This window comes from Condylura cristata, unplaced genomic scaffold (assembly GCF_000260355.1).
Source record: "Condylura cristata isolate star-nosed mole 26May11 unplaced genomic scaffold, ConCri1.0 scaffold00024, whole genome shotgun sequence".
NCBI lineage: Eukaryota > Metazoa > Chordata > Mammalia > Eulipotyphla > Talpidae > Condylura > Condylura cristata.
The window spans coordinates 14130046-14201477 of record NW_004567125.1 but is presented as its reverse complement, the minus strand read 5'-3'; the positions used below and the strand labels follow the sequence as shown (position 1 = coordinate 14201477).

Sequence of the window (71432 nt, the reverse complement as noted above, 5' to 3'; positions counted from 1 at the left end):
CCACATCTTCTAACTCTAGCCCATTTTTCTTGTCCCTGTTGCTTTGTCATGAAAAGACACTGGGCAGAGCGGTGTAGAAGATTGGAGGGTGTGGGCCTTGCTGCGTGACAGTGGTGACTGCTCCGTCAGCATCTGAAATGTGGTTAGCAGACTCCGGCAGCGAGCACCAGGTTGAGGCTGCTGGGGCCTCTGGAAGCTACCTGTGCACCCTGCAGTACCAGCCCAAGGCATCCACCTGGAAGGGAGGGCTTGGACCGGCCTAGGCCCGCCCTCCCTCCATGGAGACACCTTTTTCTAATTCACATAAAGATGTAGGAGTAGCTTGCTGGGTCCGGCATGGACGGTGACAGTTTTTCCAGGCGAGAAGGGGTATTTCTGTGCTGACCCTCCGTCAGGCAGCAAGTCCCACAAGCCAGAGTGAAAGGATGTGGTAGCAGAGACTGGCCTCCGCAGCGAGGGAGCCGGTTCCGTGCAATGGCTCGTGCCTGCCAAGCCGCAGGCTGCGTTGGAGGGGCGGGCCTGAGGGCTCCTGGGCTCCACTTCCACTCGTGCCGCCGACCCCTTCTGTTTCATTTCTGTTTTCCAGTTCAGAAATATGCCCACGTATGTACTCCTAGCCAGTCCCTACCACTCCGGACTTGGCCCACTCTGGTGTTGCTGAGGCTCAGAGAGGTTAGGTGATGTGCCTGGGATCTCCAGCACTTCGGCCTCCAAGGCCAGGGAGGACCCCTTGTCACCTCTGAGGTGTCACTCAGAGCTGCGGTGATTCAAGCAGATCCCATGTCCCTTCTGAATTTGATTTCTCAAACGAAAAATGAGGAGGTTGGTGTAAGAATCAAACCAGCTTCTTGATCTTGCTGCGATGAGAACACATTTTCTTTCCACTGACTATTCCCATTGTTCGTTTCTTCAATCCGGTAAAGCTGTCGGGGGAAACAGAACTAGGGCCATCTGCCTCTTCAAGAGTCGGGGTATGACCTTGAAGGAGCCCCAGGGGTCATATGGACAGGTGGGAGGGGAAAGGAAGCTTCTGGAAGGTGGCCAGAAACAAATCTTTCCCTTCTGCTCTAGTTCTAGGGTCATGTCCTTCGACGAATGACCTTGTGGTTAGTTAGCACCCTGGCCTCTTCCCATGTCCACCAGTCCCCCCTGGTCTCCCCTGGAACTCAGCCAGAGGGAAATAGGGAGAAAATTCATACTGTTTTTGGTGGGAAGTAGTCCAGATGAGCCATAGTCACCCAAAAGGTCTTGGAGGTTTGGGTTTGGGATAGGACTAGAAGGGGGCTTTCTGCATGTCACCCCACCCCTTGCTGGAGTTCAACTGCTAAGGAGCCAGGCCAGGCTGAACTTCCCCTTGTGGAGCCTCTGAGCCTCCCCTGTGCAGCCAGCACTGCAGCTCAGGGTCCCTGGGGTTCAGGACAGGTGGTTGGATAAGCAGGTCATCTCATTGAGTCTCCAAATCCACACCTGGGGTGAGTTTCTGCAGCTTTGACTGCAAAACTGTAAATTACTCCCCCAGCCGTAGCACTCTGCTCCTGGAGGTCAGGGCCGGTGCAAAAGTGGAAAGGACAGTGCCACTCAGTACCACCCAGGCACTGAGCTCCACTCACACTGCCTGGGGGCCAACTGCCCATCTGCCTTCCCTTTAACACCTCTGTTTTCATGAAGTGGCAATGATGGGGTTAAATGGCAGGCATGCTCTCTGCTGGCTCCCAGAGCCTCCAAACTTCTCCTTGGCTCCCCGGGAGAAGTGGCCTTGAGGGAGTGGCAGAGACCAGGAGAAGCTGCTACCTGATCATCCGAAGTAAAGGAACTGGTCTCCTGAAGACCAAGCTACTCCCAGAGAAACAAGGCAAGAGCAGTGGGGCTCTTGGGCCTCAACCCAGGGCAGGAGGACATTGCAGAGAGCTGAGGCTGTAGCCTCCTCCGCTTCCGCACCTACACTCTGCCTACAGGGCTCACAGTGGCTGGCTGGACCCACTCTTCAGAAGGAGCTAGCAAGGATGGTCCTTCTGCCCCCCAGCCCCGACTCACACGGGGGACCCTGGCTGTGGGCCGTGTGGGTAGCTTCTGTAGAACCCACCCCACCCCCACCCACGCCCAGCCCAGTGGGCAAAGGATTTTCCATGTCTTTCCGGTAGTGGTTGGGGCCCTGAGGATTAAATTCAATAGACTTTTATGACCAGTGCTGAGAACACAAGAGAAGGGAATAAAGCCCAGTACCTCTGTGGGGGAAAACGAGCAGAAATGTTTTAAAAGGCATGAGGACATTGGAGCCTGGTGGGAGGTAAAGTAGGAGGAAAAGGGAGACGGCATTTAGAAGCTAGGCCCCAAAGCTCATAGGGGAGCTTGATATTCTTGGATGGGCACTGAACTTAAAGCTAAAGTGTTCAAATGTTGGTTAGCTCTGTGGGTAAAGCCTGCGGGGTGTTACCAGATCAGAGAGGAGCTCAGAAAGGCGCCAAACTCACCTTCCCAGGTGGGCAGCTCCCAGGCAGAGACACGAGGCCCACTGCACCTGAGTCCAGAGGATCTTTAAGGTCACTCTTCAGGGCTGAGTGACCTGAGACCCCGGCCTCCCTGGCTTCCTGGCTCGTGGGTTTGCGCTTCCAGCTAGTCTCTCACGGCTGCATGCTTTCCCAGGTCAGCCCAGCCTGCAGGGCTTTCATTCTGGTGAGACCAAGAGATGCGGAGGGGTGTGAGCAAGGAAGGGCATGCTAATGCACCATAAGTGTGGGAGACACAGAGAAGAGAGACACTCACTCACCCCAGTGCTGCAGAGGCACAGAGAGAGGCAAGATTCAAGACAACCCCCAGGCGGAAACGAAAGTCACGCCTGGGCTTCCCTGGGGAGGGCCCTGCGTAGGGACCCCCGGCCTTCTGTCTTCAGCATTAGCACCTGCAGAGCAACATCTGCTCACTGGGGAGAAGGGATGGGCCTGCAGTTTTGGGTTTGAAAGGCGGGAGACACAGAGAATGTCATTTTGACCCCTTCACACCAGAGCAGTGCAGTGGGTTCAGTGCTGTCTCCAGTGGGGTTAGATGGGGGCATGGAAGCCGGGACCAGGGGTCATGATCGTCCTCGGGTCCTGGGGATGCCTCTAATTCCCACGCAAACTGTTCAGATGCCTACACTTCTTTCTAGAAGGTATCCAGAAAGGACAAGGGCAGATGCCCAGGAAGTCATGGCTGAGAGCAGCGAGAGATAGGGCAGGTCACTCTGGGAGGGGTCACACCAGAAGGACAGAGTGCTGCTCAAAGGACCCCAGGCCAGCAGCAGGAGAGGCCTAGCTTCCTCTCAGAGCCAGGCATCCTGTCTGGACGTGTCCCCCATAAAATAGGCTAACAGGAGTCTCACGGGACGGAAAGATATGACGATGCTGAGATCCCCACTGCTTTTTCTAGAGAAAATGAACAGTGGTGGCCCAGCCACATGGCTCCATCTGGAGTCTGGTGTATCAGTCAATACAACAAGCCACTTCCTAACCCCCACATGCTCGGTACAAGTGGGATCACACGTGGACACCACTTGCTTCCCGACACTTCTGGCTTTGAAAAGAAGTAAGAAATTTCACATACACACAAAATAATCAGAACAGTAATTCTGGATTGGATTTTTCTTTCCACCTTCACCCGCATTAAAGACAGCACCCAAATATATGTTTCCTCTGTGCTTGCAAATTACCGCCCACATCCCCCTCCTGATTTTCCTCACAGCCTGGAAAGTGTTTAGAAAGCAAATAAATGAAAATTATGTTAATATATTGTACTGTTATATATGCTAATACCTTAATGTAATCATTTATTATAGATAAGGCTTTGACTCCTGTTTAACTTTTTCAATAAAAGTAAGTTATCTCCGAGTTTCTACAGTCTATTATAAATAACAATTTTCTGGATTCACCTAATTCACAATGGTCAAGATCCAGTTTTCTGTTCCGTGGCACAGTTTTTAGTTCTGGGTCAAAGAACGTCTAAAAGATGACTTAGAGGCACCTGTCTGAGAAGGGTTAATAAATGCCTTTTGGAACCAAGGGGAATAGGTTGATAACTGGCCAGTTGTTGGAAGTGTTGAATTTTGATTGCATGGGATGAATGACTAGGCAGAAAAAAGAGAGCCTACCCCAGGTTCTAATTTTGAATTTTATTTTTTGGCAAGTTTTAAAAATATGTTTTAAAAAAAGATCCACTATTCTAAGCACTGAGTCTTGTAAATATCCTATATTGTGCTCTGTATCAACCTTTATGTTGACTTAAATATTCACTTTTATCTCACAAGTAAAAACCAGCTGTGGGTTGGAATTGTTTCACAACGCAAATATTTCCAAGCTTGCACTGTACAAGTCAAGCAATTGTAGTCAATCACAAATGGAACGACTGATTCAAAACCAAATCATTTCAAAAACAAACTTATAAAAGTACTTTCAAATCTTTTATAGTTAAGTAATTATTTTATGTAGCATTGATGTGTGTCTTCATGTTGATTTAATGCAGGGTGGGCTGAAGAGCTAAAAGATTTTAAAAGACCCTGCTTCACCTTCTGCAATGTATTTTTATTTTCTTTAAAACCACCTGAGAAGGATGTCAGGCAGTCACACTTGTCTGCATGCTGCAGAGCCTATGTTCTCGGGTGGAAGAGGCACCACCTAACTATGCAGGCTGGAAGAGGTCTGGCGTGGCTGCTTGAGCAAGCAGGGATCTTGCAGGTGTTGGGGGGACAGCGTTGGGAAGAAGGGGTGTCTCTGAAAGGTGAGGTAGTATAGGTAGCATGTGCAAATGCCAGTTTTCTTATGTATTAAAGAGTTTAGTATGAACTCCTGCAACTCCTTTTCCAGCTCTATTAACCGTGTTCTTTTTACTCTTTAGTCTACTTTCAAAGCAGCTTTCTATTTTTTTTAAAGATTTATTTATTTATGCTTACAGAACTGGGGTACAGGTTAGAGGTATGGAGGGGCGGTGAGAGGATTCACCAGAGACAGAGTGGAGAGCAGAACAGGCAGATCGACTGAAATACACTGCTGAAGGGAGCAGCAGGCTGGCCAGGAGAGGTCTGCTGGGCCATATGGGTCAACTCCGGGGCCAAGGATAGAACTTGTGCTGCAGTGGCTTTGGAGAGCTTCATAGTGCTGTGCTTTAACCCATTACGCCACCAGTTTCCTATTTTTATGACCCTACAAAGGCCTCTCCAGTTCTTTTCCATTTGGCACAGGACACGGTGTAATAAATCAAGCACTCCCACCAGAAAAAAGAGTAGGACTGGAATGTGCCTTAACTGTGGGTGACCCTGACGAGTTGCCTTGAACTGGGAGGATCCACTGGACCCACTATTTCTGCATGCAACTGTCCAGCCTCGCTGCTGGGTCTGGAGTGTTAGAACACAGGCACTCAGCTACATGGCCCTGGCAGGGTGTGTTCTGGATTCTGAGCTCAGAGCTAGATGCATAGGTTTGATGCCCTGAATTCACCAGAGGCTCCACACTCAAGGAACTCACACCCCACTGAGAGAGGGGAGCTTGGCATGAAGGAGCCGACAAGAATGCAGTGTGATAACTTGTCTGGTTCTGGGAAAGGCCCGATATTCATAAGAATTGCTCAGTGGAAGGGGAGACCTTGACGACTGGATAAAATGGGGATTGGTGGAGGGAAGAGCAAAGGGAGGGATCAGACAGGCTTGGAAAGCACAGGTGTTATTGAGGCCCCCAAGAGGTAGACCTGGTTGGTTGGGAGAGTTATAGACAGGTGACAGAGGTGGAAAATTGGGTGATCAGACAATAAGACCTGAAGCCACACTAGTGGGAGGTAGGTTTGCAAAAACAAGCCGGAACTCCTGGGTGGTTTTGAGTCGGTGGGGAGGAGGGTGACCACCGCCCGGCTGCACTGTGTGGTGGATGCAGGCGGATGCTCTTGTCATGTAATTGCCACCATCTTGTGGTCACACAAACATGGTCGTGGAAACTAGATCGGCAGGTCTGTAGGGGCCTTCGAGCTCATCTAGACTGCCCTCCTTTTAGTGTTCATTTCTAGTTAATGGTCCCACCCCTAGTTTCAATGTAATGCACATTTAATTTAGAAAATTCCAAAAATACAGGAAATGACAAAAAACAAACAAACAAACACCATTCTCATCCATCTCTGTAGAGTAACAGAGTAGAGAAACTGTTTATTTTTAAAGATTTATTTATGCATCCAGAACGGGGGTACAGGCCAGAGGTGCAAGGGTGGTGAGAGGATTCACCAGAGACAGAGTGGAGAGCACAACAGGCAGACTGACGAAGTACACTGCTGAGGGGAGCAGCGGGCGGGTCAGGGGAGATCTGCTGTGCCCTGTGGGTCAGCTTCCTGGTTGGGGACTGAAATGGTGTTGAAGCAGCTGCGGCCAGCTTCATAGTGTTGTGCTTCAACGCCACTAGGGAGGGCCGTACACTGTTTTTTGTTTTTGTTTTTAATGTTGGGTAATGAACAGTATCAATAACCCACTGTCCACTAGCTATGTGGGGTTTTAAAGACAGGTTGGTTTAAATCCTTCAAGTGACCAGCATCTCACTCTTTTTAAGCAGCCCTTGCCCTTAGAAAACAGAGAGGACATGTAAAATGCTTTTCTGCTTTTTAAGTAGTATTTGTTTTACCTAGAAAATATTTTAAAATGTAAAAATTTAGGAAACTAGATTTTTGTTGAGCATTATGTAGCAGATGCAGACACTGTTCACCAAAAGCTAGATAAAGTTACAACCCATGCAACTTCAATAAAAGTTTCCTTAAAAAGAAAAATACAGGGGCAAGAGGAAGAAGATTGTAAAAAGGTAAGTGGTTCGTAATTCTACTGTCCAGCAATTACATAATCTCTTGTTGATACCTTATGGTGTTTTCTTCTAGAATCTTTGCAAACTATTGTGCATTTGAGAACAAAGATGGCTGGCACCCCACCACATACGATTTACATCTTCTTCTTCGTTTTATCATATTGTAGACGTTTCCATTTTCTGACAGTGGTAAACTTTCTCTTGACCTAACATGTATCCAGTATTTAGCATGATCCAGGCTATGCAAAGCATTTTACATGTTTTAACTCATTTAGTCCCCACAATGGCCCTTGGCGATAAGTACTGATTTTATCTTCACAGACAAGGTAACTGAGACACTGAAGGTAAAATTTGAGGCTAGGTATTCTGACCATAGAGCCTGTACCCCATCACTAGACTGCCTCTCCAATCAGTTCTAGAAACTTCTCTTACTCAAGTTCTCACACACATGTCTACACATAGACCCACAGACTTATGTCTACACATACACACACACCACATACGTCCATTATGTGCAGATGTACACACACACCCCTGAGTTGCTTTCTATGAGACAACCTACACTTGTTGAAAACAGCCCTGAGGTGCCCACTCTTGCTTTTCCCAAGCGAATGTCCACCTCTAATACCTCTCTAGAGCCAGAGGTCCTAGGCCATGTTGGTTTTTACTCAAGCGGGTCAGTTCTGGGGTCCCTTTAACTAGGTAGCTGGAAACAAAAGCATCACTGAGGGGTGACCTTCCCAAAGCAGGTACCTCTCCACCTGCATGGCTGGGCACCAGATAGCCCTCCCTGTGGCCGGAAGGACTTTTATAAACAGCAGCTGACCTGCTGCGAGGCCAGAAAGCAGCTAAGCCAATGTTGAGCAGAACAGAGAGCCCTCTGAAAGGAACCTTCCATTTGCTTTGCACAGCTCAGGGAGCCGACCCATGAGCCATCCTGGCCCAACAGAAACCCTAGAACCAGATCCCACCTTTGGAAAGCTCACCAGAATCTGAGAGAAAGTGTCTGAAGACTCAGAGAGATGCTATTTCAACCCATAACATTGTAGTTACCAGCAAAGTTTTGCTATCAACGTTTTGCCTCCAAAGTTTTTGCTGCCTACTGAAGGGAAAATCAAGAGGTCTTTATGTTCCAAACATAAATAATAAGTGGAGAAAACTGTACCATGTACCACAAGTATTTATTTCAGTAGTTAGCTCCAAAAGATAGCCTTTAAAAGAAAGAAAACACAGAAAAGCTTAACCATGATACCATTATCTTACCTATAGATTTACATTAATTCCTTTGAATCATCAAATATCTAGTTGGTGTTTAAATTTATCCACTTCTCTTCCTCCCTCCCCCCCCTTACAGTTTGTTTAAATCAGAAGCCAACTGGCTTATGTTTTTTACTCTCTTTTCTATGGTTTCCTTCCCCCACACCCTATCCTCCCTCCACCCTCTCTTTATTTCCTGAATTGTATTTGTCCAGGAAGCCAAACTGTTTGTCCCACTGAATTTCCCACAGCCTGGATTTCGCTGATTGCACCCCCAGGTGTCCCGGGAAGCTTGTTCTTGTATTTTTCTGAGCTGGCAGCTGGATCTGGAGGCTTGCTCAGCACAGGCCTGAGGGTAGAACATGAGGGGGTTAATGTCCGTCCAACAGGAGCCCAAGACATCCACCCAGCTCTCCTTGGTGGCATTGCAAGCCTCCTCCATCACTGCCCAGAGCCCCTAGTTCAGTAGGGTCAGCTCTTTTTCTGTCTCTCTGGTGAGCTACTTCTACAAAGAGCAGCTTCTCATCAACTGGTCACCCTGATAAATGTCCAAGATGAATGCTTGGCTCCTTCCTCATATGTATGAGGGTTTCTCAGTTAAAGACGAAGTGATTGACTTGATGCCTGTGATTTGATTCAACATGCTTCAGGGGAGAGGGAGCAGGAGACATCTAGAAAAAAAGCTGTGAGCTCATCTTGTTGTGGCCGAGGGGTAGGTTCACAGAAGTTCATTATGCTAGACTACTTTTGTGTATGCTTGATATATTTTATAACAAGAAGTGCACTTTTTTCCAGTTAAAAAATTAAGTAATGATTTGTTTCACAAGCACTCGTCCAAGGGGAGCAGCTAGGTGCTGATTGGTTGGTTTTAGTGGCACAATGACTGCACGAATTTGAATATATTGACGTGTTTTCATTTGCTGCATTTACTTTTCTTACTGTTGTTTAAGTTGGAAGCTATTCTGTTGTTGGCTAGTTGGAATGGCCCGTGGAGGCTCTTCAAAGTGGCATCTAAGTTCTCTTAGACGAGTGCAGTGGCCTTTGATGGTGAATGTCCCTTCAGTGCAACATGTATTATCTGTGCTGAGTGTCCCCTCCCCAGACCTGGGTCATTTGTCCCAGGACCCTGTCTTCTGCTAAGGGTCTCGATTGTGTCCGGACACTGTCACCTAGTCTCTTTGCGGTTCCTGTTGGTCTCTGTTACCAGGAGTAGAATTTTCCTCCCCGCACACCAAATGAGTGCCTCAGCCAGCCCCTACCCCCCACGACCGCTACACCCCCGCCCCCACCCAAGCAGGTGTCTCAGCCATGCGTTGACTGTGACTGTGGGTGGGTGGAGGGGAAGAAGATTAGAATCTGACTTTAAAGACTCAAGCGGTAACTTGAATCTGGCTCCCCCTCCTCAGCCGCAGTCGCACCCCCAACTCAGACCCAGAGAAAAGGAAAGGCATGCAGGGAGGGTACCGGTATCTCTATCTATCTATCTATATTTAGGCAGATTGATCTTGTGATGAATGGGAGAGACACATTTGGGGAGGAGGCAGTGGGTTGCCTCTGGTTCACATGGCTTTATCTAATCTGCGGGTGCTGCAGTTGAGGGGGGACCCAGAGGAACAGAGCCCTACAGAGACGAGAGCAAGGCAGATGGGCATGGAAGACTAGAGGAGTGTAGACCACAAAGAGCTTTAGGGTAGCTATTCGAGGTGCTACCAAGTAAAAACAGAGTGTGCTGGCTGACTTCTGAGCACGGAGTAAGACTGTGTGCGTGGGTGTGACAAGGATGCTGGTGACGAGTAAGACCACCCAGCAGTGCAGTGGAGTTCTTGCACAACGCGCGGGTCATGCCCCTTGACAGCAGAGAGCAATCCAGAGAGTCTCTGGTGAAGAGGGCTGGGGAAGAGGGTCCACACATGAGGACTGGCACATGGTGCAGGAGAGGACATGGATTTGCACATGGCTGAGGAGGAAGGACTCGGGGCCCACAGGTGCAGGCCCCGCTGTGCGGACTTGATCTGAGGAGGTGCTCCTTCCCGAGGCTGTCGACGATGTAGCGTCAGGTGTCACCTCAGGTTGCCGCGGAATGTGAAAGGGGCCGGTAAGTGAGAAGCCCTGTGATCACAGGCCTGAGCAAGACCAAGTGAGCCTCAGGTCTCTTCTGTGATTCCATGAAGATAGGGAATCTGTGGAGACCCAAGAGCCACATTTGTTTTCAAAATGATGGCCAAGCTAACATTGCTCTCAAATGGAAGTTGGACAGCGGAAAGGCTCAGCGTAGAAGAGACGGAGAGGAGAGAAAAGCCAGGCTTACCCCCAGGCACCGGACGGAGGCTCTGGAGACCTGGTCATTCCAGGGGCTAGCACCACCCAGTACATGGAACTTCTGCTCTTGCAGGGAAGATCTCAGAATGCACCTCTCTGTAAGATTATTGGTGTTCGTGTCTGTGTCTGTGTGTCTGTGTCTTCATGTGTGCATGTGTGTGTGTGTGTGTGTCTGTGAAATTTAAAGGAGACAAATGGCAGCAGACACAGTCATCATGTGGCATCTCTGGGCCTGAGTTACAGGAGGTGTATGTGGGCTGACAGGAAAAGAACAGAGGAGGCTCCTACAGGGGGTGCTGGGAAGGCCAGAACCGAGGGTGCCTAAGCCCCAGTGAGTGTCCCAAGCTCCACAGGCATGGAGCAGGCTCAAGAGAGCCCTTCAGAAGCCACTAGGCCATGGGGTCGGTGATCAATGAAGGATGAGCAGCCCTCTCACTCAAGAAAACATACACATTTCAAGTATGTCTTACAGATGACCCTACCCGCTATGATTTTAATTTCTTTAAAAAAAAAAAAGGCAGAAACTGGGCCCTCCCTGGTGGCACTATAGGTCAAGCACAGCACTATGAAGCTAGCCACAGCCACTTTAGCACAAGTTTGAGCCCTGGCCAGGGAGGTGACCCACACGGCGCGGCAGACCTCTCCTGACCCGCCCGCTGCTCCCCTCAGCAGTGTACTTCATTGATCTGCCTGTTCTGCTCCCCACTCTGCCTCTGGTGAATCCTCTCACTGCCCCTGTGCCTCTGGCCTGTACCCCAGTTCTGTATGAGTTGAATAAACAAACTGCAAAAGGACCTGACCCTCAGCAAATCCTAACAGAAGTGTAAATGACTCCTTTGCTCACCTGGCTATAAGACAGTGGCCTGTGCTGTGTTTACTGCTCCTTTGAAAAAAAGCCACATTTAATTTTGCCTTCTTAATTGAATTCTTCCTTCTGGATTTTGCTGCGTCTACATAGAGGGAGTGGATTCTACCAGACTGCCCCCACAGGTGCACTGTGCCTGTAAGTGTGTCACATGCACCCAGTAACAATCTGCCATCCCAGGCTGCTGATTTTCTATTGTGAATACTTTTAGGGCACTATTGGAAATAGTCACTCCAAAAAAATATGAGTGAACATATATTTCACCTCAAAATGAGAATTTTCTAAGTATATGCATAAAAGCAAGAAAAATGTAAACTACTTAAATTTCAATTTCTACATGCCAGCGGTGCAGAGTGAAAAGCAGAGGACAAAATGAGAAGTTACTCACAACTAGAAAATAAGAAAAGGCAAATACCGCCTAGAGTAACATGCTTTTAGACACTGCTTCTTAAGAAGACACCTCAGATAAATCTAAAAGCAAAACTTTATCACCACATAATTCAGAAGATGAGAAACATAAAAATGAAAACAAAATATGTGAAAGAAAAACGTTCAGCATTACTAATAATCCAATAATCAATGTACATTTAAAAGTTAGTTTGTGCTTTTTGCTTATCAGGTAGGTTGTTTTGTCTGGAAAGGAAACATGGAATTGGCACCATCTTTCTGGACAGTAATTCAGCCCATGTTCAAAGAATCAAAAGTACTTATTTTGTTTGGCTGCATATTTCCATGTGTCCACATCATTCTTAGAAATAATTAGATGGATAAAAATATCTATGTCGTAGGATGTTTATTGTAACATTATAATACTCAAAAATCAACAATAACCTATATTTAGAACTACCCAGGGGATATCTTGATGCAATATTAAATATAATAATAGCCAAAAATAGTGGGAAAAAAGAGGTAATCCAAGTAAAACAAAGCAAACAAGTAAAATCCCTAAGGCTATAGCCTGAATTTTGCCGGGGGTGGGGGGGGGCACTGTATTAGAATAAATATTGGAAGGAAGAACTATAGTTAAAAGCTAACAGCTTTCAGTGGGATTGTGGATAATTTTTATTTCATTTCTCATGAAATGAGAAATATATTTTTCAATTTTTTATAATTAGAATTTTCATTCCTGTAAAGGGGAAAGTTAGGTGGAATATAAATATGGTGTCCCCCGGTTTTGAGTTGAGAAGTGAAATTCAACGGAGCATGACCCAGTGACCTCAGAGGAGCAGACTAAGTGAGGGAAGTACAGAGTTCTGCTCAGAACATGCCAGTTTGTTCTGTGGACGTCCACACACATGTCCTGGATTTCAGGGGAAGCCTGGGGCCGCACATCTAAATGATGGGTCAATAGCATATGGGCAGCATTTTATTTTTAAAGATTTATTTCTTTATACATACAAGAGCTGGGATGCAGGCCAAAGGTATGAGAAGTGAGAGGATTCCCCAGAGATAGAGTGCGAAGCAGAGCAGGCTCTACGGGAATACACTGCTGAGAGGAGCAGCAGGAGAGACAGAAGAGGTCTGCTGTGCCTTGTGGGTCAGCTCCCTGGCCGGGGATCGAACTTGTGCTTCATGGCTACCGATAACTTCATAGTGCTTCGACTTGCACCCTAGGGGAGGCCCTGGGTGGTATTTTAAAGTCCTGAGAGTGAATGGACGAGATTCCAGAAGGAGTGAGTTGAAGATTAGAGAAGAGGCCTGAAGCCTGACCCTTGAGAGTATGAACATTTTAGGGGAGACTGAGGCAACAGTGAAGGAGCTTGTGCTAGTGGCCCCCACAATGCCCACAAGGCACTTAGTTGCTGTTTCTTCAACAAGCAAATGAATTCTAGGGACTGATTTCTTCTCAAAGCTTAGATCAATTGCCTGGAAATATTCCTTTTCTTCCCCTTTCAGACCCAATTTTTGGGTAACAAAAGGGAGAGAAGTCATGCATATTCTTGAAATCATGTTTGGGAAACAAAAAATGTCAGATTAAAACATGCTGATTCCATGCAGGTGACCATCCTATGCACATGTGTAAATCTACCAGCATCTATGACTTCTGGGAAGTTGTTCATTCCAGGGGGCCCAGAGGCTGGATCCCCTCCCACTGGGAGTCCTCTTGATGGAATGTTTTGCTGGATCTGATAACTGAAAGTCAAAGGAGTCTCCAACTTGGAATTTAACCAGTTAGTCCTGTGGGTCTTTGGTTCGGATCCACCCATTTGGATGACTTAAATGAACCCGGTCTCGCAAATGTATAAACTTGCTTGCCAATTTTAAAAAGAAAAAGAGTCCAAAATCCAAAAGATTCCTGTTACAGCAACTCCTAGTTTTGAGTGCAGTTTGCTTCTTTTCTATGTTTGGGAGTGTCGCTTCCTTCCACTGCTTGCAAGGAAAAAGACTTTATTTTCCAATGCCCCTTACTCACAATGGATAAGGACCCACAGGTTGGTTGGGAAGAGAGGTTTAACTACAGTAGATTTGTTGATTACCATTTATCAGAAGGCAGGTCTGGCAGTGAGATGGGCAGAGAAATGAGAGGGTTCCCTGGCCTCAGTTTCCCCCTTTTGGGAGCAAGGCAGACCAGGGTGGAGAGACCAGCCCTCCCTCCCCTGTGTGAGCAGTGAGGCAGGTAGCCCCGTAAGTTACTGACCCTAATTCGAAGGAAGGCGGCTCTGGCCTCCCCATGCAACTACAGCGGCTGACTGGGAGATGTCTTCGCATTAAACTGATGGATGGCCTCTCCGTGTCTGGGAGAGGTGTTTTGGCTCCGTGTCAGAGCTCCCATCCGCCAGGCCTGTGCTGTGAGAGGCTTGAAAAATGGTTCAGATGAAAAAATTGACTCTGTTCAATAATAAATTATAACGACGCTTTGTATGTATAGAGCATCCTTCAACTGGGCGCACTTTAAGTTCTTTATGGATATTAACTCACCTTTCCCACAATAGAGGAAAGGTAATTTTATCAATTCATTTTTTTTGTATCTTTTGTTTAATGGGGGAGGAGGATGCCTTTTACAGAGATGTTTTCTTATATTAACTCAGTGGCAATAAATCTGCCCTTCATTTCCCCGATCCCCCCCACACACACACACACTGGAAATCTCATAGTGAATATTACAGAAGAAATTAAAAATGAATAGTGATGTCTAAAATATGTGCGTATGTGTGTTTATATGTTTGTGTGGTGTAGTATCTATATAAATATTTAATTTTTATGGTTTTAAGCCCTCTCCCTCAGTTTTCACAAGCTAGAATTTATTAGCTACTGAACTGAAGGGTTATTATTATTTTCTTTTGCGCTTAAATGATTTAAAAGTCAATTATAAATTGGTGAAGGCGATTGGAGAACTGTGGCATGTAATATAGTTCCCGCAATTTCGATTTGTTACCAAGTGTCTGGAATGAGAAAGTGTCGGGGCGGGAAGCAGCCCACAGATGGACCACCGATATTAAACCCACCAGACCCAAGCCCTGGGTCGTAGGCTGTGAGCAATTCTGCTGGGGGTCATCTGGGTGGGTCAGGGGGTGGGTGCAGAGGGTGATGGTGGATGTACAGCAGACACATAAATCTGAGAATGAAGCAGAATCCAGGACTGGCCAGAACAACATCTTAAAACCTGGCAAGGCCGAGGCTGCATAACAGCCGGCCCTCAACAGCTCTGTGCTAATACTCCCAGCAACAGACAGAGCAGGCTAGTTCTGCTCCAGGCTCCCTGGGGAGGGAGTGTAAACATATACTGCATTTCCCATTTTTCGGCAAAGGGCCTCTTCTGAGTCACTAAGGCAGAGAGAGACCTGAGCAGGAGGGCAGTAATAACCCAATACAACAGAGTTATTTGTCGAATGGAAAATTCCCCTATGAAATTCATGTCCATTGGAGGTACCAAATGGGAGATGGGAGTTTTCTGGTGGGTAAGAAAGGTGGGGAAAAGTCAGGCACAATACAGCTGGATCCTGGACTGTGGGCTTTATGATCATGTTTGCATGAAGGTTTACTGAAATCAGATTATGTTAACTCGAAATTAGCTAAAGACCAATGGCAAATCTCTGCTAACAAGCTTAGAGTTGGCAATAAATTTTAAAAAGTGAGGGTACATCACAATGAGCATTCATAATAAATCTTCAGCTGCCTGGGGCTGACCTGGAAGTTGAGAAGGATAAGTATTCTCAGAAAAGAGCCTTGACTGGGGAGGCCTTTGTTAACTAGCTAATCAAAGAGCCCCCGCCTGCCAAAGCCCTGCTGCCTGGTAACTAGTCACTTGACTTATTAACTGTCCCCACCCTTGAAAATTAAAATTGCAGTGCTGCAGATGTTACACACACACACACACATGCATGCACACCTGTCTGTCTGTATGTATATCATACACCATTTGTGTGTGTGTGTATGTGTTTGTTACCTCTAATAAGTGAAACTAAATTTTAAGAGTTAATAACAGAGAAACCTTAATTTCAGAAAGTTGGGGCTGAAAAAGCAGAGCAGTGGAGTAAATTACTCTGTAGATTATCTTTAAAGGGCAATTTCCCCCAAATCATTAGTTCCAAATTCCAATATTAGAAAAATAACTAAAGTGGCACAATACGCAGATGGACTTAAATTCAACACATAACACCACCTAGCATGTCAGGCCAGTCCAAAGGACAGACTGATAGTTCTTCCTAAAGGAGGTCAGAGTTAACCTGGCAAATGGCCAGAAAAGCCTTCCAGGGGAGCGGTCTCTCTTTGTTAATTCCTTTGATGGAGGTATTCCTAAGCACCATGATCCCCAAAGAAGTTAATTAAGTTCAAGTCTCTGGCTGGCTGGTGCCAGAATAAATCTAATATGTTGTCAGCTGCCATGCCAGACGACAGATCTCCAACGAGGAATTTCTGTGCAGTAAATATCACTTAAATTCCTCTCAAAGTTGGAGCTGGTGTCAAAGTCCAAAAAAGCAATATTCCCTGGCAAACGCTGTCAGGAGTGTGTTTGAGCCTGGCCATGTATCATCTGAACACTCAGATTAGCAGAGAAGAAAGATAGTGAGTTAATATCACCGAGCTGACTGCTCGAAGAACCGCTTTCACTGTAGCCAGAGAAATATGGAGAGGACACAGCCAGTCATCAATGACCTCCAAGTGGCTACACGCTCAGAATTTTCTGGCAGCCTGAGCTGGGTAAATAATTCCTGCTGTGGAAATAAGTTCCCTGAAGTATTTCAAGGAAGCCAGTGCTTCCACTCCCTGGTTGGTCAGTTACAAGGAACAGAAGAAACACTGGTGAGGGGAGTCTAGGCCCGAGGTTCAGCCCAGCGCCCTTGGTGAATGAGGGGCTGGTCACCCCAGTGAGCTTGGCATAGTGGGGCACAGGTTGAGGCTTTTCCAAGGAGTCTGTATGTGAGGTTTGTGCACGCATGAGTCTATGATCGGTCTTTGGAAGGGAGGAAAGGAAGGAGGCAGAAGACGAAGGCAGGAAATATAGAGAGAAGGGATGGTTGGAAATGGGAGAAAGGGATAGAAGAGGAAGAAAAGTGGCGGTGATATCAATAAAAATATCAATAAAGTAAATCAATAAAATTAATGGAAAAGGGAAATAAAGGCCAGGAAGAAGAAGAGATGCAATAAAACTGAAGGCTCTAAAGTAATAGGTACTTTCTGTTTTGCTGTTGTTTTAACAGCACACACATGGCAGTAAAAACTGCAGCTGGACCTCTATGTTTCTTTCCCTTCACTTTTTAAATTTTTATTAAAAATATTTTGCTTTGATTATTTTCTTTCTCAGTTTCATCTATTGAGTTTAGTTTACTTATTTATTTTTTTAGTTCCTGAATAATTTTGGATGTTCTTCTTAAGTAATCTTCTTGAGACTATTTCTCTTTGACAAAGTTCTCTCTTCCAGTTCTTATGTTAGTTCTCACTCAATCTATTCTTGTAGTTGGGTCTGTTCTTCTAGTTGTCTAATTGTTGCTTCTCATTTACAATATTATTAAATTAATCATGAATACCTGTTTAAAAATATATTTTGCGTTTAAATGAGACAACTGAAGCCTTACATTAGAGCTGTTGCCTCAGTTTCCAATTGTTTCAGAGCTAGAAAGAACTACAAAATTCCTCCTTTTCTCCCCAGCTCCGCTCTTTCATCCTGCTGCCCAGACTTCAGTTTTTTCAAAAATGAGGCTGAAAAAGGCCCAGGTGGCTTAAGGGAATTCAAGGTCTTGCAGAAGACAGCCAGTCCTGAGCTCCAAAGCAGCTTCTCCCAGGGGACTAACCTAGGGAAGTATCTATTGCTGAGCCATGCTAGGAGGCAGCACCCCCTGGAGATGTTGGGAATGGAAACTCCTGCCCTGGAAGAGAATGGGATGTCTGGAACCCACCACGCAGCAGGGGGGGTGGGGGCGGGGGACTGCAGCCTCTGTATTTGCAGTGAAATGTTTGCAAAAAGCCTTCAGAAAACCGGTGGAAAAATAAACACTCTGCCTTCTGCACAATACAAACCGGGAATGCAGAAAACTGGGGCTCCCTGCTGGGCTCACTTGCAATTCCCAGGGTGATTTGATTTAAAGAGAGTGGCATCTGCTTGGGAGGAAATTATAAACTTATTATTTCCGTTTATAAATTAAGCTTCTCAAAGGAAGGGAACTTCAAAAACAGCTTTATTACTGCCTAATGAAAAGACAATGGCTCCCGGGCACAATTAGCACATTCTGGAGGACAATGCACAGGCCAGCCAGACATTCAGAGGCTGAGGGTTCTTTCTGTGGCCTCCGTTATTAAAGGCATGTGTCTTCTTAGCCAGAGCCAGGATTTCTGGGGGTGTTTGTTGTCTCAGGGAATGAGAAAGTTATCTCCAGGGCCGCATTTCTCAAGTTAGCACACAAAACATTAAAACAAAACAACCAACCTGCTTTACTTTATCCCCTGGTCCCTGACCAACCCTCTTTAAACAAATACATTCTATAGCCCGAATGAATTTAATTCCTTCAATAAGTCGACATTGTCCTTAATGTAATTATGTTGGGAAGTAAATGTGTGTCGATACAAATCAAATCCAAACCATTTATTGGAAAGGGGTCTATTTATTTAAGTTTCAAAGTTTGAGTTGGTTCCACAAAATAACGGTTCTTTGAATTTGATGTTCAGCTAATAAACGATCATATTGAATTTCAAGCTGCTACTAATTGGAGGCTGAAATTCAGGCTCAGGCGGAAAGAGACAAGTTGCAAACCTGGACACCAGATCGCCAGACCCACTAATTCCACAAAACCGACTTTTATTTTCTGTGAATAAGTATTTATGTGTTACCTTTCCCTTCCTCTTTCTCCATTTACCAAAAAAAAAAGAAAAAAAAAGTGATGACTTTTTCAGTCTCTGCTTCAGAAATGAAAGGCTTTGGGCATTTGAAGTCAGTTGGGAGGCAGGAGCAAGGCAGCTAATTGGGAACGTCCTGGTGCGCCGATACAAAGGGCAGCGTGAAGCTGCGGGTTTCTGAGCTTGCTGTATGTCCTGTACGGCCTGTCTGGGGATTAAGAAAAGCTGCCTGGACCCATGTCATAGGTCCCACTGCAGATTTACCTACAGTTCCCTGGATGATTACTACACCAGTGCAGGCACTGTGACCGCTTTGAAAAGAGCCAGGAGCAGCTCTTCTGGGGGGAGGGGGGGTGCACATAAAACCACATGGCGATGTTAGGAAGACTCCCAGGGTGACCCAGCGAGCACCTGGCCTCTACAGAGGCAGCTGGATCCAGCCAAAGGAGCAGTCCCCAAAGCCCTCAGGGCAAGGCCTGCTGAACAACCTGTCACCAAGGCATCTACAGGTGCGATGCTACGTTGGAAAGGGACAATTTTACACTTGGTGGAGGAGGAATAGGATTATATGATAGTGGGAAGGGGGGACATGGAGGAGAATGGAGGAGGAAAATGCGAGGAGGAAGCACAGGGAAGAGGTGTGTGCCCTGAAGACACAGGGAGGGGCCAGGGGTGGGCTGGAAGGGTTCAGTCCTCTAGCAGGGGAGTGGCTTTCCCAGGGACAGAAGCGCTCCTCTGGCCTTCTTGTCCTGGCTGCTCAGAACCTCCTGAGAGCCAGAGAGGTGGCAGGGAAGGGTCCAGTGCCTCTTCTCTGTCTTGGGCTGAGGGCAGATTTTTCTCGGAAAGTCCCTGCTTGGGCACGGTCCAGAGGAGCGTCTCACCTCCTTCCTGGTTCAGACCCTCTAGGAGGCTGGCGTGGAGAGGGGCTTGTGCTGATAGGCACACATTTACCTGGCTTCCAGCTTCCAAGCTGGGGGTGGGTCACATCACCCATGTGTTCAGGACGCCCCTAGAACACCAGCACCTGCCCGAGGCTTTGCTCCCCGAGACACACTAGCCCAGGGTCTGTTCACACCCCGTGCCTGACATACACACGCCTCTCTTTGTGGTCAGGGGCCACAGCTACATTGTGGGAGGAGGAGTACCAGGGACGTGGTCCTTTTGTTTCCTGAGAGAAACAAATCCCCAAACTGGTCCTTGTCCGGGGTGAGAAGGGGAGATCAGCTCTGAGTGGGGAGAAAGATGTGCAACCATCCCTGGTTAGCAGTGAGTCCGTGGAGGCAGGCTCCGAGTTCCAGGCAGGCTTGGCACCGAATGGCCTGGGCAGCAGCCACCTTGGGTGACTTTCAAATGTCCAGCTTTCTTGCTGAGGGCCTCTACTACTCTGGGATTCGCTCAGAACCAACCCAGACCTCCAGCACCCCCTCTGTTACCCACCTGCTGCTGGTGTGTCCCTGAAGAATTCAAAATTATTTAGAGATTACTTTATTATTACAAAATTATTTAGAAATTACTTTAGATATTCGAAAGTGTGACTAAAGTGGGGGGGGGGAGGAAGTTAGTCCGAGGCATCAAAAATAAACTTGTACTATTGTATTTTCTCTTATTTCAAAGCTTTATATTCCTACACAAGATACTGTAGCACTTGAAAGCAGATATAGGCATAGAAAATATTTAAATGACTTATAATTCCACACACCAGAGACACAGCCACAGTTCACATTGTGCTGTCTTCTCATCCGTAGCTTTTCTGTAGTGAGATGTACGTCTCTCTTGGTTTAGGTTTAATAATCTAGGTTTAAAATCAAATCGGGCTCTCCAGCTGCCACCTCCTGGCTTCTGGGTGGTTCTGCCCAGACATCCTGAGGACCCAAATAATAGGGGACCCAGAGACTGCAAGAGGGGAGGTGACAGACCCAAGTCTTACCCGCTTCCCGTACCCCACCTTGAAAAGGGGGAGCGCGCTTCTTCAGGAGAGGCCACCACAGGAGACAGCAGCCCCGCGGGCTGGCTCTCAGCGGGTGATCGCCCATGTCTCCAGGGTAGGGGGGGGCAAGAGGAGCAGGGGCGATAGGCTCTGTGGGGCCTTTGATCCATGAGACCCAAGTACGTCACAGGCGAGCACTGGCAGGCGTGGGCTGGGCCCGCAGAGGGTTGCCAAACTGACAACAAACCTCCAGGAAAGCCTTCCAGCTCGCTCTGCATTGTTTCAGCTGCCTGGCCCTGCTGTCTCACGAATGAGGTGCAGAGGAGACTGGAAATGTATGTGGCCCCCTGAGCCCCTAACTGGGCTAGAGATAACACCAGTTTAGAGATAACACACCCAGGCTGGGGGACTAGTTCACAATCGGGGAGGCGAGACGCTGGGTCTTCCTGCTACACCTTAGTGCACACGGCAGATTTTTCTGAAGCTCACATATTTCTCTTTGACATCTGAGATATAAAGCACTTGGTCTCAATCATATTTCTTCTTGTCCAACTCTCAGGGATTATGGAAAAAAAGTAGAAAACTCAGGAATGAAGGAGGCAGCTCACTTCGGGCTCACTCCCAGAGTAAGGTTTGTGTAAAACCTGTGTATCGTTTACTCATTCATCAAACTCATGGTCACTTACATCACACCCGGACTAGCTAGGGACTGTAGAGTCAAAGACAATTAAAACAGATCCAGAACTTGCAGAGTTTAACTTTTAACAGGGACAGACTTGTCACCCCATAGTGGAAAATACCCCAAAAACTAGTTTGAAAAGTTAGAAATGTGACCATCAACTGCTTTTTAATCCGGGTTAGCTAGGTTTTCAGATAACAAGCACAATAAGCTTTTTTCAGCCTCCAGACACTCTTTGAGGAAGTTTCAAGTTTAAAGCAACGAGGCTGATAATAAAAATAAGTATAAGAACTGGATGACAGTGTCCATAAAACCTGCAGAGTAGAGAAAAATGGTGTATTTCTTGGACAGTTTTTCTTTTTTAGAAATTTAATAATTTGATCCATTTAAAGTTACTTTGCTTAAAAAGATAACTGAGGCTGAAGGAAAACGTTGACTGTAGTACTTGAAGACCCGACTGAGATCATGCTTCTCAATGCTAACCTGCGAGCCTGAGTTTTCAGGCAGCGCCCATTGTGCAGAAATTAGGTCTGCCTGAAGGAAGCCCAGAAGGTAACAAGATGGAGGCTTGACAGATGAGTAAGCTTGTCAAACTGAAACATCCAGCGGAAGGCGAGCTAGGCCGTTTTCCTGGAAACTTCTGGCTCTTCCGGAAGGCTGCAACCTCTTTCTGGGAGAATCTCAGCCTGCTAGTGTTCAGGTTGGTCGGTAGGATGCAGTCCTGAGTGGCAGGACCTGGGCTTGAACCAAATGCCAGACAATTGTGGGTCCATGCTGAGACAGCCCCACCAGCCTCCCTCCCTTAAGGCCAAGGTCATCCTGGTCCCACTGACTTAAGCCCTACCTGGGGTTTCAGGGACAACAGGGAAGGAAGAGAACACATTTTGGAACCTGACACTTTGTGACAGCTGCTCATTAGAAACTTTAAGTAATTTTCTTCCTGGTGACCAGCTTGACCTCTGCATTACAGAATGATACATCTGGAGCAGCCAAGGAGATTGTTAGAGTAAAACCCTTATTTTGGAAGTAAAGAAACCATGGGGGGTTGAAGGGGTGCTGTAGGGGGGATAGGGGGAGAAGCAACTTCCCTAAGGTCACTCGTTGTGTGATAGCATTAGACTCATAAAAAGAGTAAGTTGGGTCACATGAAACCTTTGAAATGTAAGAGGCAAAATGCATTCGTTGTGGGGCATTAATGACCATCAATCAATCAACCTTTCAATCAGCTAAACAATTACTTAATCACTGAGGCTTTAACCCTGGTGATGCCTAACCCTGGGTTCCTAAGTAAGAAACAAAAGAACCAGATGCCATTGCTTTACCTTTAAGCAGCCTAAATCCAATACAGGAGCTAAGAACTCCTTGCACACAATGAGAATTACAAAGTGTTCTTTGCAGGAAAAATTAATTAATGCAACTGAAGTTGGTATGGGTCAGATCTCTGGGGGGAGGTGGCCTTCGGGAAGGCAAGAGCTGAGAAAGGCTGGGAAACACCCGGTGCAGGCACAGGGAGAAACAGTGTCTGGATAGAGAATGGGGGCAACATCCCTGGTGGCACAAGGGGTTAAAGCGCAGCATCATGAAGCCAGCAACAGCCGCTTCAGCGTGAATTTCACAGATACTGGCCGGGGGTGACCCACATGGCGCGGCAGACCTCTCCTGTCTTGCCAACTGCTCCCCTCAGCAGGGTACTTTGTCGATCTGCCAGTTCTGCTCCCCACTCTGTCTCTGGTGAATCCTCTCACCGCCCCTGCACCTCTGGCCTGTACCCCAGTTCTGTATGCATAAATACATTTTATTTTTAAAAAAATGAAAATCAGAAGCTTCCATTTACATGCATGCTGGCTTCATCACAGCTGCTCTCCCAGAGTTGGGGGTGCCTTGCTCTTCCTCCTCCAGGATAAGTCAGTGAAGAGCCTGTAGAACAAGACGGCAGTTCCATCTTGGCAGCAACATCCCTTTGTTCTCTTCTTCACTAGTCATGCTGGGCTGTGTGTGAATTAGACTTGTTCTCTTCAGCCAACTAACTGCAAGGGGCACTCAAGCAAGCTATAGGGTGCACAGCTCCTCCCACCCCATTTCCACACATTAGCCCTGAGCTAACAACTAGGGCCCCTAAATCACCCAGACAGCTGGTGGCTCCTTACCTGTAGCAAAGGACCCTGTGGAGACAGTGAAAGCATGATACCCTCTCCCCAGCCTGGCATCTCCCACCCACCATTCAGAAGCCCCCAAGTGGGTCTGAAAGTGGGCACACACTCAGCAAAGGACCAAATAAGGAGGAAGCAGAGCTAGAAAGAGAATGGTCCTCTTGGGAGTGTTTTAAAGAAAGCAGACCCTTGGCAGCCACGTTAAGTGTGGCGTGGTGCCCACATGAAATTACTGCACGTTGTCTTGATGAACCACCGGGAACGATCCAAGCTGGCCCCGCAGGGTCAGAGTCACAGCTCCCTCAGCATTTCTCTGACAAAGCCCTTGGGGACTGGCCCCTGCCGGTTGCTTTTGATCTGCAGCAGAGAGCTTTGAGACTGCCCTCCCGCAAGGAGCGCTCTGCTGTACATGCTCAGGTGGCCCTGGATACATTCATAGACCCTTCCAGATCCACCCAACCCAGAAAGCGGTGGTCCATGAAGGGCGTAGTGTACATGAAAACATGGGAGCATGTGCGGAAGCCGTCAGAGGCTGGAATTCAGCTGCCCTGTGTGACTCTGACACAGACTCTGCGCCAGTCCACACTGGGTGTGCTGCTGAGGATCAGAGGAATGAGTTCAACCTGCATTTGTGGGTCTGCAAAATTCTCTGCATTTATGCTTATTATACACACTTTCCCTGATTCTCTCAGGTTAGAGAAAGGCAGAAAAAGCGGCAGCAGCCATCTCCTGGGCACCCTGCTGTACAATATGTTCACCCCTGGGTTGGTGGGAGAGAACACAGCCCTGGATGTTGGCGTCCCAGGTAGATCCCTCCCTGGGAGATCCCTCCCTGGGAGATTCCTCCTAGGTAGATCCCACAGCTGCACAGAAATGCCCCACTGGAGGGAAGTAGAATTCAGAGCTCTCGCCTGCTGGGCGCGCACCCCAGGAAAGCCCCGTGCCTGCTCACAGGGCTCCAAAAATGAAAGCGGCTGCTGGTTCAGGGAGTGGCGCTTTGACGACATTTGGAGTCCCCCTGTGTGACAACACAGAGACCCCTTGTGCTTCCTTGGGGTTCTCTGATGAAGGGGGAGGAGCACTCTTCAGGGGGCTGGGGAGGGCAGGTGGGGCAAGTATGTCTCCTGCACCTTCAGATAGGGAGGCAGCAGGGGGGGCCGTGCCACTTTGGACACGTGCGTGTGCTGTTCGCTGCTATGGACACGTTGGCCCGATTCCGGCCAGCCAGAGCCAGGCCAATCTCCCGGTGACTGCCCCATAATCAGTGCCCCCGGGCAGGTCCCAGGGAATGGCCGGGACATTGCTTCCCAGGGAGACCTTTGCATAGCCCTCCCTGACACCTGCGAGCCCCCGTGACCCCAGCCCCCAGCCTCCAGCCCCCAGCCTGCGCAGGTCCCGCCGTCCTGAGAGCTCGAAGCCCAGAGAACTTCTCAGCAGAGGGCTGGGGGCGGTGCGGTTCGCGGGAGGGACCGCAAGTGGGGGCGGGCGCCTGAGTGAACGCGCAGTTCAGATGGGAGATCACTGGTGATAACCCCGCCTGGATGGCAGCTCAACAGGAAACCTCGAGCTAGGAGACAGCTGGGGCCGCGGGGAGGGCGGCTGCTCCCTAACCGCACTGAGAGCCGTGGGACCGCGCAGCCACAGCGCCAGGGAGCCCACCCTGGCCGCTGGGGAGAAGGTTGCCTCCGCCTCGGGGGAGGGCTGCCCTTTCTGAATGTGACCGGGACGTTGGGGCTGAGGTCCAGCACACCCCGGTTCTGGGGAGCTTGGAGAAGAGTCCAGGACCTGAGTGCAGCCCTGGAGAGCTTTGCCAGCCTGAGCAGTTCCCACCCTGAGTTGCCTGTGGGGACCAAGGCACAGTGGGTGGGCCTGAGCACAGGTCCTGAAGCCAAGAGAGACCCCAACACCCAACACCCAAAGACAAGCAGGGCAGCCTTGGAAGGTTCAGCCTAACCTCCTAAAATGCCAATGGGTTATTTAACCCATGAGACACCTTTGTCCACTGAAAATCAAAATAGTGTTTCCTCCTTAGGCCCCCAACCTAGGAGAAGCTTGATACAGTGGGAAGCTGCTTCATGGGCCACATCCTTACCCTTGACCTGAGGAGCTGTCTAGAACATGCATTGATTGCAAAGCCCAGGAGGCAGACCCCTGGCTGGGGAGACCCTTCCGGAGGGGGGTCAGGAACCAGATAGAGATCCAGGTTTCTGCCCCGCACTGCTGTCCTCAGCAGCCTTGCAGACAGGATAGTGCCCAGAGGGTGGGTGGTCTCCCGTGAGTGCCCAGGCAGCCCAGTTCTAAGTGCCCAGAAGTCTGCTTGGCTCCTGGGAGGTCTGACACCCTGCACTGGCTCAGGGATTTTCTCCATCTGAATTTTCATCCCACTTTTCTGCCTGGCTCACTGGTGCTCAGGTTGGACTGGGAGAAACCTTCGTTGTTAATAATAATAATAATAATGTTTGTGTTCATACATAAATGTAATCATATTCCCAAAATACCATTATAGTAAGAATTTTTGTATTATTTGCTATCCAAACAAACCCCAGTAAGTCATCACCAGATATGTACTGCGCCACAGTCAGGCTCAAATATAAATAAGTAAATATGTATGTATTATACATAAATTATGATAATTTAACATGTGTACACATCACATGTTATGCGATTGTGTCGTTTATTATTATATGTCTATTATATTCTATTATATAATTGCACTGCATATAATAATATATAATATATAGCTTGCCATTTAAGCATTTTTACATGAATAATTCAAAGCCACAAAGTACATTCAAAGTGTTATTGCAGCTATCATCACTATGCATTTCTTGAACCTTTTCATCATCCCCAGAACTTCATCCAGATATATTTTATGCATCTATAAATATCCATATACAGCCTACGTAATGTCTTAATTTTGAACACAAATACACACCCATTCTCCAGCTTGCTTTTTTCCTACCTAATTTATCTTGGAGTTCTTGCCACAGAAGCATATACAGATCTCTTTGCTGTATTGTTGTTTCAAGTGGTTATATATAAATAAGCTAAAAGTTATCAGGCTCCCAGTTAATAAATGTTTCCTTTTTTTGTTTTTTTTTTTTTTCCTTTTTTTTGCTCCTGCAGCGAGTAATGTAGTAAATATCTTTGTACCTATATCTGCATACTGTAAAGGCTTATCTGCAGAATAAAGCCTCAGGGAAGTGGCAGAAAACTGCTAGAATTTGGACATGAGAAGGTTTGATCTAAAGTTACTCTCTTTTTAATGGTACCAATGTTCAAGCGGATACTGGGAGGGTAGGTGCTGCATAGCAAGCCCCAGCCTCTTCCCCAGTTCTGCTACCCTCCCCCCAAACCCCTGCCTGTCCAGACCTGTCTTAGGACCTCAGGAAAGCCACTTCATCTTCCTGACCTATGGTCTTTTCATCTGCAAAGTGGAGCCCAACTTAACTCAGTCAACTGTTGTTAGGATCAAATAAAGTCAAGAGTTTGAAAGACTTTTATAAATGCTAAGTATGGAGCTTGTGTTTGATATGGTCGTGATTGTTATCATCAATCCCTGGAGTCAACCAGGGAAGCCTCATGTCCAGACTGGCATCGTGAGGTGAGAACAAGTTGATAGATGATAGATAGGTAGACAGATGAGCTTGTCCACAGAGCTTGTGCTGGAGGGTGGAGTGAGTGACAGTAACTGAAAGGCGAACTTGGCTCATGAAAGGAGGTCACCTGCCCATCACACTTCTACTCCCAGAGCCAGGCTATGGGGACGGCCCCATTCTTCCGTAACACCCTGTGCATCTCCCTCATTGCCAGGGTTGGGGGGCGGGGGGTGAGCAGGCGGGGGGAGCTGTTTACTTGGTTTACTTACCCACTCCCTGCTGAAGAGGCTAGACCTGTGTCTTTCCAGTATGCCCACCATGCAGCCCATCAGATGGCCGCCTCTAGAGTGTGTTCCTAGGGTGTGTTCTTGCTTACCTAAACCATGCTGCCTTCTCACATGTGCCAGGATTGATGATCATAGTGGCTGTTTTCAGGAAAGAAAATTTTTAGTTTGCTAGAGCTGTTAAGAGTGTACCATGGACTAGGTGGTTTAAACAGCAGAAATTTATTTCCTGGTTGTCTGGAGGCTGGAAATCTGAGATCAGGGCGTCAGCGGAGTGGGGTTCCTGCAAAGTGTCTCTCAACTTGCCGATGACTCTGCTGTCTCAGTGTGTGTCTGTTTCCTACCTAGTCTTCTCTTCTAATAAGGACACAGTCACACTGGATTAGGACCACCCTAAAACCTCATTCCAAAGAGCTTGTCTCTGAAGATGGTCACATTCTTAGGTCCTGGGTGTCAGGACTTCAACATATGAACTTGATGGGAGACAGAATTCTGCCTAACACAGAAATGAAAGCTTGTGTTTAATATGTGTTAATGAAGGATGGAAAAGTAGAATAGTGGATCTTCATCCCTTCAGTAAAAAATAAAACCATTTAATGGGAAGAAACCATCACTTGATTCCTGGTATGTACAGGGTGAGCTCGGGAAGAACTAGCAATCACTACATGTGATTGAATGCATAGTCACCACCCTCTCATTACCCATAGTCCCCCTCACCTCCCTCAGTCATGCCACCCCAGATGCACCACCTCCTTGCTGTTCAGACACACAAAACCTGGTTCTGCCACAGGGCCTTTGCACCTGCTGTTTCTCTGCCAGGAATGCTTTTCTTCCACATAGTCCCCCAGCTGAGGCCTGCTGACCACTCATTAAAAACAAAAACCTAGAATCCATTTCTTTGTCACTTTGTACTTTCATTTTCTTGACCAGTCACAAGATTGAGTATCTTTTTATAAGTTTTTAAGCAGTTTGTTTTTCTTCCTCAGAGAATTGCCTATTTATATCATTTGCTGAGTCTTCTCTTGGACTTTTTGTCTTAGCTTTCATTTTTCAAAGTATTATTGATTGAATTTTAAAACTGCAAAAAGCTCTAGGAATGAGGCTTTTTATCATAGAATTATTTACACAGGTAAAAAAACAGAAACAAATCAATGAGGGAAATGGTTAAATGAATAGTAGAAGTATTCGCATGCAACCATTAAGAGGATATTCAGTAAAACTATGAACTAACATGAAATATAAACTATGAATATGTGAAATTACATGAAAATGTAAAATCTTAGGGCAGATTTTTTAAATATAGAATGATTATAATTTATAAATAACAAAAACTATGGCGAGTGATATACCATCTTGATAATAGAGGTTATATTTGAATGTAGTATTACAATTTTAATTTTTTTCAACTTTCCTGCAAGTTTATAATGACTTGATTTGCTTGCAAAATAAAATTGATTATAAGGGGAAACATTTAGTGATTACGTAAACCATAACAGGTTCAATGGAAATAGAAATACAAGAAGAGGGAAATTTGCCCATAACCATGTTGCCGCATAATCCTTGGAATCTTTGTCTATGGAAGTATAGGTGTGGCATGATTAGGATGCAGGCTGTTGTGACATAGGTTTGTGTTACAACAAAAACACAGTATTTGAAATATAATGCAGAGGAGGTGTAGCAAATTAAGTGGTAACAGTAAATCACCTGGAGCCAATAAATCACATAGGTGTGTTCTGCAGATCAAGGTGAGGAGGATGTCTCCCAACCCCTAGAAGTGGGTCAGCTTCTGGGGACGTTGGCTAGAAGGACCATTGACCTTCCTCTCCAACCAAGGACCAGTAAATCCTAGTGGTGGGAACTCTGCCAAATGGTGTCAAGACTACAGACCCATCTGGACCCTGGTTCCACCAGATCTAGAGCTTGATCGTGTCATTAGCCTTCTCTGAGCTTCAGTTTCCTCAGCTCTGAAGTCTCAGTCACTCTAAGGATTGTGTGAGGAAACTTCTGTGTGCTTACCGGTGCAAAATAAATTCAACTCACGCTTGCAATTATTATCCTGTGTGTCTAACCTGTATCTGCGCTGCCGCAGTGAAAGTCACTTGCTCAATGAAAAGGAGCTCTGAGGGGAGGTCTGGGTACCCCAGTGGCTGTGGTCACAGGGCTGGGCGTCATACCCAGAACGGGCACCCAGCGCCACTGCGGCTGCCTTCTTGAAAGCACATGACTTCCTGTTTTCTAAATTCTTAGCTGCACTGTCATTGCCACTTGTACTGGAGCCTGGGGGCAGGGTTAGGCAGCAAAAGGGGGCTAAAAGCTGGAGATGCAAAAGGAGGTGTGGGACTCGGCCATGGCTGCTTCTACCTGGACCGCGGGGTATTGAGATGAACGCTGATGCTATTAGCTGCTGTGAGCTGAGAGCTGATGAGACACCAAGGCCACCCCCACCTCCGTGCCCACAACTGGGGAGTAGCTGTGACTGTCCCGTGGTCACACAGCCCCTCAAGTGGCAGAACCAGGACTGGGCTCGAGTTGACCACCTCCATGGGACCTGTTCTTACTGTGATGGTAACACAGGGGAGACAAGCTAGATGGGCAGGACTCATGGCTGCCCTGTGGAAGTGGGAAAATCTGTGGTTTTGCACTTTTGAATGCAGAACTGCAGAACTGGGACAAAGTTGGGTTTTTATTTTTTTGAAAAAATTTTGAAAATTAGAGCTCTCCACCAGCAGTTGATGGGTGGCGAGCCCCTGTCATCTGAGGTATGCCAGCAGAGATGGGGGCCCCAGAGTAGAAATTCCCACAAAATGTGGGGAACTTGGAGAGGAAGCCCAGAGGCACTGCAAACTCAGAGACAACTGACTTGGCACCAGGCACTCTTGGGAACTTTCCAGTTCCTTGACCTTCCTGAACTTTAATTTCCTCGTGTGAACTTTACTTTCCTCGTGGAACTGCGCACATCGAACCATGTTGTTCTGAGGAGTAAATCTGGTGTCACAGAAAAGGGTTTTCTGAAGTGTTTGCTGAGTATAAATATAAGTTACCTGATTTTCACTTTGGGAAGCCAGGGGTCCTCCACATCCCCAAAGAACTGAGTTCCTGCTGTGTGCCCCATCTTTATTCAAGGTCTGTTGTGTCTTCACACACTGAAAGGTGGGTGTCTCCCTCCAGCTTGAGCTGGGGACCAGATCAGTTCTGCCTCCAACTTTGGAGGAAGGGATGAGGTGCGGGGAGCCCTGATGCAGTCCCACAGTTGATCCTTCATAGTGGCCAAGGTCACTTGATACCGGGACTCAGCGAGAGCCACCCGGCAGGGCAGTGCCTGTGTATCTGGTCTCATTTGTATAACTACCCTTGATATCGGTCTTAATAACCTGCACCCACCCACCCCCTGGTAGGGTGGGGAAGCGAAGCTCAGAGAGACTGAGAACTCTCTCCCAAACACAAAGTCAGAGGAGGCGGATTCAGAATTTATGTCTTAGTCTCAGGTTCTATACTCTTTCATCTTCTCAAGGGGCATAACCATGTGCTGGGCGAGGAGGCAAATTCACAAGTGAAACAAGAATGCATCATCCTTGCTTTCCAGAGCTTGCTGGGAAGGGGACACATGAACTGTGGTGACTCATTGTCAGACGTTGGCAAACAACAAGTGCTGTGAGTTCAGGGAGTGAAAACCCCGAGGTCCCCTCAGGCAGAGCAGCTGGGTCCCCCAGAAGGGGAGCTGATGTCGGGAGAGTCAGGAAGCCCAGCCAGCTCTGCCATGCCCTGCAGGCATCATGGGGATATCAGTTTATCAACCTGTGAATGGGGTACAAATAACCCCCTAGTCTGCCTGTAAGGGCTCCTGGGAACCAAACCAGACCAGGCCCTGGACGTGGGATTTTGTCTTAAAAGTACAAATCCGGGGGCTCCGATGACAGGTGTCCTTGTTAGTTGGACGGGAGGGAGGTCTGCCATCCCCTGCTCCCCAGCGGGATGTGGCTGAGGAGGCTGGCTGCGGGGGCTGCCCTGTGCTGGCCGCGCTGGTGAGGACCTCGCCTCAGAGGCTTGGGGCTGGGAGACAGACACGCATTTCACGCACCTCTCATCCAGAGAGACCAGACTCTAAAAGGCCGGGGGACTCCCCAAGGGCCCCCCTGCCCAGTCAGTGTGCTGGGGTCCCAGCACCTCCCTGCTAACGGGCAGTGCTGCGGAATTCCTGAACACCGGGCTTCTGCGCAGCTTACAGGGCCTGGGGAGAGGCTTGCTCATGCAGGCTGATACGACTGCGGGTGTTTGGACACAGTGAGTCCCTGGGTGTTTACTCTGCCTAGGCTGTCCTGGGGGGCTCCTTGGGCGTCTCCAGCCTGTGGCACCGTCCTACTCTGCCTTCTCTTTGTGGTGCCCTGGGGGCTCCCCAGCCACTGAGGGATCCTGAGAAACCCTGCTGCCTCTCAGCTCCACCAGATTGTCAAAGGCAGGGGGCTGCTAGGATTCTTCCTCATTTTGTGCCCAACTCCTGGGAGGTATGGCTTCCACTGCAGCATAGGGGAGTCTGTGACCTGCTGGCCGGATGCATCCATGCCTGCAGAATCCAGTTCCCAGTCTGCCCAGGCCCTGCCCACGCCTGCCCACATCAGATCTGTGAACGCGATGGCCCTGAGCTCGCTGGCGGTGAGCATGGGGCTGTGAGGGACTCAGAGCTGCAGCCGGGGTCCCCTCTGGCTCCCCAGTGTCTGCATCCCAGATCCGCTGCTGGAGGCACCCCAGCACTCAGGGCCAGCTTTCCCACTGGGCATCATCACGATTTTGCTATCCTGGAGTGACCCGAATCCCTAAAACAAAAACACATTCTCGGTCTGGCTACGGTGGTGCGAGGAGGCTGATCACGTTAGTGTGCCCTGCGCCTCAAGCCACACCCAGACGTGCTGTCTCCCCCGCGCCCCGCCCCTACACGTCCATATTTCAATGTGTCTAAGTGCAGGGGTCTAGTGGGGCTGAGCCTGGGTCTATGGATTGGATCACCCGTCCGAACTGGGAAAGTTGAGGTACCTTCAGGGAATTGGGGCAATTTCTCCTTACTGCACAGATTCACTGAGTCGGCCTGGGACAGGGACCGGAGAAGGGATTGTGGAGAACCCGGTGGGAGAAAGGCTCCCCTTGTCAGGGCCACTCTTTGTAAACAGGGCAAGAGGCCCTCTCGCCAGCCCACCCTCAGGTCCCGGCCGCTACCAGGAGCCCATCGCTAGGTCTGCCTTTGTTTTTCCTCTGCGCCTTCTTCTGACACAGAGGCAGTGGCTTCTGAGTGGGAAGTCACGTGATTGCTCCGAATATGTCCCCCTCATCAAATGCTCGTGGGTTCCAGATGACGCCACAGGTGCAGGGAGAGATTACCTGCGCAGCGGCGAACCCCAGAGACACAGGAGACCGGTGTCTTAGTCCTACCCAGTTATAAGTCATTGGTAACGTCTGACCTTTCTCCCTCAAATTAATGGACGGATGGTAATTTGGGGGCCAGGATCAGAGTGATGACGACTGCTTGCTGTCACCGTGGAGCGCTAATTAGCTGCCAGATCCTGCCCCTCGAAAGAATTATTCAAGCCTCACTGCCCATTCATGAAAGAAGTCACATAACCCCCATTTCACAGGTGGGGAGCTGAGGTCCCAGAGCACACTAGGCAAACCGCAGTCTGGGAGGACTGGGGCTTTAATTTGGTCATCCTCTCTGTTTGAGGGTGAACTTTACATTTGTGGGAGGTGTGGCTGCACCAGCATGCTCGCAGTTCTCAATCACAGCCCTGGTCTGTGTGATGTCCAGCTGGGGTGGAGGGGATGGAGAGTCTGGGGAGAACCCTCTGGGCTCCCTTTCCAGTGCTGGAGTTCTCTCAGGTGCCCAGGTCTGAGGCAGAGGAGAGGAACGCGTGAGGGAAGCCAGGGCACGGATTCTATAGCCTGCTAGGAGGGGACTGGTAGTTCCCTTTGGGACTGAGTGTGGTGGAAATATAAACAGGTGCAAAAGAGGACCCTCCCCAGTGTTTCAACTGGCTAAAGCCCTGCAGGGAGCTGACCCACATGATGCAGCAGACCTCTGCTGACCCACCCGCTTCTCCCCTCAGCAGTGTACTCCAGTCAATCTGCCAATCTGCACCCCACTCTGTCATTGGTGAATCCTTTCACTGTGTCCCCTGCACCTCTGGTCTGTACCCCAGCTCTTATATGTATAAATAAATAATTTTTTTTAAAAAAAACAGGAAAGAAAAACAAGTACAAAAGAGGCTCAGGGGAGGAGCAGAACAGTCTCTACCTTGGGGGAGGCGGTGGGGAAGAAGCTGAGACCCAGAAGGGAGGGGCTGTGGCTCTTGCCCTTGAGTTGGCATTCTGGAAAGCTGCTGTTCCCGAGAAACCCCCCACCCTGTGTGTGGGCTCTTGAGCTAGATTATATGCCCCATGAGGGCAGAAACCCCTGCCCAAATGTTAGACATCATTGTCCTTACAGAAGAAATGTACAAAAACACTCATCATCTCACTGAATTCTCACCATAACCCTTAAAGTAGATATGATTATCCTACAATTTACAGACAGAAAAACTGGGGCCCAGAGAGGTGAGGTGACTTGACTTGCCCAAGATCACACAAATACTTAGAGTTAGGGCAAAGGCTAGAACCTGCCCGATACCCACATCTTCTGGCATTGAGCTGATGTCCAATGACTAGCTAACATATTGTGTGATTTTACTGGGTCCCAAGTTCCTTCCTGGGATCCCCCGGGAAGAGCATGCAGTGAAGATTCTCTCAGCCAAACCCGCACAGCACACTTGTCATGGGTCATAAAATCGTTCTGCCCTTTACAAAGAAAGAAAGAAAACCTGTTCCGATTACTTATCTCTGGGGAGGCGCCCAGCCCCCCTCCCCGCCCCCACTGCATTGGCTCTGCACAACATGAAGAAATATTTCTTCTTATTTGTTCTAAATTTACTGCCCAGTAATTTTTCTGTTCTCGTTTTATGTGGCAGGCAACTGAGCGATTTTCTCCCAGCCCTATTTCTGAATCTCAACCACCCCTATAAATCGCTGCTGACACCTTCCCTCCAGGACTAAATGAAAAACTCTCCCCAGCATTGGTGGCCTCTGCTGGGGGCTGGCTGGTCTTCCAAAGAACTTTGGAGCACTATCTTTAGCGGGGCTGGGGCTTTGGGGACTGCCCCAGGGCAGGGGCTCAGCCAGCTGTGGCCAGAGCCCCGTGTCTTCCCTGAAAATTCCCTGACCTCTAATGACGGTCTGCAGGAGCCCTGAGCTCTGAGGGGGGCGGGGGGCAGACATGGAGATGCAGAGATGCAGCTGTTGGTTACCAGGCCTACAGCCTAGACTCTCTTGACGGGTTGTGCCTGCAGCCTGGGCTGGTGAGTCAGGGCCCTGGCAGGGCTGGACTCTGGACTTCGATTTGAGGGGTTGGCCCGACAGTTGAGGGGGAGGCAGGCCGGGGTGGGGGGTGGAGTAGGGTGGGGGCAACTACGGGAGGTTTACAGAGACCAGCTGCCGAGGACCCAGAGTGAGCCCGGCTGGTAATCAAATGTTGGAGGTCAGAAGGATTCATGGGTGGCAGTGGGGATGCTGGGGCAGCTCTGGGTCACTGGCTCCCATGGGCCGGGGGGCAAACTCCTACGTCAGGATGGGCAGGGCTAGGCCAGAGTGGGGAGCAGGGTGGGAAGAACCAAGTGCTGGCGGGGCTAGTACTTGGCTGTGTCCCTGTTGCCATGTGTGCTTCTGGGTATACCTGAAATTCTCTGTGCCTCAATTTCCATCTGGCGCCACTGCGAGAGTCTCACAAAGTATGACGTCAAAGCAGTGTTTGACACAAAGGAAACACGGAACAAATGTATTATTTCACTCTGTTTAACACAAGAGGCAGCTGGAACAGAATAAGCAGCCTGCTCCTAGCCACAGAAGCCGGGCAATGCTCCGGTCTGGTCCCTTGCCCATGAAAAGCCCGTGGCAGCCACCAGATGGCGCCCCGGGCTCGGAAGAGACTCAGCCTGGGACCACAGTCCCTTAAACCACCGTGGTGTGAGAAGTTTACAGGCTGAGATGCTGCACCTGCACCTGGTAGGAATTACAGAATAGACTAACACTCCTCACCCACCGTGCTGCGAACTTTCAGATACAAGTGGCTTATTTTATTTAACCTGAATATCTTTTGTACCTACCTCCCCAACCCTATTTACTTCAACACCAGTGCCAACGACATGTACACTAACTACAGTTTGACAAAGGTTACTTTGGCAGTGAGTGGTTAGGAGTTCCTTGGCAATTTGGGGTGAGAGATAGACTAAACAGAGGCAATTTGAGCTGCATTTTATAAAAGGCATCAGATTTTATCAGAGGGCAGCAGGGATTATGTAGCAGGAACAGAGTATGCAAAGGCATAGAGGCAGCTGGGAAAAACAGGTATGTCCTGGGACTGGTTAGTGGGGCAGGGCTGAGGTTGTGGGACTAGGGCAAAGAGAATGGGGAGAGGGGTCACCAGTCTGTTGCTCATGAGACCTCTCTAGGGTGTAGCCCCAGGCCTCACGGTGGACATCCAGTTCAGGGCCTGGCTTTGGAAGACACAGGAGTCAGCAGGGAAGTTAACGCAAAGCCTCACCATCCTAACTATATTAGAGATCTGAAGGACTCATTCTTCTGCCAGTCCTGGTCCCTCCTTCTGAAACCAGGTACCCGAATTCAGGTGGTGTCATTCATCTAGATGTGGGCATCTTATAGAAACTTCCAGAGTATGGAAGCGTACAGGGCTCATGCATCCCTGAACCCCCATGCCCCAGAGGCGCACCTCTGGACATCACCTCCCCCTCCTTTCTGGATATCACCTTCTGGACATCACCTTCCCCCTAATTTCTGTCTCCCTTCCATCTTCCCTGGCTCTCTGTCTTCTCCAGGCTCTACTTGCACTGTGGGGGCGAGCAAGGTTTTCTCAGGCTCTGGTGCAGAGGAGTTGGTCAGATGAGGCATGGGGATTGGATCCTGTCCCTTGTCCTGATTTTCTTGACCAGTTGGGCCACGCTGAGATGGTAAGGATGTCTCCTCTCACACTGGGCCTGGCTGACCATCTTCTCTCCTGGCACAGAGGCACAGATCTTTGGCCTGCTGGACCCCAAACTCTGCTACCTGCTGGATGGGATCCTCTTCATCTATGGTCTGATCATCACTGCCCTTTTCCTGAGAGCCAAGGTGGGTACCACGGGGCCCTGGGAAGGAGGGTGTGGACTCCCTCACTCTGTGACTGTTGGGAGACATGTTGATCTTGGAAGTCTCAAGCGCTCAGGGCTTGTTGGCCATGGGCAAAGCCAAGATCAAGCTCTGCAAGCCGCTGCTCATGGGGCAGGCCAGGGAGGCACCCAGGGATGTCTGGTTGAGCACAGAAAAGAGGCTGCTGTGCCAGCAGCCATGCAGGGAGGAGGGATGGGTGCTTCGAGGGTCAGCAATGACGGGCTGTGCTCTTTTCCAGTTCAGCCGCAATGCAGGCGTACCCATGGACCCGCAAAGCCAGAACCTGGTATACAACGTAAGTGAGCCCCAGGGAGGGAGGCGCGGTTCTGGGCCTGCTTAGAAGGGTCCCCTAGGCTGTGCTGGGTGTGGGTATGGGGCCCCCTCAGCCCTGTGACCCTGAGACTTCCCCAGGGCTCAGATTTCTAAATGTCAGTCAGGGACAATAATTGTACCTGCCTCCTGGGCACACAGCGAGGTTGACAGCTGTAAGGATTTGATAGATGGAGAGCACCTTGGTACTCTGGAGTCCTTTAATGCGGGGCACAGATTCTGAGAATTTCGTTAGACCACTTCCTGTTGTATAAACGTCATCGAGTTTGCACCCATAGGCTGGAGGCTGGATGGGGATGCCTGCTAGGTCCCCTGTCTCCCAAGTTTTTCGTCAGTGACCTATGTGACTGCAGGAGCGAGCTTGAAACCCTGTGAGGTTGCACAGGCTGGGGACTGGGGTTAGGGAGAGCAGGAAGGTGACAGGATTTTCACAAGGCTGCCATTCCTTTTCCCCGTGCAGTGAGACTTGAGGGGACTGGGTAAGCTCTGCACGCTGCATTTTCTTTCCTTGCTAAGGGCAGTGTTGCTGAACAGTAGGGGAAAAACACTGGCGATCTTTGGGGAACCTGTCCCCTCAGGGTAATAATGCCTGCTCTCTGACACAGTGGCTTCTGAGGAACCCCTACTGCCACCACAGCCCGGTCCCTCTCCCTTTCTTTTTGAGCCCCTGTGAGTCAGTCTAGCTGCCCCCACCTGCCTACCCCATCTGAGGCTTTCCTGTCTGTTCAGGAGCTCAACCTAGGACGAAGAGAGGAGTACGATGTTCTGGACAAGAGGCGTGGCCGGGATCCTGAGATGGGAGGGAAACAGGTAGGTTGCTTCTGTCTGGGCCTCCTCCATGTGTGGGTGGGGGCAGCTGGGAGGAGCAGGCATGGAGGAGGGGCTCCCGAAAGCCACAACACCCTGCCACCACTCTCTACCCTAACAAGTGCGGGGTCTGGGGCCAGAGGACAGTCGGAGGCGCTCAAGCTCCAGCAGTCGCTCAGCCCTCAAGTCCCAGACCCTCGTGTTCCCCTCAAACTACTCAGCCACTCTGGCAGGTACACATAGTGGCACTCTCATGCCCAGGAGGCATGGCCTGGGTCAGAGGTATGCATAGCAAAGGTAGAAGGCCACAGGGCAAGACTGCGGTCCCAGGTACCCCTCCAAGCACAGCTGGGCTCCAGGCTCTGAGCATCTGCGTGGACCCCCTGTGGGGAGAGGAACATCTGGATGAGATCCAAGAAGGGTCCTCTTGGGAGCAGGACTCAGTGTAAGGCCTGGGCTGCCCAGTGGCCCTTGATGTCTCTGGTCACAACTGTCCACTCAGTCCCCTCCAGACTCAGCTCTGTGCTGGAAGCTCATTGCTGGAGTGAATGAGTGAGCAAGAACCCTCAGCTTCTGTAACTTCCATCAGCTCTTCCCCTCACCTGCCCATCCGGGTCGAGTCTCAGTAGGCTGGGCACAAGGGCCTATCTGTGCTGGGCAGTGGCTGGCTGTGCTCCAGACAAGGCTCCCCCCCACCTTTCATCTTCAGCCCCAAGTCCCACTTGTAAGCCTGTGACCAATGTGGAAATGCATCTGCCAGGGGACAGAGGGACAGCCCCCAGCCACCTCCCCCCCGCCCTGGGCAAAGCTGCCCTGAGTTGGTGCTCCGGGGGAAGGGCAGACACCATTGAGGACCCTGGGAGGGCTGGGAGACCCCAAACACAGAGACAAGTCTCTGGGCGCCCAGAAATGAGAGGTGCTGATGGCAGAGCACTGCGGGCCAGATTCCTGATTTCCCCCCATGACTTTCTGCCCTTATCTTTTCTAGCAGAGGAGGAAGAACCCGCAGGAAGCCGTGTACAACGTGAGTAGGGAGGTGGCACATTTGCCTGTAAAGGGTTGGAGAGGCGCATCTGGGTGGAGACTGTCTGCTCCTAACTCCTGTTCCAGTCTGCTGGACATTCACTTCCCTGGGTCAGATTAGGCCTCCTTATTTGCTGCCTGCAGGGCAGCTGCTGTGAACGACCCTTCACACGGCCCTTGGCCCTGATGCTGGAGACCCAGCTCCCAGCTTGTGGGAGGCACAGCGAGGCAGCCCCCTCTGGAGGGCTCCTGCCCTGGGCATGTTTTCCTTGGTTGCTGAAGGTCTGTCTCACCATCCTGGATGGGGATCTGGTTTTGCTCCCAGTTTTTGGCCACGTTTACCACGAATGGGCCCTTGCTCATGCTGACCTAGTGTGTACTGTGGTTGCTTGGTTCCCAGTCTGTGGTGGTGGCTGTGTCAGGGAACTTTTCACTCAGATAAATAATCCTAGGGGTTCCAGCTGAGCCCTTGTCTGCTCCAACATCTGAGTCCTTTGCGAGAATGTCTCCTCTTGTTGAGCTTCTCAACTAAGTGCAAAGGGCTGGCAGCTCAGAGGCTGAGTGGGCAGAGGGGAGGCTTGGGGCTAGTTGTGGGCTGAGATGTTTGTAAAAATAAGGCCTCAGTTTTGGGAGTTGATGTTCTTTCATCAGTTAGTAAAGCAGCACCTGCCACCTTCTTCTCCAGGCCCTGCAGAAAGACAAGATGGCGGAAGCTTACAGCGAGATTGGGAAGAAGGCAGAGGTGGGTGCTGAACTTTTTTTATTCCCCAGGGTGGGGGTGGGTACTACAAGGGTGTTCCCGACGGCCTTCCAGACACACTGCTGAAGGTCCCCATTCCCATCCATTCCTTGTGCCACTCATACAAGCTCCTGGGGGGCCCAGGAGACAAAGTTCAATCTGGTTCTTACTGCTGGAGACAAGATTTGAAGGAAGGCCTGATTTGAGCGCTGTAAGTGCACTGATAGCTGTTCTGCACTCAGGACTGTGGGGTGCCTTGCTCATAAGGAAGTAAAGATTTCCAAATGGGGAGAGGGGGTGCTGGACCATCTAAACAGGGCCCTGTGTAGCTGTGCAGGTTGTATGTCCAGGCAGCCAGCTGGTCTGGGCCTGGCCAGGTAGATGGTCTCACTGAATTCCCACAATAACCCATGAGACTCATGGGCCTTCGAGACCCACGTTAGTTAAGTCTTGCACCTGACACAGCTGGTGCTTGGGGAGCCAGAATCTGAAGGACTCAGCCAGATCAGTGAGCCACTAGGTAGCCGCCATCACAGCAAGTGTCGGTGACAGGCCAGCATTTCCGGACCATGGGGAGGCCCGTTTATTCCAGGCATTGGGCCTCACCAGCCTGGTCAGCTGCCTGTGACCTAGCTCCCAGGAATCTGATGTCTGGGAGGATGTACATGGGGCTAAGCAAGCCTGGGCCTCATCAGGGCAGGCCTGTCCTCGGTATGCCCCCCAATGTGGTCTGAGGGCCCTTTTCTCCAGAAGAGGCAAAGGTGCTGCTGGGCGAAAGTAGCCTCTGGTCTCTTGAGGCCCCGGAGTGGAGCCCTTGAGCAGGGAGGCCTCCACTGACTGATTTTTCTCCCTCCCCCGGTCTCTCTCTCACAGAACCAGCGGCGGAGAGGCAAAGGAAACGATGGCCTTTACCAGGTGAGAGCCAGTGGGGATGCCTCTGGTCCGCTTCTTCCCAAACCAGGGCTGAGGTCAAGCACCCGCTTTTTGCTTCTTGGGAGGTACTAGCTGTTGCCAACAGCTAGGCAGGGCAAACTGTGGCCACCTCTGCCGGGCAGCCCTGGAGCAGCACTGGCCATGAGAGTCACTGGCAGAAGACTTGCCTAGCCTTGTGTCCTTAGAGCTAAGATGGGAGGCTGGGTGGACTGAAGGAAAGATGACATCATGTAAAAGAGCAGTTTTAAAGAGAAAACATTATGGTAGTGGAATCCTGGTTTATGCAAATCAGCATAAGAATTATATTCTAAAATACAGACCATGGGGTTTCCTTCAGAGCCCTGGGTGGACTTTAGAACACCAGGTGTGAGCTCAGGGTGGCATCAGAGGGCCACCAGAATTTACTGTGGGGTCCTGGGCCTAGGAGAGTGGTGTCCAGTGACACTGGGCCTGCCCAACTGCCTGCTGCCAGGCCAGCAACCCAACTGTATTTGCTTGGTCTCGGAGAAGGCTTGGGAGGGGGCTCAGAGGCCAAGGAGCCCAGCTGACGGCAGGTAGTCTGGGACAGCCTGGGCTCTTCCCTGACTCCAGTTCAGGCTTCTGCATGGGGGACTGTCCTTCCTTTTTGGCCTGACAGGAACCTGGCTTGGCCCAAGCCAAGCAGCCCTTGGAAATTGGGAAGCAGGGAGATTTAATGGGAGAGGAACTGCTGCAGGGCCACTCCCAGCAGGGCCGAGAGCCCTGGGGGTGAAGCTCCCACACTGTGGGATGGGGTGAGAGAACTATTCAGGGCCATTGGAGGCTGTTTATGGCTGTGCTGTGGATACCTTGAAGCCTGGGACACAGACCAGGTCTTCTGACCTGCTTCTTTTTCTGATTTTCTGCCAGGGGCTCAGCACAGCTACCAAGGACACCTATGATGCCCTCCACATGCAGGCCCTGCCCCCTCGCTAAGGATTCCACCACTCACAGAGCAGACCCGCAGACACCAGACTGTTAAAGACAGCGGACAGAGCATTTACGGCCCAGCTCACTCATCTTTTCTCCATCGCCCAGGAATTCCTTTCTGAAAATTGTAATATGTGTTCACATCAATTCTGAACTGTCACACACAGACTCCTTGTCCCGGGACCCCCAGGGCATGTGTCCCCAGGGTTATGGCCTTGTCTTCTCGAGCCCTCGTGAGGCAATGCAGCATGCTCTGTGGGCCAGCACTGTCTGGGGGGCTCCTGCCTGGGAGACAGGGACACCCCGCCACAGCCAGTTGTTGAGTCTTGAGTCTGCGACCTGTAAATTCCCCAGAGCAACCCCCAGTGTCAGCACATGTCCTAATAGGCTGTATTGTTCTGTCCTATTTGAGTGGCTTTGTGCCTGCTGTAAATCTGGCTTCTATTGTTAAACTCCCTCCTCATTTCAATGTAACTGAAATTGAGGTGAGGAGGCTGCTGAGCAGGTTGGGCAGAGGCAGGATGGTATGAACGCCCTGACCAGTGGGCACCAGTCAGCGGAGGGTGAGGGGTGGGACAGGGAGCCATCACGGAGGCTCAGCCTTAGCCCAGGAAGGGTCCCCTCACTCAGGCAGCCACCCCCCACCCCCACATTGTTATAGAATGGGTGTGCCAGCTTCCATGGGGACCCACCGAGAAACATGTCATGTCCTGGTGGAGCTCACATGAGCTCAGGGCTGTGAGCAATGAACAAGCTGGGGTAAAGAACACAAGTCAGTACAGACACATCAAAGCATGGGGGGGCAGGAAGGGGCAAGGCGTGTCCACCTCACCGTGGATGACAGTAGATCTCCCCATGGTGAAGGCCTGGAAGGAGGTGGCGCAGGAGTCACCTCCGTTTACCCACGTGGACATTGCTGTGTGCTAAGGTGCTTGGCCACAGACAGAGCACCCTCCCTCTGCTTGGGTTTAATTTATACTGCTTAGCTACTCCTTCCTCTTTTGCAAAATAAATGCTTTAGTGAAAATGAGTTTTCCTCTTAGCTTTATTTCCATAGTTGAGCCTGTATTGGAGATGTCAGCAGGAAATCAGCTGCCGCCCAAGCCAGTGCAGCCAGGGGCCCAGGAGGCCATGGCGAGGGGATGGAGTGGTGGGGGGAGTGGGAGGAAGGTGGGGGAGCAACATCACACTATGTGAAGGAAGAGGGTGGTGCCCAGGTTGGTGGCTCAGGGTCTCAGGGGCCTTGAGAGCAGCAGTCGAGGCCGTATAGTCTGCAGGATGGATCAGGCTTTTGTGGGAATGAGAGGCTCATGGGGAAGGAGTTGAGGGGCAGGTATAGGGGCTGCAGGAAAGGAGCCTCATCAGGAGAAATACTGTGGGCCCAGGGGCTGGGAGTTAAAAGGGCAGATGATACCACAGCACAGCTCAGTCCCTACAGCCTGGGACAGGTGGAGGACAAGAGGGGACCTTTGGGTCCACTTCCCTCACAAATGGTTGCTCTACCCACATAAGTCTTTCCTCCACCTGTATTGATTCTATAAATGCCACCGACTGACCCAACCACTGATCCATAGTGGGTCAGGTCTTTGAAATAGAAATGAAGTCCAGGGCAAGTCCAGGGCCATGGCCATTAACAGGCCCTGAGCATCTGGGATTCCCACACACATCTCTGGAAGGTAAATATGTCGCAACCAGGACATTTAGTTTGTAACCTGGCTGCCTAGGGGAATTTAAGTCCACTCACCAAATACCTACCTAGTACCCACCTCTTCTTGGCCCAGAATTTTCTCTCCACCCAGGGTGGAGACACAAGCATCATCACAGAGACAGGAATATAAAATTTCATGAGATTTCAACCACACCATAAAAAAAAACCTGGTGTCTCACTGCTGTCTGAGAGGACCAGCTGGTGGAAGCAGAGGTGGATGTGAATAGCTGCAATGAGGGGTACTGGCCAAATCCAGAGAGGTTTAATGGAGAAGATGTGGAACTGTGGAACTTCACAAGAGGAATGGCCTGAGGATAGGACACAGAAAGGCTGACGATCATGATCCCTGATGATACTACCTGGTCATGAAGCAAAGGTCAGGGAGAATGACATGATGTTTTAGCTACTTTGATTTCACTGGCCCAAGTTCATTAAGACAATGGACAATCCAGTGGACAATCCTTTTGGTCTGCTTCCTTTACCTTCTACTCACTTTTTTTTTTTTTTAAAGATTTATTTATGCATACAGAACTGGGGTACAGACCAGAGGTGCAGAGGTGGTGAGAGGATTCACCAGAGAGATTGGGGAACAGGACAGATCAATGAAATACACTGGGGAGCACTGGGCAGGTCAGGAGAGGTCTGTCATGCCATGTGGGTCACCTCCAGGGCTGGGGCTGCAGCTAGCTTCTCATAGTGCTGCGCTTTAATCTGTTGTGCTGCCAGGGAAGGCCCTACTCACTGGGTTTTTTTAAACCAACATTGGATTCATCTATTATAAAAGTGAGTAGGCTTCAGACCAGTTCAAGGCTGTGTGTGGCCTGAGGAGAGAGCTTGACCTAGTTCTGTCAAGAATATGGTATAAGAGGCAAGAAGCAAACTGGAAGTGAGGGATGGGTGTCAGGCTGACTGGACAGGACATGAAGACTGAGCAGACAACATGCAAGAGAACCATGAGACAAAGCAGCTGGGAGAGAACTGAGCAGATGTGTTCAGATCCCCAGTGAGTGGTCATCCCAGGTAATGCCACCATCCCGGACACTGCTGGGCTCCCCTTCCTGGCGTCTGGCAGCTCCTCTGCAGTGTAACTGGATTCCCTCAAACCCAAGAAGTTACGCTTCATAAAACACGATGTGCCATCAACATAAACATCTATTTTAAGATGCAGCCTTATTTCTTTAAGTGTTAAAATGTGAAAGTTAAGTCTTAGATAGCAATAGGTCATGTATTTGCAATGAAAATCTAATGTGTGTGTGTGTGTGTGAGAGAGAGAGAGAGAGAGAGAGAGAGAGACAGAGACAGAGACAGAGACAGAGAGAGAGAGACAGAGAGCAAGAAGATGGAAGCTTTTGCTATTTAAAAAAATTGCATCACTTTTATGTCACTGAACCAGAGGTAGGGCGTGGCTCTCTTTGATCAGTGTTTTTTCAAGGCTCCTGGCTTAACATTTGGTTAGGTAAAAAAATGGGAACTAACCAATACAAACTAAGAGAACAGTTCAGAGGGACCTAAGCAGGGTAGGCCTTGTTATTGCAGCCTTGTTATGTCTGGAGCTCAAGGTGCATTTTGGTAGCCTGGCTGGACATTTCTGTGAAATGATGACTAAATTTTAACCATAGATGTCCTCTGACTTCAACCCCAGCAATAGGAGCAGATATTAATCATTTCCTTTCATAGGGAAGTCAGTCTGGTAGATGTGACTGGAGTGGCTCAGAATATCGCAACCCTTTTATCAAGGATGGCAGGGTAACAGGATCTCATTGGCACTTTCTCTCCCTTCCTTAGGATTTGACGAGGTCTTGTTTTCCAAAGTCTTCCTCATGAAGAATTCACTACCCTACCAAACAGATTTCTGTTACCATGTGTAACTGTCTTTAAGAAAATAACCTCGTAAACTTAAATGCCAGCTATACATGTAAAGAGGGGTGGAATGAAAAGAAAAAGCTCTTTGCTGCAGAAGCAGGGGACATGAGGCCCCATTCATTATTTGCCTTTCCTTTTGGGGGAGCTCTTGACAGGATGGCAACCAAGTCCCGAGACGACAGCTCTCTTCACCTCCCAACCCCAGAAGAAAACCCTTGAGGGCCTTCTGCACACGCTGGTTACACAGCTCCCAACTCTTCAATAGGCTTAAGTTTTCTCTGTGGCAAATTCATTTTGAGTCCTATTTTCCTTTTTATGTAATCATCTAATTGCTTGAAGATATGAAGCACTGAGTCCCTCGGATGCCAAGTTCGGGATTAGCTTCCTTCAGAGAACAGCCAGGTGGCAGGAAATGCCAGTGGGCCACTGCAGTTTCAACAATAAATGTGACAAAGTTGAGTTCACGCCACTTCTGCAGTCACAGTGAGACATACACAGTGAGACGGGAGCTTTGAAGTGCTCTCTTGCAGGATCAATCAAGGATCTGTGTGTCTAATCACAGAGACTTCAGATCTGGAGATTTCTGCTGCTGGGACTGGGGTCTCACTAAACCATGAGGGCCTGGGGAAGGGAGGGAGCAATGTGGTGGCCACAGTGGCACCTGGTGCACAGGGGTATCCCTCAGAAGAAGCTGGGGTAATGGGTGAGGAGCCACGGTGATGACATGAAGTTGGCCCTCTGAGGATACCCGCTGGAAAAGTCACCTGGAAGGCTTGTGTGGGCAGTCTGAGCGGGAGTGTAACTGTGCAGCAGCCAGGATGCCAACACGTCAAAGAAGCGCAAACAATGTGCAAACACTTGGAAAATGGTTTAATGATGTTTTACAACAGAAATGAACTGTACAGTTACAGTAAGTTTAATATATATAAAAAATTACAGCAGACAAATGCATCTACACAAAATCTACCTTTTCATTCTGATTCACTGTCACCTACACCATCTCTCCCAAGCCTGCAGCATCTGCAGGCTGTCCCAGGAGGGGGAAGCATAGAAAGGGCACTTTTAAAGAGACAGCACCGCTCACGTTCCCCGCCAGCTCCTCAGGCCTCGGGAGGCATCAGCTAATTCCCCCAAATATCAAGTTGCTTGTGTTTCAGGTTTCCAAAACCAAGAAATGTGTTTCCTTCCCAGGGGCCCAGGTAACAAGGTCCCCAAACTCCAAATGATCAGCTGATTCTTATAAAACAATCCGATCAGAGGGGAATGGCTAGCCGGCGCTCTGGGCAGTAAGGCTACACAATAGCCACCGGACGCCTAGCGTCTAGGGGAAATGTGAAAGGACTCCCAGCGCGCTACCTACTCGGGAATTGTCGCTGCCTCTTTAAGCTGCTGGACAATCTCGGAGAGAATCGCTTACACCACATCTTAGGTTTCCACAAAAGAGAACTCAAACTCACATTTTAAAGTTAAGTACACAAACAAAAAGTTCTGGGAGGCCAAGGGGGCCGTCCCCCCTTGGGTCCCCTCCCTCAACAACAGTGGAAAAACACCCCTGAATCAATGTTCAAAAAATAGGAAGAAAGAGGTGGGGGGGAGTTAAGATAGTTAAAGACAGAGAGAAAAAAACACATCCTTAGAAAAACACGACCCGCTGTCTCTTTCAAACAAAACAAAATCTGTTGGAACAGTAATCAGCAAATATGCAATCCAAATTGAACCCGGTGGAAGTTTATTACTGAATATTATGTACACTCAGGACTTCCTCGTTTTCTTTTTTTATTATGAATACCTAGGCAGTGAAAACTGTTAATACATACATAGACACACCCAGAACATACAAAAATACTATTGTTTCAAACTACTAAGAATAGGACAGTTATTTTCATGCTATGACTTTTAAGAGCATTACACTGAAACAAACAAGAATTTAAACGACATTTTTTAATATCCCAGAAATATACCAAAATATACATCTAAGCTTTGGAATTACTGAGGTTAGACTAATGCAAGTGCTGGGTAATCGTACTTAATACACAAGTCTAAGGTTCTGCAGGAAAGAAATTATCTTTGGTATCTGCATCAGGCTAATATTATTAACATTTGGATTTTGCTTTGGGATAGAGCTTGTATGACCCTAGAACCAAATACCCCCCACCCCCAATCAACTGAGATTAAAAAGATCCATGTAAAAAGTTCCTTCATTTGTAACCCTCCCACCCCCCAAGTTAAAAAGTCACAGGCATCTACCTAGCACAAAAGGTTGTGAAATACAATGCATAGTTGCACAGTGGTGCTGCAGAAAAGGAACCAACTACAAGAAGGAGAAATGAAAAGCTTGATCATCATTCTGCAGGTTTTCTCACAAACAGCACAGCCACTTCCAAGCAGTTCCAGTAAAGGAAAGAGAAAAGAGGCTCAGAAGGGCACCTCGGCAAGTATTCATGTCCCCGCCCCCAGGTTAAAGCACCCAGCAGAGCAGCCAGTCCTGCCAGGTCTTCAGCTTCCCCCACTCTGTGGAGTCCAAGCACAGCCACCATCACCAGCCCCTCTGGCCCTGCTAAGCCCTGCGGTGACTGCAGCTGCTGAGGGTGGACTATTGTGGTGACAGGTCGGGCTATTGTTTGGAAAATATGAAAGGCCAGTTTGTTCCTCGGCATGTTCACGGTTGGCAGGAGCCAGGGCGACCGGTCGCATGGCTCTGCACATGCAGAACGTGGGAAGGGCTCCCAGAACTGGGCAGGGCCCCCACTTGGCCCTGGCCTCCCTCCCCCAAATGCCAGGACACCACAGACTGGATTGACGCTGAAGACTTCCCTTTTCTTTGGTTTTTTTGTTTGTTTTGAGTTTATACAATCATTAAGAAATCTTTGGTTTTGGCTGGAAATTTAAAAAACAAAACAAAACAAAACAAAACAAAGAAACCACCCTCCCCTGGCTTATAGCAGCAGTATTCAGACCTGGCAAAGCTTTTTGTCAACAGTGCGGATGGGAATTGCAGGTTGGGAACTACATTCAAAGAAAAGGTGAAAGGGCTGGGGGTGCAGCTTCAAGAGAGCCCATTGGAGAGAAGATTGTCAAATAATAATAATATTAATAATAATAAACTTAAATATTTGGATTTTTTTTTTTGGTCATGTCAAAGGAAAAAAAGTGAGATGTATATGCAGCAGTCAGCTCAGAGGAGCCTTTGGTGTCTTCCCGTCTACCCAAAGGCCTCAAAGTCAGCAGAGCCCTGAGGCCTCAGAGGGGTGGCGGCCTCCACCCCACCAGGGACAAGGCAGGGGCCAGTGGGTGTGTGGCCAGCTGGTGGGTCAGAAACTCGGGTGGGGGGTGACGGGGAGAACTGGTTGGCTCCTACAGCCAGGGTGGTTGGGAAAGCAGGTGTTAGGAAACCCTGGAAGACCCCTGGCAACAACAACAAAAAGAGAGAGAAAGAGAGAGAAGATTGCAATTTGCCCTCAGTTTGCAGTAGCTTTTAAGCAGCGACATTCAGAGGCTCTAGGAGACCCCACCCTTGGCTGCAGGTTCCGTGATGCTATAGGCCAGAGTTCAATGTGACTTCGGGGAGGGAGGGCAGACTTGGCAACTCTGGAGGGTTTAGAAAGTTAAAGCAAGTTACTCAGTCACGAGTTAGAAATGAGGTATACAACAGCTCCTGGACTCGTGGTGGGGAGAAGGCCCACACTTACGCGCCTAGCCTTGCGCGACCCAGGCAGGCAGCGCACTACCGGCTGCTGGCACAGGAGGAGGGCGTTCCGAGGGGGGTGAGGCCTCTGTGCACACATGCCCATATGGGCGGAGGTAAGAAGCTGGAAGAGCCTGTCTGTCTTCCCCTGCCACCTGATCTCAGGGGAAGTGCATCATTTAAGCTGCAGAAGCCAACAACAGAAGAGGGTCTGAGATCTTGGGCGCCTATTTGTCTCCCTCCCTACCGCCTGCAGTTCTAATACACAGGCAGGCTGGCAGGGCAGACTCCACCGAGTCTCTGCAGACCCTCGCAGGGGCAGAACCCAACATCTGGCCCCCGGCCTGCCTACAACGGCAGCCTTTCCTAACAGGACCAGTGATTTTGCTTCTGAAAGTGCATTCCATTTCCTGCTGCACTGTTCAGACACTGTGAGGCTAGGTGGGAGCAGAGCCTTTTCTTTACTTGGCTCTGTCCTTGTTCATTTGAGGGAGATCCAATTTTTAGGAAGTATTTGGGTGTCTAATTTCTCAAACAGCGCTGTATCCAGCTGTCTGCCTACAGACTTGGGGCTCTATAGACAGAGAGCGCCAGGCTGCTGCCAGGTTATGAAAGAGCTGTAAAGCTGCTTTGTGAGGCAGTGGCCGACTTAACACAATGATGAACAAGCACACGGAGAAAACACAGGGAGCTCTGCAGCAGACCTCAATGTTTTTATAGTAATTAGTTTTGGGGATGGAACTTTCTGGCACTGACCTGGGTTGGAGCCAGAAGGTGACTCATCACTGGCAGCGTGGCCCTGTGCAGAGTGGGCAAATTCAAGGACAAAGACGCAGAGATGGCACCTTCCCTCCCCAGGCCCCAGGAACTCCACTTCCAGGCTCAGTGCACACTCTGCTCCTAGTGCTCTTCTCCGCAACACCCCTATTACCTACTCACAAATCTGTCTAGCGCTTTGAGTCACACAGCATTAATACCATTTTACATAATGTCAGATCATGTTATTATGAAACTTTCAAGAAGTTCTGCCAGCTGATCATTTTTTGATGGCTTATTAAGAAAGCTACAAATTTCTCTGCCTTCTCACTTTCCTTTTTCCAATAGCACGGCGAAACAATGAACTGCTCAATTTGGAGCCTCAGTACTGGAGAACCACACAACTCCACAGGAGAGTGGAGGAAGGTCTTTAGGTTTCCTGTGTGTAATCCCGCTCTTGCAAGTGCTTATCCTTTACAGGCGACAGAACATATCACCTGGACTTAGCAAAGGAAATAAGAAGGCTAGCCCCATCTTTTGCCCTCCCCTAAATCACTCAGCAATCCCCAGAAAATCACTGCCATACTGAGCAACCCTACCTGGGTTTACAGAGCTAGCAGAGTGAAAGTAAAGAAGTCTCTCTTCCAAAGCCAGGATAACCAGTAAGAATTCTTCTTAAAACTGAGGAAAGCAGGGAGTGAAGGGAGAGGACAAGGAAAGAGACAAAAGCAAAGTCCTGTTAAACTTGAGCTTTCTGCTCTATTCCCTCTGCACATGGGCCAAACAGTGACATAGCAGTGTCTTTGGTATCCAAATCCCACCTCAGTTCTGTGAGGTGGCTTGTTTATTTTGAATCACCTTTCTGGACATTTCATCTATATCTGAACTCGGGGAGCTGGGAAAGTGTCCCAGAGTACGGGCAGAAAGGGTTCCCATTTTTTCCTAAACCAACATCATTCCTCATTCAAATCCCCACCAAGGACAACACTCTCGACCTCACCAGCCAGCAGCCCCTAAAGGCTACACCTGATCACTAGTGTGAGGCAAGTATACTGGCTGGCTTTCAATTTCTTGGTCTAGTTTATCTTCAGTTTTCCTTTGATCCAGACAGAATCAGCCTCAGTATGAAGAAAAGGAAGCTAGGTTTTAAAATGCTGTGCTTAACAATCAGTAACATCACAAAGGGGAACAAAAAAAACTGTTTTAATTTTCCTAGATTGAGATGCATCGGCCACTCATGTCTCCTTTCCTCTCTCAGTTAAATGGTGCGTATCTATTTCTGCTTCTATTTCTCAGCCACACACTTGAACATTCATCCTTTGCCTAAGCTCTTGCTATAGCCAGAGGTAATAAGTCACTGGGTGAGGCTGTCAGGGCCTGGGGGGGGGAGGGGGGCACAGGAAGCCAAAGGAAGAGATATGAATGCCCTAGGGACCCTGCACCTACAAAGCACCCAGGTATAACCTGCATGCCACCACACACTGCAGATGGACCACAGAGAGCCCAACACATCCCAAACCAACTTATGGGGGTAATCAAGTTTCCTTTGGCAAGACAGATATAAGGAAAAACAAACACACACACGAGCAACGTTTTCCTTCTAACATAATCAACTTCTCTTCCCCCAACCCAACCCTCCCTAACCCTATAAATTGTAACCTATAAACAGGACCCCGAATACATACAGCATCAATCATGTTTATCAATCATAATAAACATCAGTTCAACTAAATGCTACAGCTAGAATTATTTCCACTATTTATAAAGGTTTTTCTTTTTATTTATTTATTTGGTTTTTGTTTAAAACCAGTTCTGCAACAATGCTAAGCTAGGCTGAGGTATTTTATGAAGGTGCCAGAAGCTAGCCGTTACCCTCTAGCATTATCCTCACAGATTAAGGTATCATCACTCAGAGAAAAGAGGAAAGACTGGAAAGGAGATCCAGAGTACAAAACCACTGTTAAGATTCCCTCAAGTTTACTTCTAGCAAAGGCCAAGAGTAGAAGAGCCAGAAGGAGGAAGTGCTTCACGAATGAGGATGGGTGGAAGGCAACAGTTCACGAACAATATGGACATCTGGCCGGCCAATTAAAAAAAAAAATTCCCCACCCTCCCAAAAGAATCCTTTCAAATATCTTGTGGACACTTGAGGGGTATCACTTTAGTCTTTCTGGATTAAGAAAAGCATGAGGCAGAACAGGACTAGTACCAGCCTTTAATGGTACAGGCCACTTAGCCTACTTCTGCCTGTTCATGTTGTACTGTGCCCAACTTGCATTAATGGCTACTCTTAGTTACTCTTTTTAAAGGGGTGGCAAAGGATACTTTCTGCTTTCTCAGAAGTGAAGGTAGATGCTAAAATAGATTTACCATTTTATAAAGTATGATCAAAATGTTTTTAGACTCAAAATAACTTCAAAATGGCCAGGGCCATGATTACAGGAACAATGTCACTTTTTAAAGGTTTTTACACGCACAGACACTGACCCCTAATGGTATGATCAAATTAATCCATCAATTCTTGCCCATTTGAATAATTTTAATTTTCAAGCCTATACTCTTTTTGTTCATGAGTACTGGTGGTCTTTTGAAGTATTGATCAAATTCTCAGAATAAATTGTTGCGACTCTTCTTTAACTGAGGGTTCTCAAATTGTAGACTGGTCTCTGAGGTGAGGGGGCCCTCAAGGGTCCAAGGCCAAAACAGACAGTTGGGCTGAGATCTGAAGTGGGTGTCACACACACTCACCTCCTCCTCACCAGCCTAGGTCCCCAAAGTCCCCTGGCTTCTCCCTGTCAATACTTCTCTTTTTTCTTCCCATCTCAATGATTTTACTGTTTTCTTGGTAAACAAGTTTTGTGAGGATGAAATGGTTTAGGAACAACTTTGAACTACAAAGAGTTTCTTCTGTAAGTCAAGTGTTTATTATACACTAATTGTAATGTCTACTATCAGGATTTGTAGCTTAAAAAAAAAATCTACATTAATTTCCTATAGTTGTAAATGTGTCCAGCTTTCCCAGCAATTTAAATAGAAAATTTAATGTTAAAGATTGAGCTGAATTTAAATATTGTGTTGAGCAAATATCTGTGCTTTTGGGTAAGATTCCCACCCCCCCAACCCCCTCAAAAATGAGGGCTAACAGGACAAAATAACATCAAAAAGAGGTATAATTGTGCTTCTCCCCCCTCCCCCAGCAATGAATTATGTAGATAGAACAAATTGGCAAGATAATCTCACTAAAAATCTTTTTTAATTCTATTTTTCCCTTCAAAAATCATTAACTTCTAATAATGCTTCCATAAGTACAAACAAATTATGGTGCTACACAAAACAAATGTTGGATTACTTTGGTTCCATTTCTCAAGTCCTAAGTTGAGTGAACTGGGATGGTACTAATTTTCTAATCAAATAAATAAGAGAAAGTGTCTGTTACATCAGCTAATGTATATGAACATTTTTTTTTATTTCTACAAAGCTGCCTATATATAACTTCAGAAACATTTAAACAAATACAGCACTCAACTTATTTAAAAAGCACTCAACTTATTTAAATAGGAACAATAATGTTCCTAAGAGAAGCCCTTTTCTAGGTCTTTCTGCTCTGTTCTTTAGGTGTATACAGGGTATAAATAAAGTTTATAACCAAATTGCACTGCTTATGGTAAGCAGGATTGAAACAATTACATTCACCACTCCCTAGGGAGGGCCCATTACCATGGGCAAATATAGTATTCACTATAAATGTATTCAGAATTAGTCTTTGGCTTAATATGTGTTAACCAAATTCAGGGATGGATAAAACTTATATAAACATTAAGGGGAAAGAAAGAAAAAGAATACAATGGATTGTAATGACCATCTGGTCCTCCTCCTAGAAATATGAAAACTAACAAAAATCTCTTTTTGGTCAAATGGCCCCCCCTTAATTTCTAGACTTGTCCATATAAGGTGGCTAAAAGTTAAGTCTGAGTACCTTACTTATTAGCTTAGGAGATTCACTCAATCAAAAAGCATTTCTTGAGATGATAAAAAAACAATGATATACAGTAAAAATGACTGGGTGGGGTCATGAAGCAATATGATCAGTAGAATGGGGAGTCTATTTTAACCCATCAACAAGTTGTTTTAGTGTTTCATGTGTACATGTATAAATGTACCTTTCATTTCACAACTTGTTTTTAAATAAGGGGGGGGGGAGTAGTTTTAAAAGTTACCTCTAAGTATCTATTTCTTCTTTTAAACACAGATTTGTATGCTGGTTTAAGTTTTATCCTCATAAAGTGATCCACACACACAAAAAGGCAGAATCCCCTTATCCCAAATTGACTAGAGAATACAGAGAGGGCAGGGAATAGAAGACCATCGTACTGACATTTAAAGCTTAGTATCTCTTTTAATATTAAAGCCTGTTAGTGAATCAGCTTTGGGAGAGGGGGCATATTCTGAACCGCATAGCAAGCAAGCAAGCAAACACAGTCTTTCCTGGCCCTTCCTCATACTCCACTGGGCCTGAGTCCCTTGGGACTCAACACTTCCTTTGGTAGCAGTTTGGGGAAATTAATGCTATAACCTCTAGTTCAGTATGGTTGGTATCAGCATTTCCTTCCCTGAATCCTTCCTCCTAACTTTACTTTCACCTCTCCCAAGGGAGGATTCATTACTATGGGCGCTACAGTATTATCAATAGCCCTAAAATCATTTGCACAGACTAAAGTTAGAAATGTCAAGTCAGGATACAAGATTACATTTAACTACATCAGAGAAATATGATATAGAGAGGAGAAAAGTTAGTAACTGACATTGCCATACTATTTACACACCCGACTACATAAACTAGTTAAAAATCAAGTTAACGTCTGCCCAGAGGATATTACATGTACTAACATAAAAGATTAAAACAAGCAGCAACTTTTATATAAAATTAATAAAGACAAATGAAAAAAGAAATTGTCAGTAGCATCTATCTCCTCAATGTGTCTGAACTGCACGTCATAAACTAGTCCATTAGTACAGCAGCTTGCTAAAAATTGACTTTGGTTCAAGCTTAGTTAAAAAAACAACATAAAAAAACACACCACACATAAAAAGGTGGATGGACATTTGTTAGTTTCCCTGCTTGCAGTTCACTGATTTGGGAGGAATTTTAGAGAAGGTGAAGAGTGAGAAGAGGAATTTTAGGGTGGTCATTAAATATCTATGCAATAAAATGGGAAGACAGAACAAAAGAAAAATATATAAGGGGACTAAATGTATCTGGCCTTTTCATACTAATGTATCTGTCTCCCACTTGGATGATCACAAACAAAAATACAGGAGTCTGTATCACGCCTTTCCCAACACTGTGAAGAGACAAATACATAGCATCCAAGCTTCCCTGCGGACACAAGCAGAGCAATTAGAAAAAAATACCTGCTTGCTCTCACAACCCCCAGCTTGGAAAGGGAGAAAGCAATGTCCCAAGGTACGCGAGTACCAGGACACCAAACAGGACCTTGAATGCTAACAAGAAGGGAGGTCAGACGAGCTACATATTGTGGCGATCCAGTGTTCTGGGAAATTTGGGGGTACAGACTGTATCACAGTCTACTGACAAAAAGGGTAATTTCATTTTCAAGTTATCCTCATTCAGTTTCCTCTACTTCCATAAACTTTTCCTTCTCATGGGCTCATTTACATAGTCTAGAAACACTCGGCAATAGAAGCTCATCACTTTATACCTTGACTAGAGAGCTGTGTCTTGTTTTAGACCGTTCTAGCAGGAGCCATCACTAACAAACCAGAAAGACACTTCAGGCATGTGCAACGTTCCTGCTTAAAGTTCTCAAAGGTTTGACAAATCCTATTCCCAACTAATCAGGGCCTTCCCTAGTCAAAAAGCCAAGTAGGGACTTAGGGTGAGAGGGATTCATAAGCCTTTGGTGAAAAGGAAGTCTGTGGCTAGAGGAAAAGGTGGTAACCTCAGTCTCTTCTCATCACACCTCTTTTGCTGAAATATAATCAAAGGAAAACAGTCTAGTAGAGTTCCTTTAGAAAACAAAAGGAGGGAAACCTTTCCCAGTTTCAATAAACCAATTTGTTCTTTGCCAAGTAAATTAAAGGAAGATTGGATGAAAAACTTCCAGAAAATGAAACAAACAAATGAACACACCAACAGTAGGAGCATTTTTCAGGAGACAAGGAATCAGGAGAACCACCAAGTCAGGTGTCTGCAGTAGTCTTTGCTCTCCGGAACCAAACCCTGCCCCGCAGTACGTGAGGCCATTCCCACAGAGAGCAGTGGGGCAGGCCACGCTGCAAGATCTGGGCCTCAGGTCATTCAATGATTTGGGGGGAGTGAGAGCTACAGTTCAGCAGGAATTCCTTCCTACACAAAAGTGCTCCAAAGGCACCACCTGATGGGGGGAGGGGCGTGTGTGAAGTGGGAGTGTTTACACACACTGCCTTCAGCTTCTGCACCAAGCCTCTTGCATAAGTGGCAAAAGAAAATAATTTTCTAGCACCTCTGTAAGAGTCATCAAGGATAAGGAAACCAGCAAGAACATTCCCCGCAGTTAAGAACATTAAGTCCCCCCCTTACCCCAAACCCTCCCTTCCCCACAGTGTGGGAGCTCACTGAAATAGGATCCAGGAGCAAGAGATAAACATGTCCAAACTCTATATATATATATATATGTATATATATATAAAAACAATAACAATAATAATAGAGATACAGTAATACAGGCCTGCCTAAATTGTACCAGTTAAGAAAGGAACCCCCAACACAATTGATACGATTATAAACACCTTGTTATGACTTAATGGCCTGTACAACAGACCCATAAAAATGATTTTTAAGAAAAGAAGTTTAGACAAACAAGAAATCCCCTTCCTATATTGGAATTGGTAACCCACCTTAACTCGTCATCATGACTGCTGGAAATAAGTAGTCCTTTTCACTTACTTTTTTTTGTTTGCTTGTTTTTGATTTTTTGTTTCTGTTTTTTTTTTTTTTTTAATTTTTGGTTAGAAAGTTCTCCAATCCATGAAGCAATCCTGAAAAGACAGTGTTTTATTACAAAATTAGGCAAATGTTGTCCTGTCTCCATCTTTGTTTTCGCAGTATGTGTTTTTCCATCTCTCTCCTGCCCTCGAAACACTGCAAGAGGAAGCTGATCACATTTCTAGTCCCAGCCTGGCTGGCAACCCGCAGCCCTGCTCACTGTGCCTTGGAGGCGGTGGTGGTGGTGGAGGCAGCCCCGCTGGCAGAGGCCACTGTGAAGAGAGAGTTCTGAATGGACTCGGCTGAGGTGGAGGTGGCATGGAGGCTGGCGACAGGTCCAGAGTTCCCTGCGGAGGCTGCAGCAGCAGAGACCAAGCTGACAGGGTTGCTGGTGAGAAGAGAGAGATTCTGCGGGTTCAGGAAGAGAGGCGCAGTCACGATGTTGGGGGCTCCTCCTGCATTGGCAAATACCAGGTTCCCAGTGGCATCCAGTGACGTTATTGGAAGAGAGCCACCAGAAGCAAGAGCTACAGATAAAGCCCCAAAACAGGCAGGAAGGAGAACGTTAACATCTTCCAGAGAAGCCAAACAACACATCAAATGTCTACAGTTTTCCTAGCACTCAGTGCAGCTCTTCGATTGATTTGTCTTTTTAATCACAGTACTATAATGACAACTAACTAAAGGTTTTTTTTATAATTCTGAAAGAGCCTAAAGGGCTGAAAAATCTAATTTAATGAGCATGAGTAAGTGTAGGTGAGAGGGAGAGTTAATAATGTGAACAGATCAGTCAAATTATTTCATCTTGAAATCGCAACTTTAATTCACCTATTTACAAGTTTTGGTAAGTCCAATAATTTTGTTTTTGCTAAAGATTACTGATTTTTAAAAATGTATCCATTCAGGGCCCTCCCTGGTGGCACAGCAGGTTAAAGCACAGCACTGAGAAGCTTAAGCCGCTTCCGCATGAGTTCGATTCCCACCTGCCCCGGAATTGACCACATGGCGTGGCAGACCTCTCCTGACCTGCCCGCTGCTCCCCTCAGCAGTGTACTTTGTCGATCTGCCTATTCTGCTCCCCACTCTGTCCCTGGTGAATCTTCTCACCCTCTGCATCTCCAGCCTGTACCCCAGTTCTATGAATGAATAAATAAATCTTTAAAAAAAAAAAGTATCCATTCAATAGGTAAACAGGTTTAGGTGTTAAAATTATCTTTTTTCAAACTAAATGGCATTACTAACAAATTTGAACACTTCATAGTAGGATATAGAAGATGAAAACTATTTCAAAAACGGCGTTAGTTCTAAAATACGTTACGTATTGTCAAACAAAACACATGATGTGATTAATTTTCCACTTCAGAGGCAACACACTATGACTTACTTGTACAAGGAGAATGAATAGTCTATTACAGGAGGAAATCGGATACACCGTGGGTGTAGCCACCTTCGGTAGCTTATGTTTGGACTTGCTATAATCGGTGAGAATTTTTCTGGGATGCTATTGCTTCTCCATAGAAGGTTATCATCAATATTTTATTTAAAATAATTGGGCACTCTCGTTTAGTATCTTATCCTGTTACCTGACAATTTCCTAATATCGTCCCACCCATATAAACATTCCTATATGTAGATTTGAGAGCTTTTCTAATGACATTAAATACTTGGTTGATTTTTTACATAGTATACAAAGAAGCTAGAAGGAAAGGAATGTCCTTGACTTTAGACATGGCCAAAACAAACAATGCAGAGTAGTGAGACCTGGTATAGCTTGAAGCTTTGCTAGGTTTGGTTCTTCAGGTTTGAGGCTTAGGAGCACAGATGAGGTCTAGATCTTTGCAGAACCCTTGTTGTACTGTCAGTTGTGCTTTGGACATGATGATTTGCCTTTGTAACAGCCCTACAAGCTCACATGTCACAATGTTAAGTGAAAAGTGATTTACTGTAAATCTTATTCCAATTAGAGCTTTACAGATCTAACCATCAGTTTCAAGTATGACTGAGTCATCAGAAAGCCAATATACTGTGGTCATCTAAGGCCTGTCTTCATTTTGTCTATAACTAGTATTGTCTATGTAGCATGGTAGAGAGAAGACACCCATGAAACACTAATCTTTTCTTATTTTTATTTTTTTAAGATTTATTTATTTATGCATACAGAACTGGGGTACAGGTGAGAGGTACAGGGGCGGTAAAAGAATTCACCAGAGACAGAGTGGGAGCAGAACAGGCCAACTGATGGGAGCAACGGGCGGCTTAGGAGAGGTTTGCCACACCATGTGGGATAACCTCCGGGACAGGAATCGAACTCATGCTAAAGTGGCTTTAGCTTTTTAGTGCTGTGCTTTAATCCGCTGTGCCACCAAGGAGGGTCTGAAACACTAGTCTTTTTTTTTTTTTTTTTTTTAAGATTTATTTATTTATTTATTCATACAGAACTGGGGTACAGGCCAGAGATGTGGAGGGTGAGAGGATTCACCAGGGACAGAGTGGGGAGCCGAACAGGCAGAATGGCGAAGTACACTGCTGAGGGGAGTAGTGGGCGGGTCAGGAGAGGTCTGCCACGCCATGTGGATCACCTCCGGGGCAGGCGGGGATCGAACTCATGCGGAAGTGGCTTTAGATTCTCAGTGCAGTGTTTTAACCCACTGCGCCATCAGGGAAGGCCCCCGAAACACTAATCTTAATGAAGCTGACCAAAAGCTAATGTTTGGCTTGAAAAACTCCCACTTAAAAACAAACATTTTTAAGAAAAAAATTCTTTGATTAATACATTGATTTCTCTCAAACAGTTTCCCTGAATCATGTAACAGCAAGCACCTTCAGGCATAAAGCCCAGAAGCTAATAAACAAGGCAAACTCTTTACTATGGCTTGAGTGCATCTGGAAGGGACCCAAGTGGCTTGGAAAAGTGTCATTACAGCTCAAGAACATAGATGCTATACAAAGGTGGGGTATACAAAGGCAGAACCTAGTAAGAATGGAAAGTTATTCAGGATGATGCATTATGAGGTTCACTCACTGTAAGGCCTTCTCCCATGTAGTCCACTCAGGAGGGTTGAAAGAGGGTTTACTTGGTCAATGAGCTTGGAGATGGGCTTTGGATGACTATTTGAATAAGCTTATCTGGGGGGAAGATCAGCCTCCAAGTCTACTCTACATAAGAAGGGAAATCTCAGCCAACAATCCTGACTTCTTACAATACACCAAACTAAGTCTATTTCCATTCTTACAAACTAACACTTTCACATTTTTTACATGGACATTTTCTCGGTCTTCAAGTTGGCAAGCTTTTTCAACTCAACTACTTCTCCCCATCAACTTTATCTTAAGCAAAAGCAGGCTTCCTTCATTGAAAAATAAATAAATAAAAAGGAGCTCAGTAAAGAGAGAAGTTGTACTGACCTTGAATAGTTGCCAGTGTACTGTTGCTCATCAGAGCTGGGCTGAGAGCACCGCCCAGGGTCCCTGGATTGAGACTGAGTAAGGCGCCTCTGCAAGTCCAAGAGAGTGTAACTTACTACCAAGCAGACACAGCTGTCAGCTTGACAATACACTCAAGGGGTGAAAGAAAGGAAAACCCAACTGGGGATATATATGGAAAAATAATATCTGTTCTACTCAATTCCTTATGGTTTGGTTATTACCTCTGAGTAGTTTCCTTGCTGCCCACTTGTACAAAGCTAGACAAGGTCAAAATCTGCACAAAATATCAAACTTGCACAGACATTTGACTCTTCTTTGAAGTACTTCTTTCTCTCCTTTTTTCCAAAACAGAAAGAAAGGAATCTATTGACAAAATAATTCTTACACTTGATAATATAACACTGGGAATCTTATGGCTATAAATCTTATTTATGTTTCAAGTTAGAAAGCAGACAGTTAAGAGAGTTTAACAGAAAAGACTAAAGTAAGAGCAAAACTTCTGGGCTTGCTTTCTGACCTCATCACTTAGACACTCAGTGGTCTGGTGTACCTGCTTTCATCTGGAAATAAAGGCCTGATTTACTGCCTTCCAAGAGCAGCCAAAATTTTAATCCAATTATAATCAAGATCCTTGTGTTACTACAGAGGAATCCATTTCAAAGGGATTAAGTGTCCCCACGAGTAACTCCAGGGATGACTTCCTACTTGCTTTTCAGATGTGAATGAGATGAGAGAATGTCTTACCCAGCTGCAAACTGTGAGGGTGCCATCAGGCCTGGGTTCAGTCCCGCAGCAGCAGCCATGGCAGCAAGACTGGCATTTGCTGGCAACTGTGCAGCTCCTTGGAGGGCGGCGGCGGCGGCTGTCTGCAACCCTGACGCAGTCACCATCACCTGGCTGGTCCCAAGGGGAGAGGACAGAGGAGTGGAGGTGGTCTGTGTTGTGCTGGTCTCACTGGCACTAGATGCCTCGGAGGTGGAGACTGAGGCAGAAGGGGAGGGGCTGAGAGAGGGGGAAGCTACTGCGGAGGAGGCAGGAGGCGCTGTGGAAATCACGGTTGCAGTGTTGTTAGAGGTGGTGTCTGTAGTGCCTGAAAGAAGACTTGAATTAGAAGGTGACAAATGTTTCTGGAAGGTGATAGCTTTACTCAGTCATCTTTTGAATGGACTGCATACTTAATCTAGCATGCAGTAGCCCCTAAATTTGTCCCTTTTTATTTACATGGTTTAGTTTTTCTCTGGAAATCAATCACAAAAATAAACATGTTAGAATCAAAACCAGAAACCTTACTTTAAGAGATGAAAACAACAGCATAACCACGGTGGGACAGAACAGTTTTCTTGTTCAAAAAATAAAAGAATCACAAAAACTAGAATCATGCAGCACAGCTGCTTAGTGGAAGAAACACTGATACTATGAATCTTACTAAAATACATCCACTGTAATCGTTTCATGTCTGAGATCAGTTTTATCCAACAGAAATACAATACATATTTAATTTGGATGTTCTAATAGTTTCATTCAAAACAGAAAAAGAAATTGGTTAAATTAATTTAAAAGTATTTTATTTCAGTATATATACATATGTATATTACATTGCTTCTTGTTTTGACTAAGATCAAAAGTAGTATCTTTTTTTATCAATTCAATATATCCAAAATACTATCTCAATAATGACATCATTACTGGAAATTTACTATTGAGTTACTTTCTTCTGTAGGTCTTTGAAAATGCTGTGTATAGTACAGCATGTTTATAGTACATCGCAATCTGCATGTTTATAAAATGCATGTTTATAGTACACTGCAATCTGAATATGCACTTTAAAAGAAGGTCCCACACATGGCTAGCTGTACCAGACTGGATGGCACAGGTTTAGTGGATATCTACAAGTTAGGTCTATTGGGTTCCAAAGGGAAGTTTAATTTAAAGAAAGTTAAGTCCCTTTGCTCAAAGTAGAAACCAGTAAGGCCTGCGTTAAAGCTACTGCCCCCAACCTGCTGGAATGCAGATGCTATCTAGAAGACTGCACTGACAGGGGCCATTATTTCGGTTATCAGGAAATACTACAGATTTACAAGAACAGTTTGCCAAAACTCGCTGGAGATTTATTCAGTAAAAATTAACTACAGTCTAGGATATAATGAACCATATGTATATATGTATATACAATGAACCATACCCTAGACTATAGTTTTTATTGAATAAAGTTCCAGCGCAAACAGTTTTTGTAAATAGTCATATATATATATATATATATATATGTATATATATATATATATGGTTCACATATATGAAATCACACACACATGGCTCATATCTGTGTGGTTCATTGTATATTTCACATATATGATTTATATATATATATATATATGAGACTATATATGTGCAAAACACAACCTCTATGGTTTTTTTTCAAGATAGAACTCAAAAGATTTTGACTAAATATAACTACAAATTCTCAATATTCTATTTCTGCTGAATCACAGAAGACTTGCTATGAATGAGACCAATCAAAATAAATATTTCAAACCTAGAAGGGTAGTATATACTGGAAACAAAGTCTTATGTAAAAAGAAAGGCATTTTTAAAATAAAATCTATCACTAAGCTACCAAAGACTCTCTTAATCTCTTTATCCAAAATTCTGGCAGATCTGTTCTAAAATCTACTTTGGAGCCTTCTTCTGTCTTAAACTAAGAACATCTGGAATTTAACTCTCATTTCAACCTTAAGGGAACAAATGCTTGTCTCACATATTACAGAGGGGAGAAACTAAGACATCACCTATTTTAGGACTGACTCAACTCTCCCCAGCTCCCATCAGGCTGCACAAAAATGTCCTGAAGCTAAAATGGCCCATTTTCATGAGATCCTGTATCTTGAGGTTAAAGGCTAAATATGTTTTTTTTCTTCACTCTCTAGTCACTTTCAAACTGTGTATCACATTCTTAAAATCCCAAAGATAAAAAAGAAAAGATGCCAGTGAAATCTTAACAGTGAATTTAACATGAGCTAGGAGATAATGAATCCAGAAACCATTTGAAGTCGTTCCTGGCTGTCCCCCTCTGCCTACATTTTAGATGTCTTCAATGGGAAAATCATGAGTCTAGACTTTCTTGGGATCTTGGCCAGTGAGTCACATCTTAACAATATGTCTTTCATGACCTTAAATTCTTGGCAACTTAATTATTTGGACAACCTTGATTAGGGAAGTTGTGAGGCTTGCTAAACCTCAATGTTCTCTATAACAAAACAAGATGCCACTGGCCACTTTACAAGATTAGTAGGATGTTATGTGCAAGAATATAAGATACTGTCATTTGCTTCACATGGTTGGGAAGAAGTTATATGTGAGTACAAAAAGAGGCACATCCTTTTGTTTCTTACATCTCTCATCTTTTCTTAAAAAAAAAAAAAAAGCTTTATTGAGCCATAATTTAAGTATGAAATTCAAAGGGTTTATATAGCCATCACCCATTTTATATTTCTACCCCCCCAAAATCCTTGTATCATTTGCACTCACTCCCTGCTTCCATACACAACCCCTACTTTGCTTTTTCTTTACAGTTTACCTAAAGTCGCCGTTTTTTGTGTCTCCAGATTTACCTTAATGGACATTTCACATAAATGGAACCAAACAATTTGTAGTCTTTTGCATTTAGCTTCTTTCAGTTAGCATACTGTTTTCAAGGTTTATCCAAGTTGAAGTCAGAAAAATCTTTTTTCTGACTGAAAAGTATTCCCCTGTCCTTACATGCCCCCAGCTGATGGGCACTGGCTTGTTTCTGGGTTTTGGTTACTATGAAGAGCACTACCACCATCATCTGTGCACGCCTGTAGATGAACTTGAGGAACTGCTGGATAGGATGAAGAACTTAACCTAACTTTTAAAGAAATCATCATTTTTCAATCCTGCCAGCAATGTATGATGGTTCCAGTTTTTCTAAATCCTCAACAACTTGTTAATTTTTGGTCTTTATGATCATCATAGGGATCCTAGTGATGAAGTGGTTATCTCATTTTTTTTTTAAAGATTTATTTATTTGAGCATACAGAACTGGGGTACAGGCCAGAGACTCAGGGGCGGCAAAAGACTTCACCAGAGACAGAGTGGGGAGCAGAACAGGCATATCCACGAAGTACACTGCTGAGGGGAGCAGCGGGCGGGTCAGGAGAGGTCTGCCGCGCCATATGGTAGGCGGGGATCGAATTCATGCGGAAGTGGTTTCAGCTTCAGCTTCTTAGCGCAGTGCTTTAACCCACTGCGCCACCAGCGGGTTAAAGCTATTTAATGGTTTTAATTTGTATTTCCCAAAGAATAATAATGTTCAGCATCTTTTCATGTGCTTTTTATTTTATTAGTTAGTCCAATATTCCTTTGGTAAAATGTATATTAAAATCTTTTGTTCATTTAAGAAATCAGGTTGTTTATATTCTTACTATTTGGTTGCAAAAATTCATATGATGTAAGTACAATTCCTTCATCATATTTATGATTTACAAATTATTTTCTACCAGTCTGCAGTTTGTCTTTTCACTTTCTTAAAGGTGTCTTTTTGAAGTACAAAAGATTTTGCTTTTGATAGTGTCCAATTATTTTTTTCTTTAATGGATTTTGTTTTTGGTGCTGTGTCTATGGACTCCTTTACCTACTACAAGGTCATGAAGATTTTCTCCTGCCTTATTTCTTTAAGTTTTATTTCTTTGATCCATTCTAATTACTTTTGTGAATGGTAAGGAACTAAATTCACCTTCATGCATCTGAATCTCTTATTGTTCCAGAACCATTTGTTGAAGACTATCCTTTCCCAACTTAATTTCCTTGGCACCTTTGTCAAAAACCAACAGAGCATAAATTTAAAGGTTTGTTTCTGGACCAAGGATCATAAGCTTGTATGTTTACTCATATATTAACATCACACTTCCTTGACCACTGTAGCCCTTTTAGTAGATTCTGAAATCAGGATATTTAAGTCCTCCAAGTTCATTCTTTTTCAAAACTGTTTTGACTATTCTGAGCTCCTTCCGTATATATTACAGAATAAAATGACAACAACAAGCCTGCTGGAGTTCTATGATTGTACTGAACCTATAGATCCATTTGAAGAAAGTTGTCATCTGAGTCTCCAACACTGAATACAGACTATAAATGGTCTCTCCACGTAATCAATCTTTTTTTAATCTCTCTAAGCAAATTATAGATTGCACTGTGTAAGTATTATACTTCTTTTGTTAAATTTATTCCTAAGCATTTTATTCTTTTTTAAGCTACTGTGAATAATTTTTTTAATTTCATTTTTGGATTACTCATCAGTAGTACATACAAATACAACTTATTTATGTATAGACTATACATCCTACAACCATACTAAATTCACTTATTGGTCCCGGTAAATTTTCCTGTGTGTAGATTCCTTGGCTATTTTATACATACAGCAAAATGCAAATGTTAAGTTGCAAGAACAACACTTCTGTTTCACTCTTGGGAAGCAGTGTGTATGTAGGGAGTAGGGGTGGGGAATTTAGTCTTTAAGCAATAATTATGCTGTTAGCTGTTTTTAGGTGAGGAATTTATTTACGAAGTAAGGAAATTATTATTTATTTCAGGTTAATAGGTTTCTTTTTATCATGAATAGGTGATGACTTTTGCCAAATGTCTTTTCTTTATCTACTGAGAGGATTATGTGGTCATTTCTGTCATCTCTGCTCTCTTTATTATTATTATTATTATTATTGTTATTATTATTATTACTATAGTGTATTACATTAATTGATGGTTAGCTATTAAACCAACCTTATACTAAGTAAGACATGATATATAACCTTTCAGTCTTTTCTAATGTTGCTGGATTTGATTTGCTAACATTTTATTGAAAACTTTATTTCTATTTTCATGAGAGATACGGGTCTATAGTATTTCTACTGTGCTATCTTTGGCTTTACTATCAGGATTAGTTTTGCCTATTTATAATAAGTTGTCCCTTTTCCTCTATTTTCTAGAGGAGGTTATTAAATATTGGCTTTATTTCTCCCTTTTTAATCTGACAGAACTCACTGCTAAAGCCATCTGCATTTGGACTTTACTTTGTGGTAAGGCTTTCAATTAAGGTTTCATTTATTTTACATGTCTTAGGTCTCTTTAGTTTCTCGGTTCCCTTTTTAGTTATGGTAATCTTTCTGTAATTTGTCCATTTCGTTTAAGTTGCTTAATACTGGGGCCATAAAGTTGTTTATAATATTCCTGTATATCACATAATGCACAATTAATTCCTAAGAATATACCCAAGCAAACTGAAAAGATATTTCTGCACAAAAACCTGGAAATGCTCCCAGTAGCGGTATGGCCTAATGCAAGTGTCTGTCATCTCATGAATAAGAAATAAAAAGTGACATACCCATATCATGAAATACCATTCAGTCACAAAAATGAAGTACTTAAAATATTCTGTAACATGGGTAAACTCTGAAAATACTACATTAAATGAAAGAAACCAGACACAGCAGGGCATATGTTATAAAATTTCATTTAGATGGATGTCCAAAACAGGAAAACTCCATGGGGACAGAATAAATTAGTTGTTACCAAGAGTAGGGGATGAGTGAATGAGAAGAAATTAATAGTAAGTGTGTCATTCCATGTGATGCATCATGAAATGGGATTTTGGAGAAAGAACTAGTGGCAAAGCATGTTCAGTTGAGATGATTAAGGATTATGGAATTTTTGCAAGACTTTGAGATATTATCAGAAAACATGCCTGGGGAAGACCAGTAATGATCTTTGTTGTATCTATTCTAGAAAAGTTTCAAGCACCTATTATGTGCTAAGTATTATGCTGTATATTGAAAAAAATCAAAATGACCCTTTCCTGGCAATCAGGTAAAATTTCTCTTAAAAGATGGTAGGCTGAGGATAGCTCTGTTTTTCTTCATTTCTACAGTCTTATTTCCAGTGATGGCAAAGAACCAAAAAGGGGAACAAGATACGTGGGGTTAGGAGATTTTGCTAAAATGAAAGAGAGGCTGAAATTGGGTGGGAGAGAGACCAACTGCAGTTCAGAAGGCTACAGAAAACTATACTGAGAGAGGACAGGGACCAGGGCAGAGAGTAGGGACAGTAAAAGGACATCAGCTCTGACAGCCAGCCTTTTGCTCCCTCCACCAGACAACTTCTCAGATGAGCAGCACTACTGTCACCCCACTCCCCTTCAAAAAGGACTCTGAAGACTATTTTACATAGGCAATGGCAGGGGTGAGTGATGCCCCTCTCCTCTTAGGAAGGGATAGGATAAAGCCTAGTTGCCTGCCTGCTTTTTATCCATTTGTCCTAAAATAAAGTTTGGCAAGTCTTTGGTCATGGTCACACTCACATTCACAGCTGCGAGAACAAGTAAAACTGTGAAAGCAAATACAGTAAGATTCTAATACTTGGAGAATCTGAGGGAAGAGATTTAGGATTTTTCGGTACCACTAATATAATTTTTCTGTAGATCTGAAATTATATCAAAATAAATTTAAGGAAAAGGCTTATGTACAAAGGTGTTTATGACAGTATTATTTATAGGAGCGAGAATTTCATTAATTTAGTAATAATTTATATTCTAGGTGGTGTGCTAGATACGAGGGATACAACAGTGAATGAAAAACCAAGACCAACATCAGTTATGTGGCTTAGAGATTAAAGGGTTTCCTGGGTGCAAGATTTGCAGGGTTCATACTGGAAAAGTCAGTCACTTAGGTAAAACTTAACCATGATGATTCCATATGGAAATCTTTACTTAATTATACAACAACCATTTGATATGACAAGGGCAAATTAAAAGCATAAATGTAAAATCTCTAATAACAGAGTAAAATACTCTAAGTTGTTAAGTGAAAAAAAGGGAGGGCATTATAAATGATATTATGATTGGACAGATAAGTCAAAAAGATTAAAAGGTAAAACAAAACATTAATACCTATGTGATTGTGCTTTCCATGTTTGAAATCAACTAGAATGTTACATTTTTAAATAAAATTCATTACAAAAAATGGTCAACATTTCAGAAAATAGTCACTGCGAAATCCACATAAATGGACTAAGTAACTAAGTTTAAGAAAATGGGATTGGTTAGGATCACTGAAATTGATCTTAAAAAATTCAGCTAGTTTTCAAGTGTGTGTATCTCCTTAAAATGACCTTCTAATTCATACTTTTGCCAAATTTTAGGAAATCTCAAAGCTATTTGATTCTTAAAGTCTGAGGAACTATTCTGGAAAAGATAGTATCTTTGGAATTAATATAACCTAAAATTTCTTGGGAAGGCAAAGTCCAGTTCATAATGTACCAGATGATGGCAATTATGGAATTGTGGCAGAGTATTTTGCAGAGGCAGGAACTTCATATTCTTGGCCCCAACATAATGACAACCCATCACCAACACTTGGCTAAGTAAGCTGAAGAACTATACACCCAAGCAGAAGTTCTGGACTTAAAATTTTGTATTCCTAAGGCATCCACAAATGACTGATAAGGATTCTCACTTATAAATAAAAGAATATTATTCTAAATAAATATGATGAGATTTTCTAATAACTTATAAATTAATAACTATATAGTTATTTATTCAATTTTTACTTCAGTGGTTAGATGACAAAGGAAAAAAGTGTTATGAGCTTAAAACATGAGTAAAGAATATAAAATTCCCTAACACTAAGTTAGATTCAAGTTTGATTGTGAAATATCACAAAACCATCCAATGATTTGCTAGCACTTAATCAACCTGGTGAGTAACTATAGAATGCATTATGTATCAGTAAAAAAACTTCTATTTTAAATATATCTGGAAAAGTGCTATTTAAACAATATCAAAGGAAACATTTTAATTTATCCATTTTATAATGAGTGTCAGTCACTAAAAAAGAAACTGAAACTTCAAAAAGAATATTCTGATATTTTGATAAGTGTTTTATTTTGAAAGAGGAATAAAAATGTAATTATTTAGAATATAGACAGGTGTAAATGAATAGCAAAGGAATATTTCCAAGAAGAATTAATATGTAAGCTGGAATAGTTTCACTGCTATCAAGAAGGCAAGTGGAATTGCCAACATATGATGCTGTGGGAGTGTTAGCAAAGGCACGTGTAGGTGGAGTATGTTGGGGGTAGGATGGAAGCAAGACTAGTAAAAGATCAGAGGTCCAGACAAGAAATAACTTTCGGGCCCTCCCTGGTGGCTCAGCAGGTTAAAGCACTACACTAAGAAGCTAAAGCCACTTCTGCATGAGTTCGATCCCCGCCTGCCCCGGAGGAGGAGACCCACATGGCGCGGCAGACCTCTCCTGACCCGCCCGCTGCTCCCCTCAGCAGTGTACTTCGTCGATCTGCCTGTTTTGCTCCCGCCTCTGTCTCTGGTGAATCCTCTCACCCTCTGCATCTATGGCCTGTACCCCAGTTCTATGTGAATAAATAAATAAAATCTTTAAAAAAAAATTAAAAAAAAATAACTTTCTTTGAACTGGTGATGAATTCAGATGTTTTCCTGAATGTAAAAAGCTATAACAGTTGATGGCTACGTAGAAAAACAACTGGTATTTTTTTAAAGCTCTTAAAAGTAATGGAGAAGAAGGACTAAAGAGGGAAAGAAAAAAGAAGAAAATTTTAACATGAAAGTATTCTGACTAATTAGGCTAATTTCCTTTTAGAATTCAGGTTTTATACACAAGTTTTTAAAAAAGCAATCCATATTCTTGGTCAGACTTAATTTCCAATTAGATGGCCTGACCTTTGCCTAGTTGTTGCTCACCTGTAACAGAAAGATTAGTTACCGCAGCGCTGGTCAGAGGGAGAACTGGATTGACTGTGAGAGTGGTCGCCGTGCTGCTTGTCACAAGGCTTGGCGTGGTTGCCACCTAGAGGTCAGAAAAGAGAATATGCAAGACCATCTAAAAACCAAATTATAGATATTTTTAAATTATATGATGGACTTATTTTTTGTGTAAAACTTTAAAATTCCAGGTATAACATAATGAAAGGGACGAAAGAATCATAATTTCCTAAAGGAATTCATAATTACTCTTTGATCTTGGAACTGAAAAACTTGGCATATATTGAAAGGCCATGTTTTTTCATTGATACATGACAAATAGATTGGCCTTGGATTTAAAAAGAAAAATTTCTAAATTTTGTTATTTATAGATCAATAATTAATATCATAGTAGCTTTTAACCAAAATAAGAAAACTGTTCAATAGAATCAATGAATCTAGGGCTCTTGCATTGACTTACATTTTATTGTGGGAGGGAAGGAGAGAAGTGTCAAGATGGTCTTGATTTTGTTTTTAATTAAGTGATATGAACGAAAATAAAAAAATTTTAAAAAGCTGACAGTTTCTTTTCTGAAATGACCTAAAGTATTTGTTTTATAATACTCTTTGTTTTAGTACAAATAAATCCAAAACACAAAACAGTCACCTAAACATAATAAAACTGTATCTAATTGCTGACTGTCTTTTTTATAATTACTATTTCATGAACTTTGATTAAAGTCCACCATTTAACAAACTAGACTTTAACAAACTAACTTATGTTTTTAATGTTGAACTTAGTTTGAAAAGACTCCCTATACAAAATGATGTTCAACTAAAATAACAACACATTTAGAAGAATGGATCAGAAATATAATTCAACTATGTTCCTAATCTTTGGAACCCTGGTTGGCAATCTAGAGTCTCACATACAACCACCTAAAGATAAAGGGAGTTGCACAGCTTCTATGTGCCCATGCAGTCCAGGGAAACTATTCCAATGCAAACAGCAGAAGTGACTACAAGGTTCTATTTGAAAGGCCCACAGGTTTCAAAGTGAAGATCTGAGATGACTGCTTTCATGCAAATTCAGAATTTGAGGAGGTTATACAGGAACTCGCCATCATTTAGCCAGGTAAATCTGAGTTTAAAAGCCTGAGCTTTAGGTCCTAATATGAGTAGAAAACAATGAAAGATCTTTCTCCCTCCCCAAATAACTGGAATCAGCTGCAAATTTATTTCCATAGTTACACAGCAACCTAATAAATTACATCAGAGAAGAGAAAAACAGAACGCAGTGAAACACTTAAGAATTGAAAACAGTTTTAAGAAATACCAGTAAATTCTTATGTTACCAACAAGAGATTTAAATTGTTTTGTAACACTTAAAATATAAATCTATATCCATTTATTCAATGTGAATATACAGAATCCCTAATTATCATGAAATTTATTAGGCTCGTAAAAACTAGCCCATAAGCTTGCACCGCCCCCCTTTCTGCTTACCAGTGAGGTTGGGCTGGGGAAAATTGCTTTGATAGGTGAGTTGCTGGTCCCACCACTGCTGGGTGGGTTGATTCTTTTTTCTTTCTGGCGGCGGTTACAAAACCAAACACGAATCACCTCCTTTTCCATATTGAGCTGTTCAGCAATCATGGTGATCTCTTCCGAGGTAGGCTTTTGATTCTAAAGGGGAAAAATGATCTTTGCAGTAACTTTTTAAATGACATGCATGACCTTGTCATTACATAATTAAATGGGAAGGAACAAATCAGAATGAAGGACATATATGACCTACTTAGCTTATTTTTACAAAAAACTCCTATACATAGTTTCATGAATATATATTTACTAAATTTATATATATTAACTTAAGCTATTGTTGAAAATTTACATTTTTCACTGGACAGATTTTAATATAAAAATTACTATTAATAATCATGATGGTTAATAAAATTTACAGATAATACAATCTTATGAGTTAACAGGAATTTAAATAAATAGGAATTTAAGAGTTTTATCAGCGTTCATACATACATTTGGCCTTACTTGG

The 71432-nt window shown here is 45.7% G+C and overlaps 2 protein-coding genes across 2 annotated transcripts in view; one reads left to right on the top strand and one right to left on the bottom strand.

The window, feature by feature from the left end:
- The first annotated feature begins 21694 nt into the window (after nucleotides 1-21694).
- On the top strand, nucleotides 21695-41178 carry CD247 (CD247 molecule). Its single transcript, XM_004688108.1, has 9 exons — nucleotides 21695-21819; nucleotides 23962-24074; nucleotides 36250-36353; nucleotides 36631-36687; nucleotides 37452-37532; nucleotides 38518-38553; nucleotides 39238-39294; nucleotides 40165-40206; nucleotides 41113-41178. Exons 1-9 carry the CDS (start codon nucleotides 21695-21697, stop codon nucleotides 41176-41178), a joined length of 681 nt encoding a protein of 226 aa, XP_004688165.1.
- A 14741-nt stretch (nucleotides 41179-55919) lies between these two features.
- Nucleotides 55920-71432, bottom strand: part of POU2F1 (POU class 2 homeobox 1) — a 139873-nt gene continuing 124360 nt past the window's right edge. Inside the window, exons 13-17 of the mRNA XM_004688445.2 lie at nucleotides 70886-71065; nucleotides 69380-69485; nucleotides 60340-60685; nucleotides 59575-59663; nucleotides 55920-56696 (exon numbers count right to left, since the gene is read on the bottom strand). Of these exons, the coding sequence (XP_004688502.1) occupies nucleotides 56386-56696; nucleotides 59575-59663; nucleotides 60340-60685; nucleotides 69380-69485; nucleotides 70886-71065 (1032 nt within the window). The 3' untranslated portion in view covers nucleotides 55920-56385. The remainder of the gene's footprint in view (nucleotides 56697-59574; nucleotides 59664-60339; nucleotides 60686-69379; nucleotides 69486-70885; nucleotides 71066-71432) is intronic.

Bases quoted from the DNA above. Each gene is read 5' to 3' on its own strand.
- CD247 (XM_004688108.1), top strand. From the start codon at position 21,695: ATGAGTAAGCTTGTCAAACTGAAACATCCAGCGGAAGGCGAGCTAGGC. The intron at 21,820-23,961 runs GTTGGTCGGTAG...TGATTCTCTCAG, and splicing joins CTCAGCCTGCTAGTGTTCAG to GTTAGAGAAAGGCAGAAAAA. The intron at 24,075-36,249 runs GTAGATCCCTCC...CTCCTGGCACAG, and splicing joins CCTGGATGTTGGCGTCCCAG to AGGCACAGATCTTTGGCCTG.